The sequence below is a fragment of the Hemitrygon akajei genome, chromosome 12 (genome assembly GCF_048418815.1).
Source record: "Hemitrygon akajei chromosome 12, sHemAka1.3, whole genome shotgun sequence".
In the NCBI taxonomy this organism is placed as follows: domain Eukaryota; kingdom Metazoa; phylum Chordata; class Chondrichthyes; order Myliobatiformes; family Dasyatidae; genus Hemitrygon; species Hemitrygon akajei.
In genome coordinates this window covers 43,202,144-43,274,232 of record NC_133135.1, presented here as the reverse complement: position 1 = coordinate 43,274,232, position 72,089 = coordinate 43,202,144, and the positions used below count along the sequence as shown (strand labels likewise).

Here is a 72,089-nt window from a genome sequence, read left to right as displayed (position 1 = left end):
GATTGCTTGGTTTGAAAAGAGCGTTTCATTGAACAGAGAGGAGCATAAAATATAATATGTTGAACAATGAACATTCTAATCATATGATGATAGTTCTGTTGAAATACAATTTTGCTTTTTTCAGCTCAGTAAAAGAAAAGGTTACTATGAGTTCCTGATGACAAAATTCTGCAGAGAATTTGTTAACTGATTTTAAACGGTTGGTTTTCAATGCTGCAGTTTGTGTTGGGGGACTGAGTTGTAAGGTGGCTGAGAGCATTTCACTGAGTTTTCCAATTTTCCAGGAATGGGACTTGGATATTTAATATTGCCATTGGTAAAGTGGTATAGTTGGACTTGCATCTATTCATGTTATTACACTGGCATCTGACTTTGTTTTTCCTTCTAAATTTATGAGACCTCCCAAATCTCATGCATCTACCCTGCTCAGAGGGAAGGGAATTGGGACAGGTTCATGTAGATGGAAGCATCAATTAACATCATATATCAGATGGCTTCGATGTGTGTGGGAGTTAATGCAAGAGTGAGTGAAGCATACAACTGGAGCTCAGCAAGAATATTAGAGTCATCACATGGGAGTAATAGTCAAAGTGCAAGGTTTTCTAAAGTTTTAGCAGAACATTATTGGAAGAAATACGAAAGGCCATATAAAACCATAAGACACAGAACGAGGTCATTTGGCCCATTGAATCTGCTCTGCTATTCAATCAAGGCTGATTTATTATCCCTTTCAACAACATTCTCCTGCCTTCTCTCTGTAACCTTTGATGCCCTTACTAATCAAGAACCTATCAATCTCCACTGTAAATAATCCCTAAAGCATGGACTACACAGCTGTCTGTGGCTATGAATTTTACAGATTCATCATGCTTTGGCTGAAGAAATTCATTCTGATCTCTGTTCTAAAAGTATATCCTTCTATGGAGGAATTTAAGGTGGGGGGCTATATGTGAGGCAGAGTTTGAGGGTCAGCACAACATTGTGGGCTGAAGGGCCTGTAATGTGCTGTACTATTCTATGTTATATGTAAGTACATGGAGCTTAGAAAAATAGAGGGCTACAGGTAGCCCCAGGTAATTTCTGAAGTAAGTACGTGTTCAGCACAGCATTGTGGGCTGAAGGGCCTGTATTGTGCTGTAAGTTTTCTATGTTTCTATGTTTCTATTCTGAGGCTGTGCCCTCTGGTCCTAGACTCTCTCATGAGAGGGAACATCCTCTTCACATCCCCTCTTTCTAGGCCTTTTAGTATTCAATAGGTTTTAGTGAGATCCCCACTTGTTCTTTTAAACACCATTGTGTATGATTGTTCATCCTAGAAAAGGACACAGGTGTGATGGTACTGGGTTTGCTGACTGTGATGTTTTAAACTCAAATGAAGAGCCCTATCTGAAATGATAGTTACTGTGACCCTACCTAAAGCGAAGTTATAGTCTAGCCACCCAATTTTCAGACCTGTTCACTTCCCTATATATCCTCCAGGGTGAATTTAGCTGCCAATAGTTGTTAGAGTGGTGAGTCCCCCCTCCCTTCCAAGGTGGAGTTACTTTCAGCTAACAAAGTAGTTTAAACAAAGTTCATTTACTTTTAGTGATACACATTTAAATCCAGACAAAATTCTTAAAGCACATTTAAAAGTTATTGAGGTTTTCTATCTTATAAAAGATTTCCAAATTACAACCTATTTCTAAAACACAAAAGATTTCCAAATCTTTCAAAATAAACAAGAAAAACATAGCAACAAGTTTCAGGGGAATGAATCGTCTGTCAGAGAAATCAAAGGCAGAGGAATGGATCCTAGTTCATCCCATCTTTCTGTTAATCTTCTTGATGTTCTTGGACCATTCCCATTAAGCCTGGCTGCTCTCTTAACATTTATACTGTTTTTTTCTGCTATTTGGGTGCCTTCACACACGTAATATTTTCTCAGATACTTTTTCACATAGATTATCTAAAAGCTTCTGGAGATGGAGTTTCCAGATTCCCACAATTAATGCTGTGACGCTAACTGAGCACACAAAGCTTCCAACTATTAATAGATCAGCTATTTGATGAGCTAAGTGATTGTATCAATCTGGTCTGCAAGCTTCCTTGAACTAAGTAACTTAGTCAGCAATGTCTGATTTGATGCAAACCAATTAACGTAACCCCATTGTCTTACATCAGTGTTGTCCCAATTCAACCCCCCAGACCTGGAATATCTCACAATTAAGTGCCATCCTTTTTACCTGCCATGGGAGATTTCAGTGAACTTTTTGGCAGTGGTGTACGTTTCACCTCAGGCCACTATCAAATAGGCTCTAGATGATATGAGCAGCGTGATCAACACCACATATAGATGCCTTCCCCATCATCTTGGGGGATTTTAACCAGGCCAGCTTGAAAAAAAGATCACTAAACAATTATCAGCAACAAATCACTTGTAGTGCCAGAGGAACCACTGTTATACCAAGGCCTAGAGTGCTTACTGTGCTATTCCACACCCTCATTTCGGGAAGTCTGATCACCTGGCTGTACTTCTACTCCCTGAGTGTAGGCAGAGACTGAAGACTGCAGCAACAGTAAAGAGGACCAAGATAGTATGGACAAGGGAAGCAAAGGAGCACCTACGGGACTGCTTTGAATCGGTGGATTGGACTGTATTCAGGGATTCATCTTTGAGTCTGGATGAACATGTCACAGTTGTTACCAACTTCATTAAAACCTGTGTGGATGAGTGTGTTCCTACGAAAACTTGCTGTACATTCCCAAACCAAAAGCCGTGGATGAACCAGGTGGTTCGTCATCTGCTAAAGAGCTAGATCTGTGGCATTTAAGTCCAGTGACACAGTTTTGTGCAAGAAAAACAGGTATGACATGTGGAGGGCTATTTCAAAAGCAAAGAAACAATTCCAAGTGAGTTTGGAGGTGACATCGGATATATGTCAACTCTGGCGGAATTTGCAGGACATCACTTCCTACAAAGTGAAGCCCAATAGTGATGCTTCACTATCAGACGAGCTCAATATATTTTGTGCCTACTTTGAAAGGGAGAATACAATTATAGCCATGGAGATCCCTGCTGCACCCAGTGATCCTGTGATCTCTGTTCGGAGGCTGATATTAGGCTGTCTTTCAGGACGGTGAACCCTCTTAACGTGGCAGGACCAGATGAAGTACCTAGAAAGGCTCTGATAACTTGTGCCAACCAACTGGCGGGTGTATTCAAGGATATTTTCAACCTTTCAGTGCCATGGTTGGAAGTTCCCACCTGCTTCAAAAGGGCAACAATTATACCAGTGCAAAGAAGAGTAGTGAGAGCTGCTTTTGTAACTATCATCTAGAAGCACTCAGACCTATGGTGATGAAATGCTTTGAGAGGTTGGTCATGCCCAGAATGAACTCCTGCCTCAGCAAGGGCCTGGACCCGCTGCAATTTGCTTGTCGCTACAATAGGTAGATGCAATCTCAATGGCTCTTTACTCAGCCTGGACTTCTTGTTCAGAAGTTCAGAGACTTCTTGAGCCTTCACCCTGCCTTGTGTAGCTGGATCCTGGACTTCCTGTCAGATCGCCGAAAGATGGTAAGAATGGGCTCCCTCACCTCTGTCCGCGACCCTCAACACAGGTGCCCCTCAGGGCTGTGTACTAACCCCCCTCCTTTACTCTCTGTTTACCCATGACTGCGTCGTCACCCACAGCTCCAATCTGCTAATTAAATTTGCCAATGACACTACACTGATTGGCCTAATCTCAAATAATAATGAGGCAACCTACAGAGAAGAAGTCATCACCCTGACACAGTGGTGTCAAGAAAACAACCTCTCCCTCAATGTCGCAAAAACAAAGGAGCTGGTTGTGGACTACAGGAGGAATGGAGACAGGCTCACCCCAATTGACATCAATGGATCTGGGGTTGAGAGGGTGAGCAGCTTTAAGTTCCTCGGCATAAACATCACCGAGGATCTCATGTGGTCTGACATACCAGCTCTGTAGTGAAAAAGGCACAACAGAGCCTCTTTCACCTCAGATGGCTGAAGAAGTTTGGAATGGTGCCCCAAATTCTACAAACTTTCTATAGGGACACAGGCCTCTGCAGAGAGTGGTGCGGACAGCCCAGCGCAAGTGTAGATGTGAACTTTCTACTATTCAGGATGTTTACAAAGACAGATGTGTAAAAAAGGGCCTGAAGGGTCATTGGGGACCCCAGTCACCCCAACCACAAACTGTTCCAACTGCTACCATCTGGGAAACGGTACCGTTGCACAAAAGCCAGGACCAACAGGCTCCGGGACAGCTTCTTCCACCAGGCCATCAGATTGATCAATTCATGCTGACACAACTGTATTTCAATGTTATGTTGCCTGTCCTGTTGTACATTCTGTTTATTATAAATTACTATAAATTGCACATTGCACATTTAGACAGAGACATAATGGAAAGATTTTTAACTCCTCATGTATATGAAGGATGTAAGAAATAAAGTCAATTAGGTTCAATTCAATTCAATACAAACACAGATGTCAGGATGCCGCTCATCAACTATAGCTCAGCGTTTATCACCATCATTCCCACAGTCCTGAATGATAAGCTACAGAATCTGGGTCTCTGTACCTCCCTCTGCAATTGGACCCTTGACATCCTAACCGGAAGATTACAATCTATGCAGATTGGTATTAATAACTCCTCCTCACTGATGATCAACACCGGTGCACCTCAGCGATGTGTGCTTATTCCACTGTTCTACTCTCTCTATACCCATGACTTGTGGCTAGGCATAGCTCAAATGTCATCTATAAATTTGCTGATGATACAACCATTGTTGGCAGAATCTCAGATGGAGACGAGAGGGCATACAGGAGCAAGATATACCAGCTGGTTGAGTGGTGTCACAGCAGGAACCTTGCACTGAATGTCAGCAAGACCAAAGAGCTTCAGAAAGGGTAGGACATGGGATCACAAACCAATCCTCATGGAGGGATCAGAAGGGGAGGAAGTGAGCAATTTCAAGTTCCTGGCTGTCAAGATTTCTGAGGATCTATCCAGGTCCTAGTATACTGATGCAGCTATAAAGAAGGCAAGGCTATATTTTATTAGGAGTTTGAGGAGATTTGGTTTGTTACCTAAGACACAGATATACAGATGTACCATGGAGAGCATTCTGACAGGCTGCATCTCTGTCTGGTATGGGAGGGTGGTAGTGGTGGGAAGCTACCACACAGGATCGAAGTAAGCTGTAGAGAGTCGAAAAATTAGCCAGCACCATCATAGGCACTAGCGTCCATAGTATCCAGGTCATCTTCAAGGAGCTGTGCCTCAGAAAGGAGGCATCCATCATTAAGGACCTCCATCACCCAGGTCATGCCTTCTTATTGTTACCATCAGGAAGGAGGTACAGAGGTCTGAAGGCACACACACAGTGATTCAGGAACAGCTTTTTTCTCTCTGTCATCCGATTCCTTAATGGGTATATCACCCTGAACACTACCTCACTTTTAATATTTCTGCTCTTGCACTATTTTAAATTTAATTATTTAATACACTTACTGCAATTGATTTACTTATTATTACTTATAATTTTTCTACATTATCATATATTGCATTGCACTGCAATTTCACGACATATGCCGATGATAATAAACCTGATTCTGATTACACTGCATCTCTTGAGGAATCAGCCCAGGTGTGGTGGGCCAGCAAGTCTGCTCTATATAGACGGTGCTGTTTGTCTGCAAAGATATCTCCGTAAATTCAGACTGATTATTGCTTGCCATTTACTTCGGAACTGAAGACTGGCTCCCATTTACAACAAGAAGCTGAACAAAGAATATTGGTTGGAAGTTTCTCTTACTCAAGAACAACACTTTGATCTTTAGAAGCCTCACAACTGCTGTGTTTAGAAAGCTGAGCTTGGCAAAGAGTCCCTCCCCTTTAGCCTAAATAGTGAATAACCATTGCACAAGCAGGCAGTGGTAAACCCACAGCCATTCAGAACCAAACTATTTTAATGAACTTATCCGGTTGCCCAAGATAAGCAAAGTTATAAAGTACTTTGTGAAAGCTAAGGTAATTCTGGAAACTTGTATCAGCTCTATTGTGAAAAAAGTAGAAATAAATGAATTCCTTAAGTGGTAAAAGATTCCCAAACCCTCCACCTCATAGGTATAACTCCACATCCCACTCTGACAAGCTGGCTGACGGTGTAGTAGCATCCACACCGGACTTCGAGGCAAGTGGTCTCAGGTTCGAATCCAGCTGGCCCCTTGCACACTTTCCATCCATGCTGGGTTGAACAGTTACATAAAAAATAGACAGATGCTAAAGAAATGGCAAGCTCGTCGCCTGATGTGTCACAAGGCGTGGAGAGGAACGACTACTGACAGGACAGATCATAATTCAGGCAAAAAATGTGAGCAAGTCGTGTTTCTCAGAAACTATGTCTGAGACAAGAGAGCTATGCGAGGATGGTTAGGACCCATGTACCGGAGTATCTGAGACTAGAATCGAGACATCATCCAAGACTGAAATGGATACAGAGTTCTAAACTAGACACTAGATGAGAATCCAAAGTTGAGCTGTCAATTGAGCACCGAGCCTCAAATCAGACACCCTTTAAAATTTAAAATCCTGGCACCAAAACGTGGCCGTAAATCAGTGGGGTCGTTAAAGGGGGCTGTGTCAGCTGTCCACAATCCAGAGTTAGAGTGCCCAAACCTTGGGGCTGGTGCGTGTCATAACAAAGTCATGTTCCCAGGCAGAAAGCAGTGATTTAGACTTCAGTATGTTTTCATTTTACTGCTTTAGTTGCATGTCCTTATCAGGGAGGCAGAGGGAGATAAAGAAAATTATAGATTTTAAGGCCTGCTAAGTTTCTCCAGCATTTCATATATGTTGCCCAAGATTTCCAGCATCTTGAGTGGGGGGGTTTGGTGACTCTATTTGAAATTGAAATTTTGCTAAAATTTGGATAAAAAGAAGCATCTGAACAATAGTCACACATAGCCAGAGTTTTCCTATTGCACCATATCTCCTCGTTTATCATGGTTTATTCCAAGACCAAATACAACCTGCAGATGAGGGCATTGCCAAGCAGAAGAGATATCATTTATCAATCTGCTCTGAGAGCAGTAAGAATTGGGAAGGAATGATGAGATAATAGCCTTATCCTATGGGATTGGAATTTACCATCATTGGTTGAAGAGCTTAAGTATCAAGATTCCAATGGCCTAATTTTTAAATTGCAAAATGCAGACCAGTGGTGTTCAGAAGGCTGCAGGTCAGCGCCACGCCAAACACTCTTCCCAGATCAAAGTGAAGACTGAGTTTGACTCTGACAGATAGTTAGTTTTTGTGTGTGAACCAGGAGGTTGGGCATTTAATGCTATTGTAGTTGTTCTTTTCTGCGAGGGAGGGGTTTGGGGGTTTGATGTTATTGTTACTGTTTTTTTGTGAGCGAGGGTTTGGGGGTTTGGGGTTTGATGTTCTGGTCACTGTTACTGTTTCCTGTGCGGGCGATTCGTTAGATTTGTTCTAATGAGGGGGTGGGGGTTTTGGGGTTTGCAAGTTTTGTTTCTTTTTCCTCTTCATGCAGGGAAGGAGTTGATGTCTTTTCTCTTTTGTGTATTTCATGGCTGTCTGGAGAAGATAAGTATCAAAGTTGTATTGTACATACATACTTTGACAATAAAATGAACCTTTGAACCTTTAAGTCTTTGAACTTTTGAAGATTAATAGAACAGAATATCCCCAGGCTCTTCACAAGAGTTGTATTAACATCTATATTGCTTAGTCATTTGACTTAAAAAGGAGGTGTTTTATTACAGGATGAAAGATAGAATAGCAGAAAGATTTAAGGAAGAGGGTACAAGTTCAGATCCTTTGTAGTTTAAGCTACAGTTACAAATCAAACTCAGAGATTCTCAAACATCCAGTAATGTTGGAGTGCAAAGAATTTGGAGGATTTTATGATGGTATAGAAGCTTAAAGGCGGGAAGGGAGAGGCTAATAAGGGTCAGTGGTAAAAAAAAATGGAAGTTTTAACATTATATGAGTTGAAACAAGAATAATCTTCTCAGTTAAATTAGGGAAACATTTTATACCATACCTATTTTGAATAGCAAATATAAATTATTTTTTGTCATTTTTAAAAGCAGGAAATTTTGAAGGAAGTCCATAAAGGAATGATAAGTTGTATGTTTAATATTGGATTTTTTAAGGTTTAGAGACCATGCAAACTGGTAATTGTGACATATTCAGTCACACTGATGACACAAACATAACATCTTCAGGAGTACTTTACAAGCAGGGTTTCTAGATAACTGAAGAACCTGTCAGTCCTCTGATGTCAGATTACACTGAAGTAGACAAGCAGAGCAGCTGCTAGTTACTGACAATATCTTCTTGATATTCATGTTTATTGCGCATATGTCATTTCCAGAAATTACTGCCTGATACAAAGGTAAGCTTTGACAATAGATTGTTATATCTCATTTCAAATTTAGTTGGAGGAGTTTTAAGTGCAGGTATATCCATGGTGATAAGATATGGCAATGGTAGTGGAACAAACGAATGATACCTGTGTATATCTAGTAATTTGGCATGGTGGTGCATTTTTTGCAAGAAATCTGAATCTTGCAACAGCAGGCAACATTGACAATGCCATTACCAGGCACCTGTAGGTTTGTAGAACTTTCAGACAGATCACCATCTGCTTGTGTTCAATTTTGACAGAGGAATCCCCAAAGGTCCCTGGCTGTAATCATAAAACTGCTCACTTTTTATTAGAAGCCAGCAGCAGTAGGTATATAGCCAGAACACTGGAGAATAGAATTAGAAGGCCAAGTAGTTCCTTGTCATGTTTCCCGCTTTCCATCAATCCAACCTCTCCTTCTTAATGCATAACAATGACACCATGTCCCCAGATCAGGAAGCTCTGAAAAAGCACTTCATTGTTTGGAAGTGTCTTAATGGTAATGTTTTTTGAAAAGTTTTGTTCAAATAAGGCATTGTGATTATTTAGCCTTTTGGAATTTTCATTATTCAGTTGAATTAGCTTATAGAGTCATAGAAAAGTACAGCACAGAAACAGGCCCTTTGGCCCATTTAGTCTGTGCTGAACCATTTAAAATGTCTACTTCCAACGACCTGCCTTCCATGTACCTATCCAAGCTTCCCATAAACGTTGAAATCAAGCTTGCATGCACCACTTGCGCTCGCAGCTTGTTCCACACTCTCATGACCCTCTGAGTGAAGAAGTTTTCCCTTAAACTTTTCACCTTTCACCCTTAACCCACGAACTCCATTTGTAGTCCCACCCAAACTTAGTGGAAAAAGCCTGCTTGCATTGAAGCTTAATGGACCCTTCCTGCTGAAGGGGCTCGGCCTGAAACGTCGACTGTACTCTTTTTCGTAGACGCTGCCTGGCCGGCTGAGTATCCCCGGCATTCTGTGTGTGTTGTACTGAAGTTTAATTTTCCTCTTAATGTACAAGTTGGGAATTCCTGCCATCTGCCAATCAGCCAGTCATGGCAGAGCCATAAGTCTGAGATGAACTTATCTACTGAGAACGAAAGAGTTAATATTTTGGATTAATAACCTTTGAGGGTGATGAAGAATCATAGACTTGAAACCTAACCCTGTTTGTCTCTGCAGAGGCTGAATTACTGAACATCTCATTCATCTCCAACTTTTCCTTCAGGTTTTCAACATCTGCAGTTTTTTTTTGATTTTCAACTTGAATACTGTGTTAATTGCCTTGGCCCCAGGCACCCAATATTAACGCCTCGACTTGCCACTGGTTGCTGTTTTTAACAGCCTATGTTGGTAATTGGCAGGGTCTTAGCACTGTGATTTAAAATTAAGATTGGTGCTAAATAATTTGTGTTAATAAATTAGATAGTCATTTAGAATGCAATTCAGTATGATGCTTGTTTAATTTTCATATCTTGATGTACTATATACAATGTGGTACTCCATTTAGTGTGAGTAGCTATGTATAGCTTTGGTTATATTTTAATACCTTTGTTCTTATTGATTGAAGTGCATTGTTTTCAATTTACATTTTAAGTAAGGCATTCAATGAACCCACTCACTCTCCAGTGATTAGAGCATATTCTGTGCTTCTTAATAATAAGATTATTAACCCTGGCTTGTCATTATGGTCAGACGTTTGAAATGTTCATACAAGTCTGGATGAGTCTCCTGAAGGCTGATAAACAGCCTATGGTGAAGAGTTATGTAAGCTTTGTGTTACAGAATCACAGAATGGATATAGTACATTCAGCCTGTTGATTCTGTACCAGCTCCATGCAAAACCAACACAGACAATCCTACTCACCCGACCTCTCTCCAACCTGCACATTCTTCCTTTCAGACATATTTTCCAGCTGCCTTTTTGAATGCCTCTGCAGTCCTCCTTTCATTCCAGATATGCACATCAAACAATGGGTTGGAAGGATTAAGGGATTCAAGGAAATGTATCTTATAATTCCCATGTTCAGATCTCTATTTAACCTTTTCCAGACAGGTACCAACCGTGCTTGGACACAAAACTTGGGAATTCATTAAACTTCATTTGTTCCTGCTCTTTTAAATAATTCCTGAAAATCTACCCATCCTTTAGTAAGTTATAGTTTTTTTTAATCAGGTATCCAATGTATTGCTGCCACAAAACTACAAATTTCATGACATTTGCCAGAAATATTAAACCTGATTCAGATTCTCATTCTATTTCACATATTTGTCTATCAGGAAGGTCAGTATGTGCGGTTGGGAGACTGTAGGTCTGACACGGTGGTCAGCAGCACAGGAGCGCCGCAGGGAACCGTACTCTCTCCGGTCCTGTTCACCCTGTACACATCAGACTTCCAATATAACTCGGAGTCCTGCCATGTGCAGAAGTTCGCTGATGACACGGCCATAGTGGGGTGTGTCAGGAATGGACAGGAGGAGGAGTATAGGAAACTGATACAGGACTTTGTGATATGGTGCAACTCAAACTACCTGCGTCTCAATATCACCAAGACCAAGGAGATGGTGGTGGACTTTAGGAGATCTAGGCCTCATATGGAGCCAGTGATCATTAATGGAGAATGTGTGGAGCAGGTTAAGACCTACAAGTATCTGGGAGTACAGTTAGACGAGAAGCTAGACTGGACTGCCAACACGGATGCCTTGTGCAGGAAGGCACAGAGTCGACTGTACTTCCTTAGAAGGTTGGCGTCATTCAATGTCTGTAGTGAGATGCTGAAGATGTTCTATAGGTCAGTTGTGGAGAGCGCCCTCTTCTTTGTGGTGGCGTGTTGGGGAGGAAGCATTAAGAAGAGGGACGCCTCACGTCTTAATAAGCTGGTAAGGAAGGCGGGCTCTGTCGTGGGCAAAGTACTGGAGAGTTTAACATCGGTAGCTGAGCGAAGGGCGCTGAGTAGGCTACGGTCAATTATGGAAAACTCTGAACATCCTTTACATAGCACCATCCAGAGACAGAGAAGCAGTTTCAGCGACAGGTTACTATCGATGCAATGCTCCTCAGACAGGATGAAGAGGTCAATACTCCCCAATGCCATTAGGCTTTACAATTCAACCGCCAGGACTTAAGAACTTTTTAAAAGCTATTATTAATGCTTTTTGAGATAGTGATTTAGATGCATATCATATTTTTTACTGAGTTAAGTATTGTATGTTATTAGTTTTGCTACAACAAGTGTATGGGACATTGGAAAAAAGTTGAATTTCCCCATGGGGATGAATAAAGTATCTATCTATCTATCTATCTATCTATCTATCTATCTATCTATCTATCTATCTATCTATCTATCTATCTATCTATCTTATTATGCAAAAAGTGATATATGAATGCTAGTTGCTGATGTCTGGGAAACAAAATGTTGATTAAAGCAACAATAAATAAATATTTCTGCCCCTTATTCCAATTGTAAATGTCCATAGTTTTACATTTCATAACCATCTTGCCATAAGAATCTCTTGGTCAACTCCTGCTATTGTGCTTTTTTAAAATTTAAATTGCTCTTATTACAGTATACACTCAGAGGCCACTTTATTAGGTACACCTGTACACCTGCTCATTAATGTAAATATCTAATCAGTCAATCACATAGCACCAACTCAATACATAAAAGCATGCAGACATGGTCAAGAGGTTCAGTTATCGTTCAGACCAAATATCAGAGTGGTGAAGCAATGTGATCTAAGTGTCTTTGACCGTGGAATGATTGTTGCTGCCAGACCGGGTGGTTTGCGTATCTCAGAAACTGCTGATCTCCTGGGATTTTCATGCACACCAGTCTCTGGAGTTTACAGAGAATTGTGCAAGAAGCAAAAGACACCTGTGGGTAAAAATGCCTTGTTAATGAGAGAGGTCAGAGGAGAATGGCCAGACTGGTTCAAACTGACAGGAAGGAGACATTAACTCTAATAACCATGCATTCCAACAGAGGTGTGCAGAAGAGCATCTCTGAATACACAACATGTTGAACTTTGAAGTGGATGGCCTACAGAGCAGAAACCACAAATGTACTGTAAGTAGTCACTTTATTAGGTACGGTAAGTACCAAATAAATTGGCCACTGAGTGCAGAGCTCATTAATAACATGTTAACAAATTAGATATTTAAACCACTAAAATGTAGTGATGACATCAAATAAAGAACATTTTAAGGAATAAATAGTAAAAAAAAACTAATTGCACAAAATGGCAAAAAGTAGTTGATGTTATTTCCTCTGTTCTTTAGCCAGATTCATTTGGAAAGGTGGAATGAACGTTCTTACCATTTAGTTCTCTAGTTCTGCATTCAACGTCATCATATTAAGCATCCTTTCTTCTTGAGCAGTCCTTTGTGATCAAGGAGAGCTTGTTTTCATTTCACGTTTGTGTTGCTGTGTAAGTTGAAGAGACTTTTGGAGGTGGAGGGGATGTAGTACAGACTGTTTGGATAAAAGGTGGTTGATAGCACAGGTGGGAGAGTTACTTGGGAAGTTGGGTGCTCATTCTGCTGTGTGTGAATGTCTTCCCTGCACCCCTGTTATGGATATTCCACATGTTCAAAGTCTCCCACATAGTCTTTCATTTTGAACAGTCATACGTCAGGGTTTTCCCGGGGCTTTAACAATGACCTTGAGGTATTTTCAGTGTCTTCCTGGAAATCTCAGTTCCTGACAAAATTTGGAGTGGAGTACTTTTAGGGGAGTATGCGGTCAGCCTTGCAGACATTAAGGCCCATTCAGTGGGGAAGCCACACACTATGAACAACAGGAAGGAATGGAGAGCAGCTGACACACTCGTGAGTCTTTCCTTGGGGAAACACTGTGAATTAAAGGTGGGGGTGAGGGAGGGCCACATGTCTCGGATGGAGTGCATGCTAGAATTCTGAGGAGGGTAGCAAGCAGCCATGACATGGCGAATGGCAGTGCAGAGGCAGATTGATGCCACAAATTGGTGTGCACTTCTCTTGCTTTTCCTTTCAATGTCCTTGTTCATTCTGCATCTGTCCATATCTGACAGATATTCCTGAAAAGCTGCATATAAGCCAGTCAGCACAGCTTTCGGACAAGAGAATCCATGATTGAAACACGTCTCCTTATCAGTTGTACTGCAATATTCAGCCTTAATCGACTTCTACCTCTTTAGTTCCAAGCTGCCTCAGCTTATGAGACCCATTTTACACCGGATATATGCCAGAGGACCTCCTAAAGGGGACTTAAATGATTTGACCTAATAAGTTCTGTGGGTATTGGCTCTGCAGATTATTTGGTCAACAACTAGTAGACAAGCATGGATCCCAAGACCTCTTGCACAAAGATTAAATGGAATAAAAAAATGCACATTTTGGTTTTTTGGACTTAATAACCCTATAAAACAAACTTTAAAAAGCTACATTTAAGTCTGATGGAACAGTTTATTATTATTTACTGTGTGAAGCAAGATGATCTTTTTTCCCTTCTACATCAACTGCAGATCTTTTGAATTTCAGTTTGGCTCATACTATTTTATATCCAAAGCCATGCAGAAATTATTGATATGAATTCTGAAACAGGTTATTTTGAATCTGCAACCTGATATTCTTCTACAAGAGAGAGTATTAAAGAAGAGAGCATAAAATAAGGCTCCTGACTGATTTGTATTGTGTAGATAGAGCAAAGCTGTTCCTATTAACAGATGGTTTAAGGGCATGGAAAATAAATTTAAAATTTTAAGCAAGTCATGGGGGATGGAATGAATAAGATGTGTAATTACCCTGGAAGTCACTACCTGTTGCACTACAGTATTTACTTACTTTGAAACCTATAGTAATTGTTTATGTCTTGCATTGTACTGCTATGGCAAAACACCAAATTTCATGACATATCACAGTGATAATCAACTTGATTCTGACACCTTTAAAAGGGAACTGGTTGCGATTTGTGAGAGAAAATTTCCAGGTCTTTGGGAAAAGATTTGTTAAAAGCTGCAGGTGAGGTGCTGGAGACTTCCTTGACTTCTTTTTCCATACCTGATTTAGCACTAAATCCACTTTCTCTAAATAACATTCTGACCCTCCCCCTCAGAATTCCCTCTCATTCAAGGGTATACTTCTCAGTCCTTTAATGACACTGGTTTAGGTGGTACACAAGTTGTCCACCACAATATTTGAGTTAACTCATAACCCAATAATGATGCGTGAAAAATATTCTGAAACCTCAGCAGTTATTTCAGGTAAATGCCTAATCCAAGAAAACATGGCCCTATGATCTGAAACTTTGACAATGATGAGCATTATGGAATGGAATTTCCATGGGAATTCTCTTGATTTTTCACCATAACTTTGGGAACGAGGAAATGGAAAAGTAACAGCAGGTGAAGAATCCCATGTATATTCCAGAGTTACCTCTGTTACTTATTCATGGAAAAACTAAATTCCATTCAAATACCACATTAGAAATGAAATGTGATTAACTCAATAATGAATTCTTCTTTCTGCCCAGGACCCCTGTTCCCATCTTTCTGAATCTGGTCTTATTACTCAAGCAGAAAAGTAGCCTGTTGGGGTTGGTAAAATGTTGGAACTGCTACAGTGGACTGACACTATAGAATAAAAGGAGCCTTTTAAAGGACAGAACAGAAGACTTATCCTGGAGGTTGGTTATTGACCTCCAACCACCACAACTTTATCATTTTCTGTCAGAGTAACCTTATGTTCAGAGGAGTGAGGAGAGGATCTTACCTAGAGACACTTCATGTACATACAATTAGTCTACATATATACATTGTGTTTCATAGGATTGTTTTTATATTTATTATGTTTTATGCTTATTGTGTTTTTTTATGTTGCATTGGATCCAGAGTAACAATCATTTTGTTCTCCTTTACACTTGTGTTCTGAAGAATGACAATAAGCAATCTTGAATCATCTTCCTTTGGGCAAGTTATGTTTTCAACCACAGTTTTATTTGCTTACCAATTTATTTCAGTTTTACCGAATCTCTTCAGTGCCACACTTAGTCAAATGCTGCCTGAATGTCAGGGGCAGTCCATCTCACTTCACCTCTGGAATTCAGCACCACTTGGATCCACGTTTGGACTCAGCTTGTGATGAGACCTGGAGACAAGTGATCCCGGAAAAACTCAGTTTGTGCATTGTAGAGCAGGTTAGAGAGTGCTTCTTGACGGTGATGACTAAGAATAGACTGATTAGGAGGCAATTAGCCAGACTGCAAATGTCCTACTTTTTAGAACAGGACATCCCTTGGCAATTTTCAACATTTTCAGGTATATGTCATTGTTCAAAGTAAAGTTCAAAGTAAATTTATTACCAAAGTACCATAGACAACCAGAGATTTATTTCCTTAGTGACATACTCTATAAATCTATAAAATAATAGCCATAACAGAATCAGTAAAAGACTGCAACAACTTCAGTGTTCAACTGGTGTGCAAAAGCCAACAGACTGCAAAAATACAAACAAAAAGAAATAACAATAATAAATAAGTAAACAATAAATATCAAGAACATGAAATGAAGAGTCCTTGAAAGCGAGTCCATAGGTTGTGGTAACATTGTAACAATACTGGAATTTGGCTGTATTTGTGAGTGATTGTGGAATGTAGTCTTCAGTGCTCCAACTGGGGTGTTGACTAGTCTCGTAGTACTTTGCTGTATCCAATGACCTCAGCTATTTCTAGATCAATGTTCAAAGTTCAAAATAAACTATATGTCACCCTAAAATTCATTTTCTTATGAACGTACTCAATAAATCCATAATAAAATAATAGCCATAATAGAATCAATGAAAGATCACACCAGCTTGAAAGTGAGTCCATTGTTGTGGGAACATTTCGATGATGGGGCCAGTGAAATTGAATGAAATTGAATCCCCTTTGGTTGAGCCTGACGGGTTGAGAGGTAGTAACTGTTCCAGGTGCGATGCCTGAGGTTCCTGCACTTTCTCCCTGATGGTGACAGTGAGAAAAGAGCACGTTCTGGGTGTTGGGGGGTCCCTGATGATGGATGCTGCTTTTCTGCGACAGCATTTCATGTAGATATGTTCAATGGCTGGGAGGGCTTTACCCGTGATGGACTGGGCCATATCCACTACTTTTTGTAGGAGTTTCTGCTCAAAGGCTTTGGTGTTTCCACACCAGGCTGTGATGTAGCCAGTCAATATACTCTCCACTACACATCTATAGAAGTCATGCTGAATCTCCACAAACTCCTATGGAAGTAGAGCCACTGCTGTGCTTTCTTTGTAATTGCAAATACCCTGGACAGGTCTTCTGAAATAATAACACAAGGAATTTAAAGTTGCTGACCCTCTCCACGTTTGATCCTCCGATGAGGACTGGCTCATGGACCTCTGGTTTCCTCCTCCTGAAGTTAATAATCAGCTCCTGGGTCTTGCTGACATCGAGTGAAAGGTTGTTGCTATGGCGCCACTCAGCCAAATTTTCAATCTCCCTCCTATATGCTGGTATTGAATGGAGTGATTATAATTAACTGGAGACCAGCTCCTGTGGTAGTGGGTGATCTCTGAAAGAAGCCTTGATCACTTTTGGCTGCAAATGCTTTGGTAGGTTCTTTAGTACTCATACTCCAGGGCCCTGCTGATAATGTGTCTTGGATATTCTTGAAGTTCCTCCTGGGACCCTTCAGCTGCCCACCACTTCTGGATGAACATGACTGCGGAGCTTTGACAGGATCCTTTTGATTATCTATCTATTTATTTATTGAGATACAGCACGGAACAGGCCCTTCAGACCCTTTGAACTGCAGTGCCCAGCAATCCCTGATTTAACCCTAGCCTAGTTACAGGATAATCTACATTGACTAGGCAACCTACTATTGGTACGCCTCTGGACTGTGGGACCCACACAGTCACGGGGAGAGCGTACAAACTCCTTACAGACAGCAGCATGAAATGAACTCTGGTCGCTGGAATTGTAAAGTGATGTGCTAAGCACTACACTACCGATGCAGTATCATTTGCCTCTGTCTCAAACATGCTGCTTTTGCACTACAGCTTGGCTGTGGCATGTTCTGCCGCAGCCCCCATTGAACCAAGGTTGACCCCTAGATTTGATTGCAAAAGTGGAGTGAAGGAGATGGAGGCCATGAGTTTACAGTTTGTGGTAGCATACATCTTTTCTGCTGTTAATACTTAAAACACACATATTTGTTTGTACAGTCTGTTAACTCAGATATTATTATTGACAATTTGAAGTGGGTACTGTAATTTGCTGACTCCAGCTTTTGAACTCCATTTCTTTACAGTTTTATAAACTATATCATTAACATATGATTTTATACTCTAATTTTATTTTGCTTTTCCTGCCAATGGAAATAAAGTATTCATTAACAAAGTTCAAGTGATTCATGATCTGTGGTTATGAGGCAATTTACATGATTAAATCTAGCACTGAATTTTAAGTTACTACTCAGGAAATTATTGAACATTAGTGCTCTTATGCAGTTAATGGTCACATGTAGGGTGATTCTGTCCTTTTTAAAAGCTATTATTAATGCTTTTTGAGATGGTGATTTAGATGCATATCATATTTTTTACTGAGTTAAGTATTGTATGTAATTAGTTTTGCTACAAGTGTATGGGACATTGGAAAAAAGTTGAATTTCCCCATGGGGATGAATAAAGTATCTATCTATCTATCTATCTATCTATTGTATTTATTTATTTGTAAGAGATAGTTCTCAATCATACATCTTTTAACTTTGACATGTATCAACTCTTGAGCTTTTGTGTTTGGACAGCCTGACATCAATAAATGCGCTTTTTCTAATGGCTGGAATTAAGAAAAAATAACGTAATGGAAATGAAGTATATTGTTTTTATAGTGTCCAAATTATGGTGATGAAATACCCCTTCAATTTGACTTGGCATATTTTTCTCTGTGACTATATTCATGCACCCTCCTCTTCCACTGGCCATCCACTTCAATATTATAGTAATATGCAATTAACTCTAATTTGCTGGCTTTGGAGAACTTGGGTTCTATCTGTAATCAACTGCTTTTAATCTTAGTGTTCAAGTAGTCCTGCTTAGTATCTAACTAGATTGGTATCTCTTTCTAATTCATCCCTTGTGTTGCTTCAAATGTGTTTTCATACCCCCCCCCCCCCCAACAACTGAGCCAATGTCTGGCAGGTTATTGGAGGTAAGGATGAGGGAAGTGCTAGGCCAAGGAGCTACTGGATTTTAGAGGCTGCTATAGGCCACTATAGGCCAGCAGCATGATTTGCAGTTCTGTTGATTTAATGCTCACCGTGACTCAAAAATGATAACTTAGACCTATTCCCAGAGTGCCTTAAATAAAAGTTGCAGAGTCAAATATAGTTAAAATGCAAATGAGATAATCTAAGATGCTAATACAAGGTTTTAATTTTGGAAAATAATCAATATACTTTTTTGAAATGAAGACTGTTGAAAGAGTTTGTAATGAATTACAAAGAGATCTTAATCAGTTAACGAGACGGCTGAAGAATGAAACGGAGACATCTCTTTCTCCCTTATTGGGGGAGAGAGAAAGAGAGAGAGGGAGAGAGCCTGAGGTATGTTGAATACCAGGTGAAATGCGAAGTCTTTGGAGTACTGCAAGTCTGTGTCTTTGCTGTTGTCTTGTCATGCTTGAGTGCTCAGTGGCGGGCACTGATGCTTTTTTTGCTGGTGGGGGAGGGGGGTTTGTTGCTTGCTGCCGCTTATGTGCGGGAGGGAGGGAAGCTGGGGGGGGGGACTTTGTGGTTCTAACATTTAACTGTCATTCATTCTTTGGGGCACTCATTTGTTTTTGTGGATGGTTGCGAGGAAAAAGCATTTCAGGGTGTATATTGTATATATTTCTCTGACATTAAATGTACCTTTGAAACCCTTGAATGGCAAATGGATTTCAACTTGGATAAGAACAGGGAGATATATTTTGGACCGTCAAACCAGGATAGGAACTATACAGTGAATGGTAGAGTACTGATGAGTGTTGTGGAGCAGAGTGAGTACGAGGGAATGGAGCCATGGAAGCAGAGAGTGAGAAAAAGGTATTTAGTATGCTGGCCTTCATCAGTCAAGGCATCGAGTTTAGGAGTAGGGACATTATGTTGCAGATACTTAATTTGTTAGTGAGGCCACACTTGGAGCATTGTCTACAGCTTTGGTGACCCTGTTACAGGAAAGACATTGTCAAGCTGGAGCAGAAGACATTTACAAGGACTAGAACTCCTGAACTAAAGAGAGCCTGGCTACCATAGATCTTTATTCCTTGGCACATAAGAGAATGAGAGGTGAACTCACAGAAGTTTATAAAATCATGAACAGTATAGATAAAGTGGACAGTCATAGCCTTTTCCCCAGGGCTGGGGAGTCCAAAATGAGAGGACGCAAGCACAGGAAAAGAGAGGAGAGAGTCAAACAAGACCTGAGAGGGAAGTTAACTACACAGTGTTTAGAGAGTTTCTGGAATGAGCATCTAGAGTGTAGGTGCGTACAGTTACGACATTTCAGAGATATTTCGATAGGTACACAGAGCGGAAGACCTTGGAGGGTTATGGGGTAAATGCGGGCAACTGAGACCAGTAGGGAACTGTGGACAGGAGAGCCAAAGCCATCTCTCTGTGCACAATTCATTCCAGACAATGAAAAATATCAGAGCTTTGTTGGCGTCTTGATATAAAGATTCAGGGGCAGCATACGTTTTTGGAGCAAGCTTGATTACTCCACAGAGTCAGGGAAGATTTGTTTATTTTTACGACAGAAGGAGGCAATATGGCCTATCAGATGCAATCATGGTTTTGTCACATATCCACATGAAGGTGTGATTTATAGTAGTTACGTAACATTTTTAGGATTTCTTAGTACTTCTCTTGTAATTTTTTTGTCTGCAGCAAGCAGGACCATTGTCACTAACTAGAGTGAAAAGTACATAGGGACACATGTCTACTGGTGATAGTCATTGTAGTCTTGTTTATTCTTACAGGATCACATTAATGCAACAAATAGCAAGAGCTGATACAAGTCAGTTAAAAGTGATGTCATATCAAGGAATAAAATACAAACGTTTGTACTAAAATTGATGTTTTTCCTTAAATGAATGAGATCCTGATGTGTAATCACACATTTATGGAAATGGGAAAAATCCAGTTTAAATGTGTATCCTTTTGAAAGGAATTTTGGGAAACATTTGTAGTGAAATGTTATGGATAATAGAGTAGGCCATGTAAGGGAATTTAGGAAACATTTTTTCACAGAAGCTGCCTGATTTTGTGAATTTTAAGGGTCTGTTTCATTGGAAGTATTTAAGGAAGTACTGTATCTACAGCAAATATCTGAACAATCAGGGACTGAGGGTTGTGGGGAATTGGAATTGAATAGAAATTTCAGAAGGAAATCCCCAATACTTTGGATGAAAAGATTTCAGGTTTCCCATACTTAGCCCTTTCTGATTTCACTTCTAGAAGGTCTGGCTCTAACATTCAAGATTAAGCATCTCTGTTCTGGATTCTGGCATCAGAGGAAATAGATTAAAAGCACTGAAACCATTTAGTGCTTTAAGCACTTTAGTTGGACTGTCCTTCATGGGAATAAAAGCCAGTTCATGCAATCTGTCCTTGAAATTAAACCATTGACCTCTGTCCTTGGAAAAAATACCTAGTCTTTGTCCTTGCTTTTCTGTCCAATATATTTTTGACCATGGCCTACCTTCCTGCATATCTTTATTCCATCCTTTGAATTTCTAGGCATACCCTACCCTTACCCTAGGAGCAGGAGTTAAGGGTCAATTACATTGTGGTCCAGGAGCCTGCTAAGAATGGGAAGTACGCTTCAAAGACATTAGTAAACCAACTGTTTTCTTTACAGCAATGTAAAATTCTGATTTGTTTAATTACCTGAACTTAACTTCTTCAACTACCTTAGTGGGATTTGAATTAATGTTTCAGAGTTAATGGTCCAGTACTTTGGCTGCTAATCCTGTAAATTAACCACTATGTGATATTATGTTGAGAATAATTTGTAAATCTGTGTGTTGCCCTGCTCTGGAGCAATTGTCAGACTATTTTGTATTTCTCAGATCTGTTCATCCTTTAGACTTTGTAATGAAAGCTGTCTTTAAGTAGCTTAAGCTGCTTATTTAATAAATATTTCCTTTTCAGGACAGAATTAAGTCTACAAGAATCCCTCCAATTACATGTTAATATCATAGATTTGTGCTTGGAATTCACACCAGAAGAAAATATTCCCATTTGTGTATTCCTTCATAAATATAATTCACAAGGTTTTCTTTGGGAAGCAAAGCTTGACTGCAGTTTGATACTGTACATTAGCACAAGGCTCTTGACTTTTCTAATTGCTGTGAAAATTAGACAGAAGAATGAGGATGGGTACTTGAAATCTACATCAAGCCAAATACAACAAACATGCTTATCCAAAAGGCTCAAAGCTCTCTGAAAAAATTCTATAAAGTGGAATTGGAGATTCTGTTTATCTTAATGTGGGAAAAATATCCTTTGGACTAAACAAAAACAGGGATGTTGAACAGAAGATCTAATGAAAATGGAATTTCTTCCTCTAGCTTCACATTGTCCAAATCGGGTTGCTAAGGTGGGGAAGGGGTCCCGGAAATGGAGGAGGAAGCGGAGGATTGTTGTTTTAGTGTGACCATAGCAGTTGAGAATCTATCTGTCTTGTTTCCTGCTACCATCTCTCACAGCTGGGCAAAATGCCAACCAAGTTCTGAACGGACAGATGGAAATGAGACAGAGATGATGTAGCATTGACATAAATCACATTTTCTGTCATTTTCACCTCATTAGCACTAGTTCACAATCCTGCTGGAATAATAGCTGACAGGCACAAAAAAGAAGCAGAAAATATATTAAAGAGCCTGGAAACTAATTTTACAGAGTACTTATGGGTGACTTAAAGTCGGTCCACCCAACGAAAATGATTGTGTAATAAAACTATCCCAGTTAGAGGTGCTTTTAACAAATGAAGTAAATTATCAAGTTCACACTTGATTATAAATCTGGGTACTGTCACTGGAGCTATGGAGTACTTGAAGAAAAGTATCCCTAAGGATACTTTCAAGAGAAAAAATATCAAGGAACATTTAATTCCCTGGGTACTTTGATCTCTGTAGACTGCATTGCCAGTCTCCACACTAATTACCTTGTATCCGGCTACTGAAAGAATTCACACTGTGCGTCTGGTGGCTGTGAGTGGTTAAGTAATATATATACAACTCAAGGTGACTCACAGTAAACCTCAGACTTAAGAGCATCTCATTTATCATGCTGAATGTTATTAATAATTATTTTCTTGTCTAAGGTGCATTGCGTTCTGAATAGAACATTCAAAAGCACACCATCTTGTTTCTTACTTTCTTATTTACCTGTCTGCAGTTTTCAGTTACAAAGAAACATATACATAAATAAAGACCATTTAACATAAAACCATTGAACAATTTCATAAAATCCTGGCCTATTTCAGGTGGTTTATTTTTATTTGAATGTAATTGCCATAATAAAATTAAATAAAACAACCTGTTTAAGTGGTATATGAACATTGTACTTAAATGATGCTAGGAAGTGATCTGTGCAGAAAGGATAGACTAGAGACTAGACAGAACTTCCACCAAAGATGGAAAATCAAAAAGCCGAAAGTGCTGGAAATCTGAAATAAAAGCAGAAAATATTTTCAACTGGAAGCATTGACTCTGCTTTTCTTTCCACAGATGCTACCCAGCCTGCTGAATGTTTCTAGTGATCTCTTAGCACTTAAAGCTATTGAACATCGACTCCACCAGCAGAATAACTGATGGTGGTGTTTGTGGATCTATCACAAGACTGCATTAAGTAGGTTGTACTGATGTAGCTATACATTAAAGAAGACTGGCAGTAAATGATTTTTTTTTAATAACAGGTTCAAAAAAACTAGAAGTGTGCATATTGATTGGCAATTAACTTCATTTATTATAGTTTTAGAATATTCATTTTAATTCTACATTTTGGCAAAATACACAAAGAATTGTTTCTGGCAATTGACAGCCAACACTAATCTAGATCATTTATGGTGGCTCTGGAATAATAGGGAAGTACCAGCACAGAAATAGGCCCTTCAACCCATCTATCTGTACTGAAATGCTGAAACCATTTAAACTGCCTACTCCCATTGACCTGTGCTGGGACCATGCCCCTCCATACCCCAACCATCCATGTACCTGTCCAAACTTCATTTAAACAGTGAAATCGAGCTTCCATGAACCACTTGCGTTGGCAGCTCACTCCACACTCTCTTGGCCCTCTGAGTGAAGAAGTTTCCCCTCATTTTTCCCTTAAACTTTTCACCTTTCACCCTTAACTCATTGTACTTCTCATTGTAGTCCCACCCAACCTCTATTTGAATCTAAACAAAGCTCTTACAGAGGTTTGATCTTTATCTCTCCATGCATCATTTAAAAAAAAACCCTTTCATTCATTATCCAATCTTGAGTGAGTTTGTTGGATCTCTTGCTATCCTCAGGTTATCAAACATTCAGTAGTAAAGGTTACAGTGAAAACCAGAAAAAGATTGCAGATGCTGGAAATCTTGAAGAGACAATGCTGGAAATTACTTGGAGGTCAGCCTTCATTCATGGGAAGAGAAACAGAGTAAATGGTCAGTTTGGAGACACTTTGTCTGAACTGAGAAAAAAGACTGCAACAAATATGTTTTAAAATTTGTTCCTTGTTCTTTTCTGATTCAGCAGCAAGAAGTTTCCGCAAACAAATGAGGCACTGAACATGTGTTAAAGATGATAAGAAATTACTTTATTAGAGTTAAATAAAGAATAAAATAGTGATGAAAAAGAAAAGTAATTAATAAAGTAGGTAAAAGAGACAAAATATTACTTCTCAACCAATCAGTGAACCATTCCATACACTGTGCAGCAGGGGGATCTGCAAATCATCTACAGCTTTTCCAGGCTGTCTCGCTCCCCCTTGCTCTCTCAGTCTTGATGTCTCTGTCTCAATCTCCAATAGTAGTCACCCAGCCTAAGAGAAGATTCCCACTTGCATAAAGAAATTTTAACAAAAAAATTTAAACATATATTGTACCCCAGTACTTTTCCATCCCTTAGAAGTACCAGCCTATACCCTCTTCTTTGGCCTGCGCACATAACTACAGAGACAACAGGTCTGTGGGGAAGAAAACATCCTTCATCAGTATCTAATCTCAAGGATGTGCTTTCATGCACACTTCCAGACTATCACAACATTCCAAGCTGACGCCATATTGCCATACAAAATTCAATTTTGGTTTACACATTTGAGCATATACCAAGTTTAACACGTTCCTTATGGAGGCACATCAAGCTTGTTAATCTGCAGGTAGGAGGACCTACCTGCACCTGTCTGTTCTTTCCGCTGCAACACTAGGATCAGGTGGCCACCCATTTCAATTCAACATCCCACTCTCGCATTGATATGTTTGACCATGGCTTTCTCTACTGCCATATTGAGGCCAGATGCTGGTTGGAGGAGGAACATCTCATATTATGTCTTGGCAAACTCCAACCTGATGGCATGAACATTGATTTTTCTAACTTCTGGTAACCACTCCCCTCTATTTTACTTGATTCCAACCACTGACCCCCCCCCCCCCCCTTTGCCCCTCTCAGTGCCTCTCTTCTCCTCTCCCACCCTCATGAACTGCCCATTCCCTCCTCTGGTTCTTCACTTTTTCCCTGTATTTCATGGTCTACTGTACTCCTCTATCAGATTTCTAGCTTCTCACATCATTCCCTTTCATTCTCCTTTCCTGTGTACTGAGCCCCCTCCTTTACTCTCTGTATCTACATGACTGTGTCGCCAGCCACAGCTCCAATCTGCCAATCAAATTTGCTGATGATACTACATGGATTGGTCCAATCTCAAATAATAACGAGGCAGCCTACAGAGAAGAAGTCATCACCCTGACACAGTGGTGTCAAGAAAACAACCTCTCCCTCAATGTCACAAAAACAAAGGAGCTGGTTGTGGACTACAGGAGGAATGGAGACAGGCTAACCCCTATTGATATCAGTGGATCTGGGGTTGAGAGGGTGAACAGCTTTATGTCCCTCGGCATAAATATCACCGAGGAACTCATGTGGTCTGTACACACCAGCTGTATGGTGAAAAAGACACAACAGCACCTCTTTCTCCTCAGACAGTTGAAGAAGTTTGGTATGGGTCCCCAAATCCTAAGAACTTTCTGCAGGAGCACAATTGAGAGTATCCTGACTGGCTGCATCACTGCCTGATATGGGAACTGTACTTCCCTCAATCGCAGGACTCTGCAGAGAGTGGTGCAAACAGCCCAGCACATCTGTAGTTGTGAACTTCCCTCTATTCAGGACATTTACAAAGACAGATGTGTAAAAAGGGTCTGAAGGATCATTGGGGACCCCAGTCACCCCAACCACAAAATGTTCCAGCTGCTATCAAGCAGGAAACGGTATCGCAGCATAAAAAACCAAGACCAATTGTTGTACATAGTATTTATTACAAATTACTATAAATTGTACATTGTGCATTTAGATGGAGATGTAATGTAAAATTTTGTTTTATGTAATGTAGGGATGTAAGTAATAAAGTCAATTCAATTCTATCCACCTACCTTCCCTCTCACCTGGTCTCATTTGGTCACATAATTTTTTAAGTTTCCAGAATTCCCTTGTCAGTATATTAATGTGGATTTTGCTTTTTTTAGATCTTTTCCCCCCTCCCTTTCTCCCTTACTCCATCCCTCCAACCCTGTGGTCTTTCAGGTGAAACATTCTGCTAACACTGAAGTTTGCCTTTCTCGCTTTTCCCACAATTGTTCATTTATGTGTCTCAGGATTATTGTATCCACATCCACTTGTTGACTACATTTCCACTGCAATCTGTTACATTAGAAGTGGTTAATTCTCCAAGCCTTCTTAAATTCCATTCCAAAACTGTCTTATTTGGTTCAAAAATACTTTTTAGGATATTACAGAGTCAATATCTCCGAATCACAGGTAAAAGTTAATTTGTATGTCCCAGTAGACAGGAGCTATGAGAAGTACTCTTAATTAGCATTTTTCCAAAATCTGTTTGCTTAGCATAGACTTCCTGCTCATCTGTGAAGATTGTTATTGAATAGGAACAGTGGCTGTCAGTAGGAAGCAATTTGACCATTACAATGTCCACTGATGTTAATTAGGACCTGCAGGATGTTTTGCTGGGATCAGTGAATAGCATTTGCTCAGATGTTCTGAAGCCCAGAGAGCTTCAGCAGACTAGATCATTGTCAAGAATTTTAAGTTTCTCAGTTTTAATTGTCACTTGCTTTTTATTCCTTTTTTTTCATTTCGACCTATTGCCATTTCTATTGGAGCCAGAGGAAGTAGAGCCATTTGAAAACTAGCTTTTATTATCAACATTATAACCATTTGAATGGGTAGAGCTGCAAGGCAGTGAAGATTTGAGTTCAGAGTTTTCATTCTCCTGGATGAACTGGCAACCATGGCTGACAAGTCCCATCTGCCCAAAGTGACTGGTTTTAAGGCACCAGTAGTCTGCCTTTGCCTCTTCTCTTGTCAGTAGAAACAGTTCCACCAAGCTTAATAGTTAAGCCGCACGCAGAAGCCAGGAGCTGGACTTGGTCGTCAGAGGCTATTTGAGATGCACACCGTTGGTAGAGGGAAGTTAACCCCACTAAACCACCCCCCCCCCATCTATTACAGCCTTAAGGAGTAAACCCTGAGGAAAAATCTGGAGCTGTCGTCTCTAAGGCAGTCCTACAATGAGTTCAATGCTGACTGGCAACTCCTGTGATGCCGCTAATGCTGAACTGTTATTGGTCTCTGCCATTCCTTTGGATTCATCAGCTGTTGGAGAGGGAGAGCCCGCTGCATGGGCAACAGCTTGCTCTCCATGTTGCTGTGGGCACCATGGTAACATAGTGGTTAGTGCAATGCTATTACAGCTTGTAGCGTTCTGGCATTTGGAATTCACTTCCACTGGCGTTCTGTGAGAAGTCTCTGTACATCCTCCGTGGAATACACAGGTTTTCCCAGGTACTCCGGTTTCCTCTCACAGTCCAAAGACACACTGGTTAGGTTAATTGGTCATTAAAATTGTTCTGTTATTAGGTTAGGATTAATTGGGTTTGTTGGGGTTTATTGGGGTAGCATCGCTCAAGGGGCTGAAGGGCTGCTCTGCGTTGTATGGCTAAAATAAAATAAATGAAATAAAAATACCTAACTGCCCTGGCTTGCATATTGGCTGTGTATTGACTCCAACCAACGGAGGGCCATCGATATAACCAATTATATTACGGTTTGATGTTTATCATTTTAATGTGAGTTGATTCTTATATTTCTGAAATACCAAAGTGGATAAAACAATCAGTAAATGCTTTGGGTGGGGGTGTTATTGTGGATCTTGTTTGACCTTCTTTGGTAAAGTACCATCAAAATATCAAATTAGAATTTAAAGGCTTATAACTTATTACATTATCTGAATAATGACTTCTGCTGTAATTATGGCAGAGACTGGGGTGGTATTCTGTGTACAGTGAATCCAGATGATTGCATCTGATTACTCTGCAGTACTTTAATGATTGGCTTCTGTTGCTGAATTTGATTTTGAATACTCTCCTCATTCTCATTAAGATGCTTCAGCCATCAATATGATGTAAATTGTGCCTTCACATGCTGTAAATAGTTATGTAATGTGTCTACAATGCAGTCTCCATAGTGATAAAAATCTTTCCCTAATGGAACTCTAGTTCATGCAGAAGTCATAGGGTTTGAAAGTAATTTGATGGACAGGCTTGCTTTGTTCCATCCCATGTCATTCCCCCGTCCACCACCACTGCCCCCAACCCCTTCATGATGAGCCTTTAGTATTGAAGACACTCATGCTGCATAGAGATGTACAAAAGTGAATGCAGTCACCTTAGTTTAACAAGCTGCTCTTGAGAGGTCCATACAGGTTAAATTGAAACTATTACAAGGCCTCAGGTATGTGTCAGACTCACCCAGTGGCCAGTCTTGACCTAGGATTAGAATATCGTCAGTTGAAGCACAAACTAGTCTGAAGCCCATCAGCTGCAAGGTAGGAAGTGCTATTTGAGAGATTTAAAAAATATATATAGGATTGAATATTATCCAATAGACATGTGTTTTTGAAATGAAGTGCTACGCTTTGAATGAAGTTGGACAAATTTAAGTAATGCTAAAACAAAAGTTCAAAGGTTCAATTTTATTGTCAAGGTATTCATGCACAATACAACTCTGCTACTTATCTACTCTGATATTAGTTGGGAACAGAGTACTTACCAATATACGTCAACAAGAGAAAATCTGCAAATGCTGGAAATCTGAGCAACACACACAAAATGCTGGAGTAACTCAGCAGGCCAGGCAGCATCTATGGAGGAAAGTACAGTTGACGTTTTGGGCCGAAACCCTTCGGCAGGGCAGGAATTCCCAACATAAAATTCTTTTAACTATACCATCTTCTTGCCTGAACAAATGATAATTATGTGAGCCTAGGTATTGGTAACAATAGTAGTCACAATTTATTAATCAATCTGCTTTAAATTGCTAATTGCCAGACCTAGTTTGATGTACAGTAAAATCATGAACTAATTGCCTATTACGCGCTTACTAACATGTTTGATGTTATCTGTCATCTTGAAAGATATAATTTTTATACATATTTAAATTTAAATTGAGGAATATCACAGATTGAATGAGTTTATTTCAATATTAGAATTTTAAACAGATCATTTTAAAAATATGTAAATTTACACAGATTCTTGGTGTAATTAGATTGGAAATATATTGCATTTTTGAAGTGTTGTAAATATTTTAATTCAAAAAAAGAAGCAAAGATTTTAAAGCTTACATTAATAAACTAGCATGTTGAGCTTGGGGAAATAAGTGTGAAGAGTTTATGGACTGGCGCCACAGTAGCGTAACAGTTTGCGTAATGCTATTACAGCTCGAGGTGCTCTGCAGTGTGGAGCTCCATTGCAGAGCCATTCTGTAAGGGGACTCTGTAGGTCCTCCCTGTGGAATGTGTGAGTTTTCCCCGGGTGATCCAGTTTCCTCCCACAGTCTAAAGACGTACAGGGTAGATTAACCGGTCATTGTAAATTGTCCCGTGATTAGGTTAGGGACAGCTTACAATGTTTGTGGGATTGCTGGGGCAGCATGGCTCAAAGGGCCAGAAAGAGCTACTCCATGCCCTATGTCCAAATAAAAATAAATAAATAAATAAGGGTGCATGCCGAAGGTTTTCATCATCCTTACGTTAAATATTACTCATGTTTAGTAACTCATATATTTATCATTGATTGTTCTGGTGAACCCCTTGACCACCCCTCATGAACGTGTCCCAAGAATAACTCTACCCAGCATATCCAATGGTAACTTTAAGGCAGATCCTAATTTGGGATGGGAATCAAAGGTGTGAGTGGGCAAACTGAATAGCTGAAAAACAACTCTCTCCAGAAAGGTTTTAACATTTTAGGCTCACTCAGCTGCTACATTGCTGCCCGAAGTGAGTGGAGCTGAGGTAAAAATTTGCGGGCTCTGATGAACAGTAATAGGACAAAAGCATCCTCTTTCTCTGATCACCTGATCTACCCAGCATCATAATCCATTATGAAGGCAGTTCAGGCATCCAAAGAAAGCAGATGGAAGTGTTGTATTGGTATTTAAATTACGGCATATATTGTCAGTCAGGCTTGAATGCCATTGTGGTTCTCCATATGTTAACATGGTGTGTGTACAATGCTCCAGACACTGAACACTCTTTAGCTTAGATTGATTCTTCACCTCCCTGAAGCTGTACCCTCTTGTCCTGTTTTGATGGTGTAGTTGAAGATATAATTTTGGTTGCTTTACTAATGCTTTAAAGGTAACATTGCAAACTCTTAAATCTTTTGAAGCAGCTCCTCTTACAATTCTTCCTCTTTTACATCCTGCGAGTCACTGCTTTCACCTGAATGGTTTCCATTCTGAAAATGGCTCAGAGTGATCAGAGGTGTACCTTGCCACTCTGGGTTTGAACTCAGTTTATTTGGAAGTATAATTCAGTATTCTATTTGCTGTGTGTGCTGTAACTTTAACTGCTAAAGAGTAAAAATACATTATCTGTATTTTCCTGCATTTAATTTCGAATGCCATAGAGCACAAACTACAGTATTTATCATTATTTTCAGAAGATGTTATTTTGTATTTGTTTGTACACAGTGGCCACTTTATTAGCCACACTTATACACCTGCTCATTAGAGCAAATATCTAATCAGCAAATCAAGTGGCAGCAACTCAGTACTTAAAAGCATGCAGACATGGTCAGGAGGTCCTGTTGTTGTTCAGACCAAAGATCAGAAATAAGGAAGAAATTTGACCATAGAATGATAGTTGGCGCCAGATGGGGTAGTTTGAGTATCTCAGAAACTACTGATCTCCTGGGATTTTCAAGCAAAACAGTCCCTAGCATTTACGGAGAATAGTGCAAAAAAAAACAAAGTAAAAAATCCAGCGAGTAGCAGTTCTGTGGGCAAAAAAGCGCCTTGTTAATGAGGGACATCAGAGGAGAATGGCTAGACTGGTTCAAGTTGACAAGAAGGAGACAGTATCACAGATACGACATGTTACGACAGTGGTGTGCAGGAGAGCATCTCTAAATGCAGAATAGGTCAAGACTAGAAGTGGATGGACCACAGTAGCAGAAGACCACAAAGATACAGTCAGTGGCCATTTTATTAAGTACATATTAATAAAGTGGCTACTGAGTTTTTACTAAGTATAATTTGCCTTTGATTTGTGTTGGTCCATCCAGATGTTCAGCACTGAGTGAGTTAATGTGGCAAAATATTCGGTTTAAGTCATTCACACTTCCATTCATTAATTTTAGTAAATGATTCTGAAAATCAGCCATGGCAAGACAATAGAACAACAGGGTTCATGAAAAAATTCCTAAAAGCAAACAAGGTTAAAATAATAATTTGTTGTTTTATTGTAAGCCAAGGTTTGTTTTGGTTAATTTGAAACTTAGACATGTTTCTTGTGCAATATTATGCTCAAACGCCGGTGAATTCCGATAATTTAATAGGATTTCTAATTTGTGTGCTAACTTAATTACTACAATTGCTTTTTAGATTTAGAGAATGGAAATTGAGTCTCATATTCGACAACTTAAGGTTTTGCTAGAAATAATGACCAAGATTTTGTTGAATGAAGAGAATTTTGTAAGCAACCACAAACCCTCGCAACAATTTTGTTAAAAATTATAAACGAAACGAACCAATAGAATTGAGAAGGAAAGCATTAATCTTGGTATGATGAAAATTACTCTCCTTGATGTATTCACAGAAGTCATGATCACCCACTGCAACCCCAATTGCGCCGACTACTTGTGCCGTTGCACTTGGATTTATGAGGTCGAGAGAGTGGAACAGCCCCAGGGCAATGGGTTTTCCCTTTCAAAACTCTCCCGCACAGGTCTCTTTGTGCGGTTCACAGCAAAAGAACTGCTCAGATCTAACTGTCATCATCAAACACAACGGACAACCAATCAATCACTTGACACATTAGCACAGGTCTTCACTCTACTCATCCCCTCTACATTTCAGCTCAAAAACTGACAAGAAGTAGAAAATAAATCAATGAATGGCGGAATTAAGGATAGCTGGGCCAATTGAAACCATCCACTTCTGCAAAAAGCAAAATCACACACACACAGACGCACATGCACAGCTATTTTATCACTCAGGCTAAGCACATCCGGAGATTCGGCTGGCACTAGTCCGTGGGAGGAAGGCTCCGCGTTAAGCAGCTTCATTCTCAGTCCGCACACACTCGCAGCGACGTTCTCCGGTCTGTGTACAGCAAACTGTTGCTGCTCTGGTTCACTCCGCCGTGGCTACTTGGAGACCGAGAGTGCAGCGTATGTTCCGCCGGCAGGTTCCCGACCACCTTCATGGCAGTATGATCCCGTGCAATGGCACGGCGTTCAAAGACTGGATCGCCTTCCTTTCGCGTCTTTTACCTGCTATGAACACAACGGCCAATTTGGTGCAAAAGTCGGTGGAGACGACGACGTCGGTGGTGAGTTTGCTGGGTCGGGAAGAGGGCGATTATAACGCCGCCGTGAACGCCAGCAACTCCACCGGCGACATGGGCCATCTGTTCCAGTACTCTTTCTCCGACAACGAGTTGCTGTACAAACAGTACAAGCCGCCGCCTCGGGAGGCCATCCCTTTGCCAAAGGCTGTGCTCTACCTGTTGATGGCAGCCTTGGTGGTCGTGGCCGTGGCTTATGCTATCGTTGGGCACCTCATTAAGGACCTTGTCCACGACCTCGTGGGTGAGTGGATGCATTTATCGATAAGCTATTAGAACAGTCTGTAAATAAATCGGGAATAAAACAGCCGAGCTCGCTTGCACTTGAAAAGTTTATGATAACTTATTGAAATCTGATTTTCCCCATTTTAGCAGCCTAAGCAAGCAGAGCAGATAATTTTATTCAACGCCCCCCTAATTATCACCAGCCCTATCTTCTCGGTGATTTCCCTTCAGGACTAGAGAACATCCCTGTACTTATGAGTGAGAGATGATGAATAAACAAAGCACAAGGAAGCGAGAGGCAATCTAAAGGCAGCTTCACCTTGCATTTATTTAAGGTATAGGGTTTTAATAAATAAGAATTTATTGTAGTTTTCTGGTGTCGTTGGCCTTCGGAATAAAGAGCGCAGAGTGGGTATTCTCGACATTTACCGAGCGGCGGGTGGGATGCTGGGGTACCTGAGCTGCGACGTGATCTGTCCGACAGAGCCCGATCACCCAGGTTCTCTTTTATCTTGATCTCACCTCTTAGGTCAACTCGGGTTTTATTTCAGTAGCATATCCTGCTTGTATCCGAATGGCACGCGTGCCTCGATAAAACAAACTCAAATCTAATTGGAAGCAGATGGTACATTAAAATAAACCTTGCTACAAGCAACAACTGAACTGCGAAATAAATACTGTCATGGGAGGCAATTTATAAAGGAAGATGTGCGATCGAATCCTTAACACTGAGGCAAGAGGCAGTTGTTACTTTTACCTGGATATATTTGGCCTATTTAGATGCCTTGAAGGCACTGGTGGGGTTTTGCGAATTGGTCGAACTTTACACTGTAAGAAATGTTCATTGAATCATGGAACAATACTAACGGTTCTGGTTTCTCAAGCTGAATTCTGAAATTCCGGGACGGTAGTGTCGACGAGGTCTCACAATTCCGATGGAAACCGATGGAAAAATTATATCGCAATTGGTGTCGGATGTAAATATTAAATATCAACCCAATACAATCAACACATTTCAGATCAATGTGCAAAGATTTTCTTCTGATTGGATTTGGTTTCATTTGGGAAGCCAAGTTCTTGTGTTATTTTTGTCAGTGCTGTCAGCCGTGGACATCAAACGACTTTTTTTGGGTCGGCTGTTTTTGGAACTCAAATGATATGATTGGATTGACGGTCAAGAAAATTGGAAAAGAGCAACGGACAGCTGGAATAATAGACTCCTCGCCGTTGAGCCCACCCACACGAAGCGTCGTCCATCACCAGGGACGCCCATCAACCAGGTCATGCTCTCTTCTCGCTGCCACCATCAGGAAGAAAGTACAGGAGCCTCAGGACGCCCACCACCAGGTTCAAGAGCGCTTGTTACCCCTCAACCATTAAGCGCTTGAACCAAGGAGATAACGCCACTTGCCCCATCATTGAGATGTTTCCACAACCCAATGACTCACTTTCAGGGACTCCTTATCACATGTTCTTGATATTTATTGCTAATTTATTATTATTTGTTTTTGTATTTGCTCAGTTTGTTGTCTTTTGCACACTGGTTGAATGCCCAAGTTGGTGCGGTCTTTCATGGATTCTATTATGGTTATTTTTATATTATGGATTTATTGAGTCTGCCCGAAAGAAAATGAATCTCAGGGTTGTATATGGTGACATATATGCACGCTGACGATAAATTTATCTTGAACTTTTGTTTCAATGAAAGCTGTCTATAAGATAAATGTGAACAACGGAAGTATTTTGTTTTCAAACTGTCTGGATTCGAGAAGTTCACTTAATATTACCAAAGTTTGCCTAATGTAAATTCTAAACTCCCATAAGACGCTTATTCTTAGAAACCTTGGGCTGACCTAGATTGCCAATAAAAAGTGGAGCATTTTCATTAATCAAGATATCAATTCATAATCCGCACTCTTCTTAATCCACATACTTTCTAAATGTTTGTCTGCTAAATTTATTTCTTAACGTCGGTAGGTAACAGAGGAAAAGAATGACGTGAAGACCTTTGCAGGAGGATTAACAGTCTTAAATCCCGTGACCTTAGAAGAATTCACAGGAAACACGATTTACCATTCACATTGCTCGATATGGACGCTTGCTTTCTTTAACAAAAACGATTTGGAGCCAGTAATCTACCTATTGTGTTTTAACTCATTCTCCTTCCAGAGAATCAGAATCAGGGTTAATATCACCGGCATATGTCGTGAAATTTTGTTGTTTTGCGACAGCAGTACACTGCAATAAGTCGTAATAAAAACTATAAATTACAAAAAGGTATATATTGTACAGAGCAAAAGTCTTAGGTGTGAACATATATATTAAACAAGGGTGCCTAAGACTTTTGCACAGTACTGTGTTTGTCAATATTAAGTGAAGAGCAAGTTTGTAAACCTGGCGTGAGCAAAGGATGTTGAGAATACTGTAGAGAGGGTGGAGCGCAGCGGAGGGGTGTGGGACAAGTGCTCGAGACGGGTGTGGCGCGGGTGGAGACACACCCAGTCCTGAAACACCAGACAAGGTCATTTGATTCCAAGTAACTGGGTTATTGATCATTGTGGAATGTCTCTCAGGTGCTTCCCGCTCCCTCCCCCTCTTCCTGCCCCTTTCCCACTCGGTCCACAATAGAGACCCGCATCAGAATCAGGTTTATCATTACTCACACGTCATGAATTTCTTTTTCGGCAGCAGTACAGTGCAATATATAAAATTGCTACAGTACTGTGGAAATGCCTTAGGCACCTTAGCTATGCCTAAAGCCTTTGCACAGTACTGTATATAAAAATACATAAGTAGTGGTAAAAAAGAGGGAAAATACTGAGGTAGTGTTCATGGATTCAATGTCCATTTAGAAATCTGATGACGGAGAGGAAGAAGCTGTTGCCGAATCGTTGAGTGTGTGCCTTCAGGCTCCTGTACCTCCTGCTTTATTTCATATATAGTACTAATACCGAATGTCAGGTCCCTACAAAATGAAATAAAGCTAGTGTGAAGTTCTTTTTGAAACGTGGGTACTTGGGAAGAAGAGATTTCAATAGGGGCTAAAATCTTTTTTGGTATTAGGCTGGAAGGTTTTTTTCTATTTCAGTTGGGACAGCTTAAATTCTGTAAGTGATTACAAAATAGCCAATATGCTGTAACTGGTACAAGTTCGAACAGACAGAAAATGGTTTAATCTTACTGCCAGTGCTGAACTTTTATAAGAAGATACCTAGTTCCTCATTAAGTTTCAATAGTAGTTCATGATTGGTTGTCTAATACTGACAAGTCACAGCTATTGGGCAGAGAGGATAATAATAACATGATTTTTGGAGACAGGATAATTTTTTTGCAATTATTTTTATCTGTTTGAATAGGCAAAATGGAGCTGCCTACAGATATGGTATCTGAGATATGGCAACTCCCTGAAAGGTGGTGGCCTGAAATGATCACACAGATTGTGTGCTTAAGTACACACAAGAGATATTACACAAGATAATCAGTAGTTTAATCAGTATCAGATGTTCGATTCTGAATAAACCATAGTTTCTTGATACAAATATAATAATTGCAATGATATCAGCACCAAGAACAAGTACGGGGGATGTAGAATGAAGTTGTGAATATATTCAAACTGCAGAGATATGATTGACATCTGGAGCAATATATATTTTATTTTAAATCACTCCATACAGGGTATAAGATTAGCTGCTCATTTGAATAACAAAATGCTCTCTACTGCAATTTCAATATCCTGGAAGCATGAGACACTTGCATCCTCCAACTTGAAGAAAATGAAAATAATTGCTTTTGGAAACATTATGTGGTTACATTTAACTAACTTTGCTGACCTCTCACCTGAAGTCCAGCAAGTTTTGTAAACTTGTTGCTGTGGTCTTTCTTGTGATGTAATAAGAGGGACTTCAGCCCGTTGGGTATATACTGGTTGTCTGAGCAGCCCATTAATTCCATTCTCCCATTTATTTTCCTGTAACCAATTCTCTCTCATTCCCATCATTCTCCTTCATCCACCTTCACTAGGGGCAATGTTTAGTGCCCAATTAACCCACAATACACTTTTGGCATGTTGGGAAACTGAAGCACACATAATCACTGGGAGAACGAATAAACTCCACGCAGACAGAATTGAACAAGTTGCTGGAATAGTGCAGCAGCAGTGGCATCTGCTAACCCACTGTGTTGTGCAAATGTGATCCAAAGATTAGTGCAAATAGTTCACAATTTATCCTGCACCAAGCCCTGTGTTTCCCTGTCACCTCTGATCAAGCCAGTCCCCATTGTTAATCCATTCTCTACTGCCTTGAATTTGAACTTTCATGTATATTCAGTTTCTATTATTCTCTAGTTAACACCTGATGGGACAGCTTGGCTTGGTGGTACCAGTCTCACTAACAATTTGGAAAGCTGTGGGCCCCACAAACCTGAGCATTGAGTGAATGAACCATTCTTAGTTTAAAGAAAACATTAAAACCTAGTCCCCATCTGTTTGTTCATTTGTATGTTTGTAGAAAATTGTCAGAACTACTTAAAGAAGGACAAATGAGCTTCCCAGACTTTCTGGTCAATGATCTTACATTTGGAGAACACATATGAACTGATTACTATTTCAAGATATAATGAATTTTGAGTAACATTTATGTGTTGTGTTCTAAAACAGTGAATTTGCATACATTTAATTTTTTAAATTTGAGGAAGTCACTTGTATTGAGATAGCTAATCCATACTCTTGAGTCAGTATGCAGAATATAAGAACTGATACAATGCATTATCCTCTGTCAGATCTGCATAGGCATAGGCAGATACCTTCTTGTTTCCACCCAGCTAACATGAGTCACCTGCTGCTCATTTCCAACTCATCACCTGCAGCCTATTTAAACCCAGCCCTCATCTACAGTCCTTGTTTACCCATCAAAGCAGCCAGCTTCAACCAGTTGCTCCTTGCCTTCAGTTACCTTGTTGCCTGTTGTGCTCAGTATCTGTACTTTCTTGTTTTGTGGCCTCTCGTGCCCTGTCACTTTGCAGTTTATTAGTAAATTGTCTAAATAGTCACTGCTAAATTGTCTCTGCTGCTCTGCTTTTGGGTCAAGCCTCCTCGACATTTCCTGACAGGACAGGTGAACCAGTGATTGACCCAGCAGAGTTTGCTCACCTGAAGGAAGTTGTCTGCTGTCCCGAGTATAGGACACAGAAACAGCAAGAAACCATTGATGATCTGTTCACCACTCTCAACCAGCTCTTCATTCCATTACAGTGACCCTGTACAAGTCAGCCTCCTCCCTTGGAACCTCAGATTCTGGCACCTAGAAGCTTTGACGATCCCCAAATTGATGTTGCAACTTCTTGTCCCAGTGTGTCTTGCTCTTTGAGATCCAGCCATCTCGGTGTTCTACGGACCAAGCCCAGATTGCCTTTGTCATCTCTCTCTTGAAAGGGCGAACTCTGACCTGGGCTGCGGCTAACTGGGACCACCATCTGCAATAATTATGAGGAATTCACTGCTCAGATGCACCAGATTTTGGACCATCAGAGAAGTAGAAGGAAGGCAGCGGATCAGATACTGTGCCTGAGTCAAGACTCATGCTAGGTGTTGGATTATACCGTCGAATTCAGGACCATCGTAGTGGAGTGTGGCTGGAATGCAGAACTGCTGCTGGCCTGTTACCATCATGGTCTCTCAGAGCACATGAGAGATGAGCTGTCTACCCAGGGTATGCTCTCTGACCTCGAAAGCCTCAACACTTTGGCCCTCCGCATTGGCAGACATCTTATGGAATGACCTTCCAGATCACCCATCAGAACCCCAGATCCATTTCAGGCTGCTGGACCTTCATCAGCAATGCCTCCAGAACCCATGCGCTCCCACCCCCAAGAGTGTGAGAGCATTTATTGTACAAGGGGTTTTTGATAAGTTCGTGGCCTAAGGTAGGAGGAGTCAATTTTAGAAAATCTGGCAAATTTATTTGTCAACATATTCCCCTTCTACATTTATACACTTAGTCCAGCGGTCGTGGAGCATACGGATCCCTTCTTTGTAGAAGTTAGTGTCTTGGACCTCCAGAAGTGGTCCACAGCAGGGGTGATTGATAAGTCCATGGCCCAAGGTAGAAGGAGATGAGTTATATAGCTCTTGTTACATGCGCGTGCAGGTCAACTCTTTGAGTGATTATGCAGAAAATTTGAAGTTAATAACTCATCTCCTACTTTAGGCCACGTACTTATCAATCACCCCTGCTGTGGATCACTTCTGGAGGTCCAAGATTCCCCTTCATATTGATTCCACTTATGAAACCTAACGCATGCTGTAAGTGTCACTACATTACTTCCACAATATCAGCAAAGCTCATTTCCAGTGATTTGGCTGGAGCAGTTAAACTTTATGCAAACTGTATGTCCTTCCACCAAATGCACACAACCAAACTGGCATTTGTTTTTCAATGGCTATTCCATTTGCTTTAAAATACTGCTCAGTCGCTTAGTACACAAAATCCAGTTATCTGTTGTGCAATTGAACACATCAATCTTTATGACTTTGGCTCTTTTTTATAATTTATGATTATTATCACCCGGTACTCACTGCTTATGAACCTACGGATTCATTTGTTTTCTGTCATTTTTTTCCAATCAACCATCTCTTCCCTTCCGAAGAAACAAGTGCTGCGATTATTTTTAACTCAAATGTCTCGCTGTGCTTTTTTAAACTCAAACGTCTTGCTGCACTTCAACATGTTGGTAGTTGTCTCAGGTTCATCTTAAAACTTACTTGTCACCACTGCTATGTTTTGTAACACCAAAACATAAAACTAATTGAAAGAAAAACATTGAGCTGGGAGATAAACATGCATACATCTTTTTTACTTTAGCAAATCGTGAACTTATGACATGGTGGCATGATAATGTGTGCTATTCATATATGTGTAACCTATAATGAATTATTTAAATGAACAAGAATGTTTAATTCAACAATATGTTTACAATTGGGAAGGAGGAAGGACTAAACACATTGATGAAGGTAGAGCAGTGGATGTAGTGTATATGGATTTTAGCAAGGCATTTAATAAGGTACCCCATGCAAGTCTTATTGACAAAGTAAGGAGGCATGGGATCCAAGGAGACCTTGCTTTATGGATCCAGAACAGGCTTGCCTTCAGAAGGCAAAGAGTGGTTGTAGACAGGTCATATTCTGCATGGAGGTCAGTCACCAGTGGTGTGCCTCAGGGATCTGTTCTGGGACCCTTACTCTTTGTGATTTTTATAAATGACCTGGATAAGGAAATGGAGGGATGGGTTAGTAAATTTGCTGATGACACAAAGGTTGGGGGTGTTGTGGATAGTGTGGAGGGCTGTCAGAGTTTACAACTGGACATTGATAGAATGCAGAACTGGGCTGAGAAATGGCAGATGGAGTTCAACCCAGTTAAGTGTGAGGGTAGTTCATTTTGGTAGGTCAAATATGATGGCAGAATATAGCATTAATGGTAAGACTCTTGGCAGTGTGGAGGATCAGAGGGATCTTGGGGACGAGTCTATAGGACGTAGGTTAACTCTAGGTTAAGTAGGCATAAGGAGCATTGGCCTTCATCAATCATGGGATTGAGTTTAAGAGCCGAGAGGTAATGTTGCAGCTCAATTCAGGTCGCCTCACTACAGGAAGGATGTGGAAACCATAGAAAGGGTGCAGAGGAGATTCACAAGGATGTTGCCTGGATTGGGGAGCATGCCTTATGAGAATAGGTTGAGTGAACTTGGCCTTTTCTCCTTGGAGTGACGGAGGATGAGACGTGATCTGATAGAGGTGTACAAGATAATGAGAGGCATTGATCATGTGGATAGTCAGAGGCTTTTCCCCAGGGTTGAAATGGCTAGCACAAGAGGGCATAGTTTTAGGGTGCTTGGAAGTAGGTACAGAGGAGATGTCAGGGGTAAGTTTTATTTTTTACAGAGTGGTGAGTGCATGGAATAGGCTGCTGGCGGCATTGGTGGAGGCGGAAACGATAGGGTCTTTTAAGAGGCTCCTGGATAGGTACATGGAGCTTCAGAAAATAGTGGGCAATGGGTAAGCCTAGGTAATTTCTAAAGTAAGGACATGTTCAGCACAGCTTTGTGGGCCAAAGGGCCTGTATTGTGCTGTAGGTTTTCTATGTTTCTATTACTGAAATATTAAATACACAACAGAACCAAGCGCCTTCAACCAATTGTTTTTAGCTTTCAGTTACCTTGTTGCCTGTTGTGTTTAGTATCTGTTCTCTCTTGTCTCATGGCCCCTTGTGGCTTGTTATTTTGCAATTTATTTGTAAAATATCATTTACTGCTATATCATCTCTGCTGCTCTGCTTTTGGGTCAAGCCTCCTCTACATTTCATGACATCCCCAGCCCATTAGATAAGACCCTTTAACTTCGAGTCAGTTAGAAGTTGCCTTCCAACCAAACATACCACGGTGACCTGAGAAAACATGACTGTTTCCTCAAAATCACTGGGTCCAAATCTTGGAACTGCCTTCCAAACAACTTTGTGGACATCTCCACAACTTCAGTGATTCAAGAAGGCAATTCACCACCATCTTCTCATGGGCAGATTAATGCTAGTTCAGCGTGCAAAGGTCATACCCTTTAAATGATTTTAAAAAAACACTGAACTCGCATCCCACAGAATTAAAAAAGAAATGTTGCTGGTTTTATAACTGAATGTTTTGTGACCAGAAATCAGATCCTTGTTCTCCTCACTCTCCCGGAGAAAAGGAGAGTGGTTTCTCTGATGTGCTGAGCCACGTACCCAACTCTTGCAGTTTATCGCAGTGAAAGACAGAGCAGTTGCTGTACAAACCATGATGCATCATGTAAAGATGGCACATTGATAAAAATTGAGGAGGGTCAAAGGGGACGGGCTGAATTCCTTCATGCTCCTGAGGAAGTAGAGGTGTTGGTGAGCTTTTTTGGTCATGATGTTGTCAAGGTTGAACCAGGACAGGCTACTGTTGACCTTCACTCCGAGGAGTTTGAAGCTTTTAATCCTCTTGACCTCAGCACCATCAATGTAAACAGGAGCAGGTGCACCACTCCTTTCCGAAACTCGATGACCAGCTCTTTTGATTTGCTGACTTTGAGGGAAAGGATGTTTTCATGACACCATGACAGTGGTCTCACAATCTCCTTCCTGCTATTTGAAATACGGCCCTCTATGGTGGTATTATTTGCAAAACTGAGGATGGAGTTATGTTGAGATTATGTGGGCAGTGGGGAAATCTTCCTTCTTGTGCCTCTTGATCTCATCACTTAAGATCCATTGTTATGCAACCCTACCACTTTAATCTGGCTCACACCTTTATTAACCAGGTCCAACACTTTGGATCTTCCTCCTCCTTACACAAGTCAGTGGGTTTGTGGTGGTAGGGCTAGGGTTAATAGGACAAGGGTTAGCTTAAAGTAGTGGTTGCCATTTGGATATAAAGTTCCATAAGGTCTGGGGACCTTTTATTGAGTACTTTCATAACCTTCCTCTTAACTAAGGTTTTTTTTTCGGTCCCTTTCTTTCAGCTCCTTTTTTTTTGGTAGTAGGCATTAATATCTTCTGTTTTTAAGAGTATTTACAGTTTTGGGGGTTTGAATGTCCTGATTTATAGTCTCTATATTGTATTGTGGTTGGTCTGGAGTTCTTTTTTGTTGCGGGGCTTGGGGGGGATACTAATTTTACATGTCTTCAATTTGGGTGCTTTCTCAATTATCTTTTTTTGTATTATATTATTATTGTATGTTTATTTTTGCACTGTATTAATGTTCCTCATTTTGATTTGGGTTTTTTAAAAATCTGTAACGATGTAGAAAATGTATAAAAAAACTTTTTAAAAAAAGTAGTGGTTGCCAACCTGTCGATCGCGATCGACTGGTCGATCTTTGAGACTTTCCCAGTAGATCCCGAAAAAAACAAAAAAATAAATACACAAGTATTGTTGAGAGATTGTTTCTGGGTTGCGGAGTTTTAGTTCTGTTCTTTCTGCCCAGTGCGCATGCGTGTAGCTTCCCCACACTACACGGTGTACTTCAGTGGTCCCCAACCATCAGGCTGCGAGGAAACGATATGATTTGTTGAACTTGAATGCATGCGAGGTCATTACGCACGCGAAATCATTATGTCCGCGAGGTCATCAGTCACCTAAACACAGTGATACCCTCGCGCCAGGGATCACTGATTGGCCTTGGGTAACCGGCCGGCGGGAAGCGTCGTAGCTACTGGCCTGGAGCTTGGACAGATGGGTACTGCCTCTAAACCAGTTTACCACACCGAATGTTCGTGGGGAACCCGTTGCTAAAATATTCGTAGATGACCTAATTCGGGCTCAGGGTTTCGTAAGTAGCAAAGCAGCTACCTCGCTGCGATCTACTGAAACAAACTTTTGTCAGCTGATAAATCCTACAAGGGGGGTGGGTGCACGTCCTGTCGCACTCCTTGCTCGCTTGGTTGGTCGCTCTCTCCGGACTGCAGCTGCTGCGGCCCCAGCACGGGGACCTCCAGCCCTGACCTTGTCCTCTCACCCCACCCATGACCAGCTGAACCTGGCCAAGGCGTCTGGCGGCGGGTGGGCGGGAAGCTGGAATTTGGGCCCGGAGGCTGTCTAATGAGGCAATGAAGCCCTCAAAACTGCTTCAGCACCTTGAGTCCAAGCACCCTGCACTTAAAGACAAACCCATTGAGTTTTTGCAGCAGAAAAAAATGTGAGCAAGCGGGACAGAAGCTAAGTGCTGATAGCCGTGTAAACTAAATTGCGGTATAGACTGGACATAAGGAACCTGCTTCGAGTATTGCTGTATTCCTGTCGTGTTTAACATCACCCCCTCACCCCCCCGTTGGCCAGTCTGCAAGAATATTGTCAATATTAAACCGGTCCACGGTGCAAAAAAGAGTGGTGACCCCTGGTTTACATATATTATTTCTACTTCCGGTCTTTTCTGCATCGGTGCGCATGCGTTTGACTAATCGATTTAGTAGGGTTGTGATATTGGGTCACTGACTATACCAGGGTCATTACAGACTTTATTAAAACGGCTGTTAGATGAGTGTGCCCCACAAAATCATTCAGGGTTTTCCCCAGAAGCCCTGGATGAACAATGAAATCTGGAATCTGCTGAGTGCCAGATCAGAGGCATTCACATCTGGAGATCAAGAATGCTACAAGAGGTGTAGGTATGACCTCTGGAAAGCCAGCTCACAGGCAAAGTGGAGATTCCAGATCAGACATGAATCAACAAGGGCTGCTCGACAGTTGTGGCAGGGTTTGAACGACATAACCTCTGGCAAAGTTAAATCTTGCAACACGTGGGATAGCAGAGCTTTTCTTCCAGATGAGCTCAATGCTCTATGCTCGCTTTGACCTCCAGAACATGGAGGAATGACTGTGCACCCTCTTGTCTCCTGCTGATCCTTTGGTCTCAATATCAGAAAATGACGTGCAGGCTGCCTTCCAGAGAGTGAATTCAAGGAAAGCGACTGGTCTGGATGGAGTATCTGGCCAAGTACTGAAGACCTGTGCTGACCAACTGGCTCATATATTCACAGTCTGGCAGTGTGTGGGATCCACCTGCTTCAAGCACACTACAACCGTACTGGTGCCCAGGAAGAGAATCTAAATGACTATCATCGAGTGGCACCTACATCCATGGTGATGAAGTGTTTTGAGAAGCTGGTGTTGGAGGATATAAGCTTCAGTCTGAGTGGTGACTTGGATCCGCTCCAGTTCGCCTGCCCAAGCAACAGATTTACACCAGGAGCTATCTCGTTGGCTCTTCACACAACCCTGCCACATCTGGACAGTAAAGATGCAAACATCAGGAAGCACTTTATCGATTACAGTTCAGCATTGAATACCATCATCCCCTCAAAACTAATCAGTAGACTTCAATACCCCTTATGCAACTGGACTTGGATTTCTTCACTTGTAGACCCCAGTCAGTTCGGGTTGGCAAAAACATCTCCTCCACAATCTCCATCAGCTCAGGAGCACAACAGGGAGGTGTGCTTTGTTCCTTACTCTACTTGCTTTAACCTATGTCTGCGTGGCTAAGTACAGCTCCAACAAAATATACAAATTTGTTGATGACACCACTGTTGTAGGCTATATCAAAGGTGGTGATGAATCAGCATACAGGAAGGAGACTGAAAATTTGGCTGTGTGGTGTAATAACAATCACCTCTCACTCAATGTCAACAAGACCAAGGAACTGTTTGTAAACTTCAGGAAAGGCATACCAGAAGTCCATTAGCCTGGAAACTTCAGGGGATCAGAGGTGGAGAGGTTCAGTAACTTTAAATCCCTGGGTGTCACAAAATCAGAAGTCCTGTCATATAAATAAATTGCAAAGAAAACATGACAATGCCTCTACTTCCTTGGGAATCTGCAGAGATACAGCATGTCACCAACAACCTTGGTAAACTATTATAGGTGTGTGGTGGAAAGTGTGCTGATTGGCTGCATTATGGCCTGGTATGGGAACACCAATGCCTTCGAATTGAATTGAATTGACTTTATTTCTTACATCCTTCACATACATGAGGAGTAAAAATCTTTACGTCTGCAACTAAATGTGCCATGTGCAATCATAGTAATTTATAATAAATAGAACAGTCAATGTAATATAGAGTGTACTCAAATCAGCGTGAGTTCATCAGTCTGATGGCCTGGTGGAAGAAGCTGTCCTGGAGCCTGTTGGTCCTGGCTTTTATGCTGCGGTACTGCTTCCCGGATGGTAGCAGCTGGAATAGATTGTGGTTGGGATGACTTGGGTCCCCAATGATCCTATGGGCCCTTTTTACACACCTGTCCTTATAAATGTCCTGAATCACGGGTAGTTCACAACTACAGATGCGCTGGGCTGTCCGCACCACTCTCTGCAGAGTCCTGCAATTAAGGGAGGTTCAGTTCCCATACCAGGCAGTGATGTAGCCAGTCAGGATGTTCTCAATTGTGACCCTGTAGAAAGTTCTTAGGATTTGGGGGCCCATACCAAACTTCCTCAACTGTTTGAGGTGAAAGAAGCACTGTTGTGCCTTTTTCACCACACAGCTGGTGTGTACAGACCACGTAAGGTCCTCGGTGATGTGCATGCTGAGGAACTTGAAGCTCTTTACCGTCTCCCCTGATCCATTGATGTCAATAGGGGTTAGCCTATCTCCATTCCTCATGTAATCTATAACCAGCTCCTTTGCTTTTGTGACATTGAGTGAGAAGTTGTTTTCTTGACACCACTGTGTCAGAGAGATGACTTCTTCCCTGTAGGCCACCTTGTTATCCTACAAAAGGTAGTGGATTTGGTCCAGTACGCCACTGGTAAAACCCTTCCAACCATTGAGCACATCTACATAAAATGTTGCTGTAGAAAAGCAGCATCCATTATCAATGATCCTCACCAACCAGGCCGTGTTCTTTTCACAGTGCTGCCATCAGGTAGAAGGCACAGGTGTCTCAGGACTCATACCACCAGGTTCAAGAACAGTTACTACCCCTCAATTATCAAGCTCTTGAACAAAAAGGGATAACTACACTCATTTAAAGACTCCTTTATCTTGTTATTTCATGCTCGTTATTTATTGCTATTTATTTATATTTGCATTTGCAGTTTGTTATCCATTGATTCTGTTTGTAGTTACTGTTCTATAAGTTTGCTAAGTATGCCCACAGATAAAGGATCTCAGGGTTATATGTGGTGACACGTATGTGCTCTGATAATACATTTTAATTGGAACTTTGAACATTACTTTGTACTTTGACTGGAACATAGACATCATGCTGCATCTCTCTCCATGGATGCTGACTGATCTGCTTGGCTCTTCACCTGTGTTTCTGAAGAATGGAGGGGTATTGCTTTGATTGACACTCTGTACATTTCTTTGCTACTTTTAAAACAGGCTTAACAATTTGTAAGCAGCGTGTCTGGCTTTAAGCTGTAGAAAGTCAGGTGAAATTCAGATTAGAAGTTTAGGATTCCTGTTCATGAAACCTTCTACTTTAGAAAGGTCGGTGAAATCCAGATTAGCAATTTAGAATTCCTGTTATGCATTTGCTGTACTGTACATACAGTATGCCTGGGTAATGCCCGTTATGGTACACTCTTGAATGAATATAGTTTGAACTTCTTACAAGAGAAATCATTCAATGAATGACACTTGTAATTCTAGTCCAAGAAATTCTGCTGGATGAACTCAGCAGGTCAAGCAGCATTTGTAGTGTGTTGTGAATGTTCAAAGTCAAAACCTTGCATCAGGATCTGAGTACTGATGCATGGCTTTGATGCTGCCCAACCTTCTGAGTTTCTCCAGCAGATTGTGTGTTGTTCCAGATTCCAGCATCTGCAGTCTCTCATGTCTCCTTGCAATTCTAGTCGTTTCAACGACACACACAAAATGCTGGTGGAACTCAGCAGGCCAGGCAGCGTCTATGGAAAAGAGTACAGTCACCATTTAAGGCTCCCTGCTCCCCTGCAGTGTCAGTGAAACCCTCTCTCACTGCTCCCCCTCTGTAATCTCTGCTGCCAGTCCTGCTGAAGGGTCTTGGCCTGAAACGTCGACTGTACTCCTTTCCATAGATGCTGCCTGGCCTGCAGAGTTCCTCCAGTATTCTGTGTGTGTTGCTTGGATTTCCAGCATCTTGGATTTCCCTTGTTTGTGATTAAATTCTTATCATTTATTATTTTAGGGAATGTGTGTTCTTGCTGTGTCAGATCAATAGGAGTTTGGTGTTATATTCCAGTAGATCAGCACATAAGGAGATTGCATTTCACCAGTGAATATATTGTCGATAGAATAATTGAAAGCAAGATTTTTAATGTATTTTTATGATTTCAAAATACTTCACATGCAGTGGAGTAGTTTTGATGCATAGTCATAGATATAATGAAGGGAAATGCAAAACTTACCTTCCTCCCACCAGTCAATGAATTGAAATAAGAAATCACCAAAGAGCAAGAGATTTTGGGATAGGAGGCATAAGTATTATGCATTTAATATTTCAGTAATATTTGAGTAATCTTGTATAAATATTGCTTGATCAAGCTTTCTTGTTTATTTAAATATTTCATTACAAGTTACATACATAAATACGTGAATTGCATAGGTCATCATGCAACCATATGATATGTGTATGCCTTGCTTAAAATAAACATGAAGTTGAACTCACATTTTGGACTCTTGTGTCTTCCTTTGAATTAGTTTAATGTTTTGAAGTTATAAAACATAACAGTGGTGATGGGGTAGTTTTAAAATGATCCTGAGACAACTACCTACCTGTTGAAGTGCAGCAAAACAGTCGAGTTAAATTTTTTTTAAAAAAAAGCATCGCAGCACAGGTCCTTTGGAAAGGAAGACCTGATCGAGTTTTAAAAAAGGCAGGAGATGGAAACGCTCATGGGTTCATAAAGAATGAGTACTAGGTGATAATAATTATAATAAAGAGCAGAAAAGGCTGGCTATATTGGACAGATTGGTGTGTTTGATTATGCAATGGGTAACTGGCTCACGTATTCTAAGCTAATTGAACAATATTTTGAAGCAAATGAAATAGCCAATGAGAAATGAGTACCAATTTTGCTTTGAAATTTAACTGTTTCAACCAAACCAGCAAAAATGACCTTTGCTGATATTGTGAAAGTAATGCGAGAACATTTAAACCCAAAACCATTGTTGATTGCAAAATGCTTTAGGTTTGATAAGTGGAATCAAATGGAAGGGGAGTCCATTTCAGCAAATGTGGCTGAATTGAAGAGATTGTCTGAGCATTGTCAATTCAATCATGGGCTTAATGATGTATGAGAGATTATTTAGTTTGTGGAATCTTACAAGAAAGCATTCAAAAAATGTTCCTAGTGGAAGCTCAACTCACATTTAAAAGAGCAGTTGAAATAGCTGTATCAATGGAAACAGCAGACAGACTCACATTTGAGTTGCAGTCAGGAATGGAAATGAGTGTGAACAAAATTGCAATGTCTAAACAGAAACTGATGTAGCTGAACAAATTGTGTTGCCATTGTGGCAGGGGCTCACGTACACCAGTCCACTGCAGATTTAAAGATGCAACTTGAAGGAAATGCAACAAAGAGCATGTTGGGCAGACAAAAATAAACGGACTGCACAGGGAAGAGAAAAAGCTAAGAAGTCAAGTTGCAGTTTTAAAAAGAGATCTAACCTGCATGCTGTTGATGAAAAATCTGTTAACAATGAGAATAGCACAGGACTGCATAGCCTTGAGATTTACTAGCAATATAGCTTACACCAGAAGTGGATGGCAAATTAATTAAAATGGAAATAGATACTGGTTCAGCTGTTTCAGTCATTCCACAAAATGAGTTTATACAGCATGTCAAAGATTCTGAAAGCCTGCAGATATCCAACTAAAAATTACACTGGAGAAATGATAACTCCTGTGGGAAAGACATCCATAACAGTGAAATACAACAACCAACAAGTCACATTGAGCATGTATGTGGTAAAAACATGAGGACCAGCATTGTGGGGACGTGATTGGCTGAGACAACTACAACTTGATTGGAGATCCATCTACCATTTGCATGCCACATCCACTGCAATGATGCCATCCGAAAGCAAATTAAGAAATGTACTGAATGATGCCACAACTATATAACACGAACCGTTGCCCAACAAAGGACAAACAGGTGTTAGGGCCAACCTCTGTGCCTCTGGTTGGAAAGCATATTGGACCAAGGAAGCAGCGTAGTGTGCAGGAGAATTGTGAAAGTGATGAACACAGTGGCCCAACAACACCAGTGTTTGTAGGTAACAAATCCGAGGAAGCTTTCGATTATGTTAATGAAGCAGTTACTGTGAAATGTGGCTTGGCTTGAAGCTGGAAGAGAGTTCAAGGAGCTTCAGGAAAGTCGCAATCATTTCGCGTCTGTGAGTATAAAGAACCGGAATCTACTCTGGGTGCATTGTTATTGCATGAACTTCAAGTGGGAGACAAAAAGCTGCTTGTAAAAGTAGATGCAAAGATGAATGCCCAGCTGGAAAGCCAAAAAGAAAGGAGTCAGTGGAGATAGGGAAATAGAGGATTCATCGATATTATGGATATGGAAACCAAGAGGAGAGATCAGATTTTTTAAAGGGAGCATTAGAAGGATTAATAAGAGAATACTTCAATGAACTAAATGCACCTTCCCAAAATCAAACTGCACAAACTACAAATTCAAAGAAGTATAATCACTCGAATAAAACATTTATATAGTCCAAGACCCTGAGCGACAATGAGCAGCACGATGGTACAGTCTCCTGGCAGTGTACAGGTGTACGCAATCCAGCCTGTCATTTCACCACTTGAAGATGAGAGGGCAGCACTGACCACCGAGGCTAAGAACCGGTCAAGCTCAACCACGTGGTCGTGCTTCTGCATTGCTCACCTGGTCTGCAGGAGCAGGCAAGCCCAAGGCTCGAGGCCTAATTCTCACTACAACTAAGGCCACACATCTCCCATGTCGACAGTCCCATCACCAGACAAGGGTAACAGGCCTGTGGCAGCTTACATTATCACTGTCCCACAGAGTGTTGCGCTCGCAAGTGTAATGTCTGAGATAATCTTCCACAGTTATAATGCACCAACTTCAAAACTTCCGGGTGACGGGCAGCACAGTTTTGCTCCCAGGTCAGCTCCTCTGAACCCAAACAGGCTCCTCCTACATTCCACAGGGATGTGTCCCAACTGGCTCCTTCGATACCTTGCCAGGCTCCTTCTCCAATATCCCGTCCTTGGCCAGATCCTTCTCCACCATCCTGCCCTCAGCCGGCTATGCCGCCAATACCAGTCCAGCTACTCCGATCAAAGAGCAGCTCACTGATGGAGTAGTCCTGCAGTACCTGTAGTTCTTGGAGTAGAATTGTCTTTGGATTGTAAAAAACAAATTTTACAAAGAAAAATCACCTTTGGTTGGCCCCCAAGAGGCTGCTGAGTTTGCACACACCGCCATCTTAGCAGAAGTTGCCTACATTGAGAAAAAGATAAGGTATTGATTCATAAAACTTAACAGATTCATGGAGCTCTCTTAATGAATGTCTTAAGTTCTATGTATCAGTACCTTATTGTTATTTTCTTAATGTAGTCAAATATTATATAGTATATTATGTAGTATATAGCTGATCTGCATTCTGTACTGAAGCAGGCAGGAGCATAGTATACTTAATATTTCAGTAATATTTGAGTAATCTTCTGCATATATATTGGTTGATTAAACGTTCTTGTTCATTTAAATAATTCATTACATGTTATATGAATAAATACGTGAATTGCATACGTCATCGTGCTGCCACGTGGTGCATGTGTGCCTCGCTTAAAGTAAGCATGAAGTTGGACTCACATTTCACACTCCTGGGTCCTTTGAATGAATTTAATGTTTTGGAGTTACAAAACGTAACACGAAGAGTCAGGAGGAAGAGAAGATAAAAAGCTGAGGAGCAGAGGGTGGAAAACAAAGCAGATAAATTTCAGAATCGATGAATTTTGTAGGCGGCATGCGAGACACCAAGAAGAAATCAAGGATAAGTAGGCAGGAAAGAGAAAATCCCTATCCCAGAAAGGAGAATGAGTTAACTACAGAAAGATTTACTATGTTTGAGCAGGAGGAGTGAAACATAACAAATTGCATTAAAATAATATTTTAGTTTACTAATTGACAGGATGGTTTGAACATGGATGATAAGATGCTGAATTGCTTTAGGGTGCACTGATGATCTGGCTTACACACAACTCAGTTCCCTCACTTAGCTTAATGAATCTCTTCAGTTCCACGAATCAGTACTTTATTGATTTTTTTCTTAATGTGGCCAAATCCAGGTATATTCTACTTTTAGTATGTTCAGTTTTACCTAATTTTTAGAAGTCTCCCATCTGTCCAAGTTACCTGCAATTGCTATTGTCAGAAGTTCTTACCTGCTTCAAAAGGGGCAACAATTATACTGTAGCAGTGCCCAAGAAGAGCAGGGTGAGCTGCCTTAATGACTATCGTCCAGCAGCACTCACGTCTATGGCAATGAAGTGCTTTGAGAGATTGCTCATGGCTAGAATCAACTCCTACCTAAGCAAGGACCTGGACCCATTGCAATTTGCTTTTCGCCACAATAGGCACGTGATAGGACGTGATCTCAGTGGCTCTCTACATGGCCTTGGATCACTTGGACAACACAAATACCTATGTCAGGATGCTGTTTATTGACTGCAGCTCTCGATTTAACACCATCATTCCAACAATTCTGATTGAAAAGCTCCTGAATCTGGGCATTTTAACCTCCCTCTGCAATTGGACCCTTGTCTTCTTAACCAGAATATCACAATTGATGTGAATGGAAATAATTTCTCCACCTCACTGACTATCAACACAGGTGCACCTCCAGGATGTGTGCTTAGTCCACTGCTCTCCTCTCTCTATACCCATGATGGTGTGGTGAAGTCATTTGCTGATGATACAACCATTGTTGGTAGAATCTCAGATGGTGTTGAGAGGGTGTGCAGCTAGTAGAGTGGTGTTGCAGCAACAACCTTGCACTCAATGGTAATAAGACAAAAGAACAGATTGTGGACTTCAGAAAGGGTAAGTTGAAGGAACACAGGGATCAGAAGTGGAGAGAGTGACCAATTTCAAATTCCTGGGTATCAATATCTCTGACCTGGACCCAACATGTCGATGACGCTATAAAGAAGGCAAGGCAGCAGCTATATTTCATTAGGAGTTTGAGGAGATTTGGTATGGCATCAAAAGCACTCACAAATTTCAACAGATTTACTGTGGAGAGCATTCTAACTGACTGCATCACTGTCTGGTATGGGGGGGGGGGGGTGTTGTTGGTGGTGGAGCTACTGCACAGGGCAGAGAGTGGTAAAATTAGCCAGCACCCTCATGGGCACTAGCCTTCATAGAATCCAGGTCATCTTCAAGGAGGGATGCCTGTAAAAGGCGGCGTCCATTATTAAGGACCCCCACCAGCCAGGTCATGCCTTGTTCTCACTGTTACCATCAGGTAGGAGGTTCAGAAGCCTGAAGGCACACACTCAACAATTCAGGAACAGCTTCTTCCCCTCTGCCACCCAGTTTGTGAATGGTCATTGAATCCATGAACACTACCCCACTGCTTTTTTATTTCCTATTTTTTGCACCACCTATTAATTTAACTGTTTATATATATACAGTATATATAGACTGTAATTCACAGTTTTCTTTTTCTCTATATTATCATGTATTGCTGCTGCTAAGCTGACAAATTTCACAACACCTGCCGGTGATAATAAACCTGATTCTGATCTTGAGGTATTAATTTCTCATCTAATCAGTTCTGTTTCTCTGTAAATTTTTTTTTACATTTCTTTTATTCAGTTCTACTCATCTGTATTATTCAATGCAGTAAATCCATATATTATACATCTATTGTTTGCTGTATAATAGGATAAACCCAGGATTCTAATTAGTTCATTGCATTTATTATCCTTGGGGAAGTCAGTTCTGCAGATGTGCTATTCTAGCAAAGTATTGCTGCACATCTGCCATTTTCCATGTAATTGCTGCCATTATGTGCCATTATTTCGCCTGTTAGCTCTGCTACACTGCAATGAAATCAACATTTGAAAGGTGAGCTAGAATAAAAGACATAATGTACTAAATAAATATGTAAAATGAACATTAAAGACAACTTAATTTTGCAAATTGCTATATAAGAGGCTGAACGATTTTTTTTTTGCGATTCGGTTGATTTCCTCCCAACATCTGTTTCACATTTATTCAGCTGGAAGGTGACATCTGGAAAATGGTCTTTCATTAATCTTCTATTTAAATGATAATAAGACACAGGAGAATGCAGTGGTCCTGTGGCAGTTATACAGTGAGAGCCATTTGTAACTACTGTCACTTCCGATATTGCAGTAAGTATAAACGGATATCTGCTGTTTTGAACACAATATTTCAATAAATGAGCAACACCCGAGTAAAAAATAAACCGCAGTGCCATTAGTAACTTGGTAAGCTGGGCTTTCGGCTATTGTTATCATTGTTCTCACATTCTACATTCTAAGTTAAACAGTGATCTTTTTTATAGATTGGATATTTGGACCACCTTCGGATGACAGCAGCAATAAAAGTGAAATAAAAAGTATTTCCAGTAGCTTGAATGAAGTAGACAGCCAGCGCCAGGAGGACGGCGGCAAGCCGGATGAGCTGGTGATTTTCATAGAAGATCATTTATATGTACCACAAGCAACATGAAAGTGACCGAACTTCAGACTGGGGACATGGTGACAACTAAAAACGAAAGATTAGCTGAATACAGCATTTGCTCTCCCTTTCTCTCCTTTCTTACATACAGAATATGGATAAATATGAGAAAGAAGAGAAAAATATTGCCAATTTCTCCACAGCTGTCATAAGAGTGGCAATTGTTTAAACAATGATACCGAGCTTTGGAATGAGCAATGAAGAACATAGTTTTATATACCAAGCATCATTCTCTTGTTGCCTCTTTTGACCTGCATCCTTTATTTTCCTAAAATTCATGTGGATTGGGATTGCAGATATATTTTTGGGCTCTGATGCCTCTTCTTTGAGGATGAAATTCCCATTAAGTTTTGTTAGCTATTTAAATATATGTGGGAATAAAATATAACTGGCATTTCATAGGGAGATGAAATGAGCTAAAATATTTTTGTTTTGCATCATTTTCTTGGGTATTATTTCAATAAGTGAAACTGGCTGAATTAATTTGGCAGTGTAAATGTTGAGAAAGTGGCCTTAAAAATGTTTCCCCCTGATGTATCAATATACTTCTATTGGATATATTGGGCATGTGATTGATCATTTAACTGTTGATGATAATTACAACTTCTCATTATTTTATTTCATTCTTATGTGTGTTGCTAGACAACAAAGACATTTTCACAAAATGATGCACCTGTTTTACAGTGAAGTGTGAGTTTGCAGTCAGATTGTACCTGTGAAAAGGATGTTCCAATGAATATAATGTGCCTGCAAAATCAACCAGTGCTGGCCCCTCAGTTAAGATGGCTGTATCATTGGATTGCTGTCAGTGATTAGTTGTTGTTCACATAGACCTGTATTCTGAAGTAAGAGCAAGGAAATAATGTTTGTCAATGACCTGGTAAAAAGCTGCCAGAAAGAATTTGGTAGATAATGTGGCATCAATTTTCTCTTATTCCAAAATGACTTACAGTTTTTTTGGGGGGTATTAATGAAGTTATCAAGTCAATTGGATTGAAGGTCTCCCGCAAACCACAAAGTTGACAGGAAGAAGCACAAGTTATGGTTAACTAATTATTTTCTGGATAGTAAAACCAAGTTTTCAATTTGCGCAGTCTAAAAGCTGGAATATCATAACCAAATAAAATGAGTCTTGGTTTTCTATTTACAGAATTTTCATATGTTACTTAAAGGGAATAGCACACAGCATTTATAAAATCAGATTTTCAGAAAAGGAGAGGTTGTTCATCAGTAATTGTAACATAAATGACAATAAAACTCATTTTTTGCATTGAAGTTAGTGAGTAAAACATCCAGGAACAGAGCTATACTGATTGCGTCTATGACAACTGTAACATCAGACCTTCAGAGGACCAGGAAATGACTGAGGGCAAATTCTAAAAGCACATGTGTGTAGGTGCCACAAGTTGCTGTCTGTTACATATTACATGAATGACAACGCTGTTTTTCTTTTGATATTATTACAGCTGTAAATTTCAAAGTAATTGCATTTAATTTTGTGTAAAATAGTCAACATGTTGCCTGTGCCAATTTTGTATTGAATAAGTGGAAAGGCTGCACAAATTGAACATAAAACTTTATATTACCAAACATATTTTGACTTGCTTCAAAGCTTTCTTAGTTTTACCATTTAGCAGTTTGCTATGCTGTATTGCAAAATAAATGTACTTGCTATGTGATTGCAAATAAGTTAATCATGATGATGAATTAAAACATATTTAGCATTTTAATTCCTTCTTGAGAGAGATATTTTTACAGAAACAATACAGACCTTCAGATTAAATATTGCATCTTATTCTGACTCATTGTTTTCATAACGTACAAGAAATAGGACTCATTTTAAAAAGGAACTAATTCCCTTTGATGGCTGAACTGTAACAGTTCAATACTGAGACAATTCTAAGCTGTAGATACGCATCCATTCACAAGTGTACGTGCATCACAATTATGATATACGGTAAGTATTACTGGCAGGTAAGAATGTGCTGTATATTGCATTATAATAGAATATAGATTTATATTTTAATAAAGCAGTAATTTCATTCTACATTCCTGATTTCATAAGGGCTTCTACATCACAAAACCAGTACTCTTTGTGATGATTATGTTTAAATTCAGTAGTGCATTTAGATAGCGCCTTTCAAATCTTTAAACTTCCCAAAACAATTCATAGATCATTAATTAATTTCTGCATAGCAGTAATGTAAATAATAAATGTACATAACAAGACCCTCATAAACAGGCAAGAATAAATGACAAGGTGATTTGCTTTAATGGTATTGGTTGAGGGCTGGTTAGTTAATGAGACAATAGGGGAGCTGCCGTTTCACTTTTAGGAATAGTGTTATTGGATATGCTTCACTTGGACACTGAAACTTCCATCAGGGATGTTGGAGAGTTGGCGAGTCAGATCTGTCTGAGACATGGAACCATTAGGGAACAGGGCCTGGGGATGTATCAGAGTTTTAGGGAATTGGATTATTAGGGTCTCAGGGGAATGCAGAGCCAGAGGTGGGTGTGGTTTGGAGGTTAGGTTGGGGAGGGTCTGAGTTACTGAGTTGGAGGATGGATGGTTATGCTGGCACTGTAGGCATGGAGAAGGGGCCTCAACGATAGAAAGAAAGTGTGGGTTTTACTTTCGTGGAGTCCGAGGTCCAAGTCTGAAGCTGAGCTATGAGAACACTTGTAGAGTGGTCAATCACAGTCACAGCTGGAGTGATGTGGACTAACTTCTCCAGCATGAGAAGTGATTTCAGTCAAGTTGAAAATAGGAAGAGTTTTTACAGCGGTACAAAGAGACCTGGAAATGGCTATTGTTGAATTTCACTTTCCACAGTAGATTTTCAGTCATATAGCTTTCAAACAATATTGCTACATTGTCAAGCTTTTAGGCTGTTAGCTTTACACATGTCCAAGATTGAACTCACCAAGTTTCCACATATTTACAAAATGTCTCTTTATCTTTATAATCCAACTGTGTTATAATAAGGACGAAAACGCCTTTATTAAAGGCTCACAAAGGCAGCATGCATCAATAAGGACCCCCATCAACCTCTTCTCATTGCTACTGTCTGGCAGGAGTCATGGGAGCCTGACGACAGGCACTCAACACATCATAAACAGCCATTACCCCTCCACTATCAGATCTCTGAATGGGCAATGAATCCATGAACACAACCTCGATATTGTTTTGCTCCCTTTGTGCACCACTTACTTAACTTATTTTTACAGATTTTTCTTATTGTAAATTATAGTTTTTATTGCATATTGCATTGTACTGCTACCGCAAAACAATAAGTTTCATGATATATGCCAGTGATATTAAACGTGATTCCGATGTATTCTCTAATTTGATGTGTATACTGCACAAGAATACCCAGATTCCTCTGAATACCAATATTTTCTGGTTTTTCACTAATTAAAGTAAATTAGTTTTTTTCTATTTTGTCTACTTATAATTTCATACTTCTTTGCATTATTGTCCATCTCCAGATGTCAGGCTAACCTTCCTTCCTTTCTTTAATGGTAGGTTCAGAATCAGAATTACAATTTAGTTTAATATCACCGACATATGTTATGCACTACTGTTGTTTTACAGCAGCAGTATGTAACAACACACAAGAATAAAAACTATGAATTGCAATAAAAAACATATATAAAAAAGAAAAATAAATAGTGACAAAGAAAGGAAAAATACTGAGGTAGTGTTCATGGGTTCATTGTCCATTCAGAAATCTGATGTTGCAGGGAAAGATCCTGTTCCTGAAACATTGTACCTCTTGAGGCTCTTGTACCTCCTCCTTGAGGGAGGCAATGAGAAGAGGCCATGTCCCAGGTAAAGGGAATTCTTAATGATGGACGCTGCCATTTTGAGGCATTTTTCTGCAGCTTCTTCCAGTCCTGTATAGTGGCCCCTCCAGACAGTGATGCAACCAGTTAGAATGCTCTCCGTGGTACATCTGTAGAAATTTGTGAGTGTCTTTGGTGACATACCAATTCTCTTCAAATTCCTGATGAAGTATAGCTGCTATTGTGCCTTCTCTGTAACTGCATCCATATGTTGGGCCCAGGATAGATCCTCAGCGATGCTGACACCCAGGAACTTGAAACTGCTCACCCTTTCCACTTCTGTCCCTCAATGAGGACTGGTGTGTGTTCCCTCGGTTTCTCCTTCCTGAAGTCCAGAATCATTTCCTTGTTCTTACTGATGTTAAGTGCAAGGTTGTTGCTGTGATACCACTCAACCAGTTGATCTATCTCACTCCTGTACGCCTCCTCATCACTATCTGAAATTTTTCCAACAATAGTTGTCATTGGTAAATTTATAGATGGCATTTGAGCTTTGTCTAGACATACAATCATAGGTATAGAGAGAGTACAGGAGTGGACTAAGCATGCATCCTTGAGGTGTACCAATGTTGATTGTCAGCGAGGAGAAGATGTTATTTCCAATCTGCACCGACTGTGATCTCCAGATGAGGAAGTCAAAGATCCAGTTGCAGAAGGAGGTACAGAGGCCCAGGTTTGGAGCATGTTGATGAGAACTGAGGGTATCATGGTGTTGAACGCCGAGCTGTAGTCAATAAACGGCAGCCTGATGTAGGTATTGCTATGTAGAGGTGATCTGAGGCCGGGTGGAGACACACTGAGATTGTATCCGCCATAGACCTATTGTGGCAATAGACAAATTGTAGCGGGTGCAGATTGTCACTGAGGCAGAAGTTGATTTCAGCTACGACCAACCTCTCAAAGCACTTCATCATAGTAGATCTGAGTACCAGTTGGCAGCCGTTGAGGTAGGTTATCATTCTCTTGTATTTGCTCCTAATATATATCATATTAGGTTTATACTTGATCCTTCCCAAAACTGAGATTGGGTTAACTGAGACTTTGCAGGTCTAACATAAAAAGGAAATTTCTTCTGAGGCTGTACCAGGGTGTAAGGGACTATAACCTACACCCTATTTATTCAACAAAATACTTTAAAATTCAGAGTTTTCATAGGTTTTTAAATAATACAAATTATGTATAAAGTAAAAAATGGACAGTTACCACAAAGTATCCAAAGATTGTTTAAAATGAGAGAAAGTCAACATGATTTGAGAGGAACATGTATATTTCAAACACAAAGGATAAAAACAAATGTATAAAATCATTGTATTTCAGTCAGAGGGGTGAATCTATGGAACAGTTATAGTGAAAATTAAAAAAACATGCACCACACTTAACAAGTTAAAAAAATTATTTAAAAATAATTTAATGAACAAATATAAAATACATGATTTATAATGAATGGGAGTTTGGTAAATAAATGATACTTGGAATTGGATTTTGTGTTAAAAGATTATGAAATTTTTTGTTTTGATGTGATGATTGATGCCAAATATGTTTTTGTATAAGCAAGAAGGGTAGGCATAATAAACTGTAGCTTCAGCCTACACCCTTTCGGTCTGTTTTAAAGATTTTTATTATTTAATTTTGTTTTATGAAATCAATGTTATGAAATAATCGTTGAAAATGATGCTTTTTGTTATGTTTGTACTGACCGAAATAAAATTTAATTCATTCATAACTTCACTCCGTTAGTATACACCAAGGAAAATGGGTCCTGTAAAAATACATTATGTTGCTTTGTTGATTGTTTCCATAATATTTCTTAGTTCATTCGACATTCTATATTTTTACCTTTTAAACCTGCTCAGCTGGGCTTCCCCAGCTCTTATTAGCTTTCTGTGTAATGTTATTTGAATCCCTTCAATAAAATACTTAAAACCAATCAAATAGTCATTGATGGTCATTCTTTGTAGCATGCATTGCCTGTAACTTGATGGATCTGGAGTTTTTACATCATCAACTAAACAGCTGCAGTGGATCTTTTATTCAGGTTATGCTACAGAATTAACAGGCACATATCAACTTGTTTTCTCAGCTATTTTAGAGAATGAGTCAACATTGGTTTTAAATTCTTCATTAGTAAGCACAAGAAAAAATATACCTATTTCAGCTAAGTATGATGGATGTGAAAATTGCTTAAGCAGGAATTGGTGTCAATCGTATTTTAATTTCCAGAGAATACAAGTCTTTTTGTAGCCCTGAGAAATGGACAAATCTCTTGTTGATTCACCCATTGCCCTTCTTCCACCTGGTCTCTTATGAGCCAAACCCATATCACCCTACTACCTTGGAGTCCTACCACTCTTTAGGAAGTGAGATGTACTCTAGCTTTGGCAAAGGAAACAACTGAATAATCTGAGCATCTTCCTGAGTGCATTAGGTAGTGTATTATTCTGCTAGTGGCTGGAAGTACTAAAAATTATGCAGTTGTTCCAAAGTTCAACCTGCTGACTTATATGATATGCAGCTAAACATCTAGAAGGTGAACATCATTTCACAATACTGAGAGTGGAGGATTTGTATTGGAACTACCGAGGCAGTTTTTGGAAAATGAAGCTGATGACATTTAGTGGTTTGTCAATATCCCTCTATATAGATTAAAGATATCTGATTTTGTCCATTCTATGAACTTGCGTTGCAATAGATGGAACAGGGATGTCATTCACTGAGGTTTAACAGAACCTGTACACATTTTTGAAATGTTTACAGCCCTTTAAAAGAGACATTCAAGTTTCTTATACATCATCTTGGATTCTTCTCAGGCTCTGTTGATACTACACTTGGGAACTTTCCAATTGGAAATAATTGCCAATCATATGCAGCAGTCATTCACTTGTATAAGGAAAGCACGAGATGACAGCAACCAACATGCGTTACTGACCAGTCAATCACAATGGATGAAATTAAAGTCATTAAACTGGAAATGATGATTTCAGGGTATGTGCTTGCTCTCAACCAACTGTAACTGGGCGAAAATACAACAGTTGCTAAAACAATTCTTCCGCTTAAATGAAGGCATTGACTTTGGAGATGAAAGATTCTCGTGAAGGAAGTCCTATGATTAAAGTAAGTTTTGAAGATGTAAGAAGCATCAGCATTAACTGATCTGCTTGGTTTAGATCTTGGCATTTTAGAAAATATTATACGTAGCTGGTTCATCAATGGTGCCAAAAATTGCAAATCAAGTAAAAAGGAGACGCTGGGCTAAAAGGTTCCAAACAGTATAAAAATTAATTATCATTAACTTAAGAAATTTTCCATTTGATTAGTTTTAATGTGTTCTTCATTAAGACTAGTTTGGTAAACACTTAAGCTTATAAAACCATTGTACTGCTGCTTTCCAATTTTCATGAACGCCTGAAAGATCACAAAATAGAATTGACGCTCTGCTTCTTCTGATCCTCTTCCTTTGTGTGATCAGGAAAGGCCCTATTTAATAAGTGAAATAAGAGTCCTGACGAAGGTTTCGGCTGAAATGTCGACTGTTTACTCTTTCCATAGATACTGCCTGCTCTGCTGAGTTCCTCCAACATTTTGTCTGTGTTACATTTATTTAATATGTGATGTTGAAAACACCTTTCATTACATCGGCCTAGAATAATTACTGTATTCAGCTGAAGTGTTGTGAATATGATGCATCCCAATAAGTTGCTGTTTCAATAATAATTTCTACAACCCTGACATGGGTTCAAGGTCAGGGTGCAGAGGTTTCATATGAACCCAAAGGGCACCATTTTGACCTTGATAGTGGTCTGGATATGGAATGAGCTGACAACGAAAGTGCTTGAAGTAGACAGAGGACATAAACCATATTTAAAGACACTTGCAGACCGTCAGATAGGAAAGGTTTCGGGGGATATACATCAAATAACGGCAAATGGGACCACATTGGATTGCGATCATGGTTAGCATGACCAGTTGGGCTGAATGGCCTGTTTCTTTGTGGTATGACTCTATAACTCTATAACCTACAGCATCATCCAAAAGGACAGTTTAAATGAAAAATTGCAAAAATATCAGTTGCCCAAAAGTCCTGGGCGTAGGCCTCTACAGCCGGTGCCATGACTAGGTGCTAAAGGCAGTGGCAGAAAATATCTCCTCAGCTATTAACAATACTAAGTGCCTGTACGAACCCAGAAAGCCCATAGCCTTTGTCAAAGCTGGAGACCAACCACATCCTCAGCCCAGATCACCAGCAGGCTTGCTTGCCACAGTGTCCGACTGGCAAATGAAAGTCTATCTTGGCAAGCAATTAAAGTTCCCTGATTTCATTTCATCATCATCACTAAGGTCTGACATTGTCATTCTGGCAGAAACATCGAAACTGGTGATCATGGTAGAACTGACACTGACTTGGGAAGACTGGATTGAGGAGGCGTTCGAGAGTAAGAAAGCTAAATACCAGGAGTCGGTCGAGCAGTGCCGGACACAGGGGTGGAGGGCACAATGTGAGCTTATACAGGTGGGCTTTAGATGTTTTGCTGGCTGCTTGCTCTGCAGAACCTACTCTCTACTTAGCATTACAGAGGTGCAAAGAGAAGAGCCCTCAGGATCATCACAGAGGCTGCTCCAGATGGCAATGGCTCAAGGGATGTGACCCATGGACCAACGCTGCTGGGACACAAGCCGGGGCCTGATCAACCTTGGCTGGGTTGCTTGGGAGAGGCTGTCTGGTGCTGAAAGACCCGAAACATTTGATGTCCCCAGGTTACATCACTAATGATGAGTCCCAGGATGTTTCTCAGCATCAGCAATTAGCCTTCAGATTTTTTGTAAAATGCAAGCAGTAAATAGAAGTTAAAAGCATAGGCTACTCCCCAAACTAAGAGATTGCATATTCAAGAACTAAACATTGAGACAATGTGTTTATGTTATTAGCTTGCATCGAACCAGGTCTTCAGAGACGTCTTAGCAATTACAATGTGCTTCCACTATGTATCTCAGAGGAAACGTGTGTCTACCCAAAGTATTGAAGCAAACAATGCCATTGTAACTATTAAAACTATATTGAATCACCTGCTGTTACCTTTATTCTTAAGGGTATGAAATGTGATGTAAATTTGGGTTTGTGAGCCTCTACCGAGAGTGTCTTCAGAATGATGGCTGCAGTTACGATGAATAAAGGCTTCGGTATCACCAGCTTCAGTTTCTCTATGGTAACTTCGATCACAGTCCCAACCTTTGGGTGCTCGTCCCGGATACTCTCATGACCCAGTGTGGCCAGTGACTTCAGCTGACTAAGAGGGTGAGTATTTTGTTTTAAGAGTAGCACCTATATCTATATCTGTTTAGGTCAACAGCCGCAGGATCATGGAATATCAAAGGACTTGGCGGAGAGCTGAACTGCTAGATGTAAAAGTGTGGTGTGTATTTATTTCTGTGTTTTGTGTAAGGAACCACCTGAGTAGTTTTTTTTTAACAGGATGCACCATGAGCCTCAGCCAGGGGCGGTATACTTGGCGGCATAACCAAGTTCTTAGACAGCTGGCATCAATCTTGGAACAGAGGCAAACCACCATAAATGCTCTCCCACAAACATCAGCAGGAAATATCCACATTACATGATTTGTACCAGCAGGCCAACCTCCAGAGCACCTAGCAACATCAAAGGATATAAGCATTCTGCATGTTGTTCGGGATTGGAAAATGGACGTGGACTTGGAGAAAAAGCTTGTGTTTCCCCCAGACATTGCGGCTACAACACTCCGGCCAGACATAGTCCTGTGGTCCACAACAGCCAAGCTGGCATATGTTGTGGAATTGACAATACCATGGGAAGATGGTGTTGAAGAAGCTGATGAGAGGAAAAAGACCAAGTACTCTGAACTGGCAACTGAAGCTGCTCAGAATGGCTGGAAGACCAAGATTTTCCCTGTAGGAGTGTGATGCAGGGGGTTCATTGCTATATCTACGACAGTCTATTGAAGAAGGTGGGGGTGAGGGGTGTCTCCCTCCAACAAGCAATCAAGTCCTTGTCAAATGCAGCAGAGGAAAGCAGCAATTGGATTTGGATTAAAAGGAAAGACAACAACTGGGCTGCAAGGTGAAGACGGGAGGGTACGGAACTGAGGGGGGTGTATTTGGGATGCCAGGTAGCACCGTTAAGCCCTCTGGAGACGTCGTGGGCTTATCAATGAAATGTCAAAGAAGGAGGGTGCCCACCTGATGACCCCAATGACGTAGCTACCCTCCTCGTCACCACTCCAAGCCACTGCCAACATCGAGAGTGCCAACTTTATCATTGGGATTGAAACATCAAGTCCTAGTAGCTCTACTGCTCCACTGTGTTTTGTGTAATGAACCATCTGAGTAGTTGGTCGAGATAGGGCCAACAGTTGCAAAAGGTGGTTACTCACTGTTTGGGATGCCAGAGGTGCATTTATGCTCGTTTGTTGGGCAAAAGATTAAGTGAAGCATGGCTACTGAGAATACTTGGGTAGTGTGGGAGATACCATCTGTGACGTCAGAGGGTGCGTGTATACTTGTCTGGGCAATTCTTTGTGTGTCTGACTGTGTGTCGCAAAATCCGAGAATCAAAGCCCAAGATGGATGATAGTACAGAAATATTTAATCTTCTATATAAAAGGGATATAGCTACATCATGGGCTCAGTTACAAAGAGGGGAAAACTCACTGAGTATATAACTCTATAAACTTGAGAAGGTTGAGCGGAGAATGAACAAAACTGAGTGGTTTAAGATCTGGAGCCTGGGCAGTTGTGGAAATGCCAAGCAAAGAGGAAGGGAGATATGGCTGCAGTCATTCAATGTTATCTGTATTTGCAAGAGAGAAGGAGAGGGATGAACAGCGAGACAATGTTCAAGTAGAGCTGGACAGATTTGAAGGAACAGAGAGGCAGACATATGGTGAGAAACAGGCAGGGAAATTAGAAGAATACAAGAATGAATTAGTCTGGGCAGACTGAGAGGTAAATGGGATAAGGCCCAGCAGCTGGGTGCTCATCTGGCAGTAGCCATGGGAATAACTGCTGAGAAAGGTGATGTGGTAAATTGGGAAACGCTGGACCAGGGAGTTGACTAATAGCAAAGAACCCACAAATAGGAGAGGTTATACCCAGTACTGCCTTTAGAATGGCAGCTATACAGACCAGACATTGACAGGTTCAAAACCCTGACAATCCCAACTAGCCACTCACAGTCATCACCACCATCCACAAACTTTTCACCCCAGGGGAAAAGCAGAACATTCTATCTGAATTGCATTCACTTCAAAGTTCAAAGTAAATTTATTATCAAAGTTCATATATGTTACCACATACAACCCTGAGATTCATTTTCCTGTGGCCATACACAGTAAATCCGAGAAACATAATAGGACCACTGAAAGACAGGAGGACAAACAACTAATGTGCAAAAGAAAACAAACCGTGCAAATACTTAAAAAAAATAAACAATAAATATCGAGAACATGAGAAGAGATGAAGAGTCTTTGAAAGTGAGCACATAGTTGGTGGGAACAGGTTGGTGATGGGCCGAGTGAAGTTGACTGAAGTTACCTCCATTGGTTCAAGATCCTGATGGCTGAGGGGTAAAAACTGTTCCTGAACTGGGTGATGGGGGACCTGGGGCTCCTGTATTTTCTTTCTGATGGCAGCAGCGAAAAGAGAGCTTGGCCTGGATTCTGCAGGCCCTTGATGGTTGATAATGCTTTCGTGCAACAGTGCGTAATGTTACAGCTATATAAGTCATTAGTTAGACCCCACTTGATGCATAGTGTTCAGTTCTGGTTACCTCATTACAGGAAGGATGTGGATACTATAGAGAGAGTGCAGAGGAGATTCACAAAGATGTTGCCTGGATTGGAGAGTTTGCCTTATGAGAATAGGTTGAGTGAACTTGGCCTTTTCTCCTTGGAGTGACAGAGGATGAGAAGTGACTTGATAGAGGTGTATAAGATGATGAGAGGCACTGATCATGTGGATAGCCAGAGGCTTTTTCCCAGGGCTGAAATGGCTAACATGAGGAGGCATAGTTTTAACGTGCCTGGAAGTAGGTACAAGGGTGATGTCTGAGGTAAGTTTTTCACATACCTCTGGTGGGTGAGTGGAATGCACTGCCGGTGAGGGTGGTAGTGGTGGATACAATAGGGTTTTTTAAAGGCCTCTTAGATAGAGACATGGAGCTTAGAAAAATAGAGGGGTATGTGGTAGGGAGATTCTAGGCAGTTTCTAGAGTGGGTTACATGGCTGGCACAGCATTGTGGAGTGAAGGGCCTGTAATGTGCTGTAGATTTTCGATGTTCTATGCTCCGTGTGGATGTGCTCATTGGTTGGGAGGGCTTTACTGTGATGGACGTAGAGTTGTGCGTGTCAATGCGGAATGTTGGTGTAAGTTAGAAGTAATTGAAATCCACCAAATGCATGTCAGGGGCATACACATATTGGGTAAAGATAAATGCCCGAGATATGTGGGACAGTATGACTCCAGGAGCGCAGGATGAAACATGGACAACTGGTGGGAATGCCAGCAATGAGGAAAGTTATCAGAAGTTTAAGGAAGAGTAATTGTACAATGTCCTGTGTATGTTACTCATAATGGGGTCTTTGGTTTGTTATGAGTAGGAATGCTTCTTTGTCTGATAAATGTTTCTCTCGCCGTTGTTTCGCTTTAGAATGGCTGATATGGTAATTGTATTCATTTGTTAATCAATGGGGAATGTTATTGTGTTTTGTGAGGCTGAGAACTTGGGGGAGGGGTTGCGCGGGCTGGGAGTGTGAAGGCAGTCGGGAGGGAGAGCCGAGGAAGGTGGACGTGTGCTCGGAAGACCACCGGGGAGTGGAAGACGTTGAAGTCGGAGGCAAGCGACGAGGGGTCGAATCGTTCACTGGTTGAGCTCCAACGAGTGCACTACCCTGACTGAACTTTGATAAGTTGCCGCCTTTTGTTTTTTTCCTTGTATATATATATTGTATTGCCTAATACTCTTTTAATTTTAGTAAACTCTTTAAATTGTATTTCATAACGGTATTTGTTGTGGGTTTGATACTGTCGGCGGGAGCGAGGCATAAACTCGATTCTCACAGCACCTGCGTGTACGGGAGGCGGGGTTGGTGTGTGGCTGGATCTCCTTTTCCCCTAGACATATACCAGCCTTTTTGGGTAAGTGTTACATAATGATAAAGAATGATAATGTCAGTTGTTCAGAAGGCTGCTGGACTCTCCAGAGTGAAAATACCAGGCCTATGAAGAATACTCAGGCCTGGACAATGCAGGGAGGGATGATCCAGTCTTCCTGAAAATGCTCAAGGAGGCAGCTGAGCTTAGCCCACCAGGAGGTTTTAGACGTGGGGATAATGGTGGGATCTACCTCCTCCACGTTAGTTCCATTGGGCAGGGAAATAGATGGAAAAGAGAGGGTATAAAGTGGCTGTAGCAGAGTAGCTGCTGTGAAGACGTCGAGGTCTTGCTTTGTTTGCCACTGACCAGGGTACTTAGTGAGGGACTGCCAGGCTAGACATAGATGGGCAGAGGAAATAATATGTGACAGCTGAGGCCTCCCAGCCTGTGGTTAGCGGCAGTGTCCTCCAGGGAAAGGGGACATGAGAGTCACCCACCAAGACAGCTAGAGACCCCAGACGAACCCAAGTCCCGAACCCTGACTGCACCCTTGCTGTCCAGTTTGACTGCTGACCAGATTATGGAACTAGTAATGACCACCTTGATGTCGGACAAATAGCTGATAGTGGCCCCCATCATAGGTGGAGCTCTGGTGACCCATGAGTGTACACAATAGCAGTACAATATGCTAGTAGATACAAAAGCATCAGGATTAATAACGGACCTACCCTTGCCAATGATTGGAGAGGCGATTTATATTATGGGTGTAGGAAAAAGAAGAGGGAAAGCAGAAAGAAGTGAGTTACAATTACTCAGAATCAGTGGAGGGCAGCTTCCACTGCACCTCTGAGTCTGGCCATATAATGAGGGTACTATAGACTCTGGAAAAGGAGAAATAACGTGTACAAATCAGAAGCAGCAAACACATACAAACGCTGGAGTACACAACCTAGCCAACAGAGCTGCAGTCACTCCAGTCATCAGGGACTGGAGCCAGGATGGTGTCTGTGGGTTACTTTGTCAGCAGCTCCAGGAGGTGTGGGTTAGACACAAGCACGGATGTGGTTGGGTGAAGATAAACTCAGTTAAAATAGAGGGGGATCTTCATAAACACCATAAGCAGTATCCCACAAAAGCTGATGCACTGACAGCTGTTCAGGGTAGAATGAAGAGACTAAAACACCAGGGGATACTAAGAGAGACCTTATCAACTACGAACTCATCTATATGGCCAGTTAAAAAAGCAGGTGGATCATACAGGTTAACAAATGACTATACCGCCTTCAAGAAGACTATACTGAAATGGCATCCCATTATGGCCATCCCCGTGACAATGGCCCATCTCTAGAACATAAAATTTTTTGAGCCCTGGATATTGCTAATGGATTTTGGGTGATCCCATTAACGCCCAAGTCACAAGACTGTTTGCCTTCACCCTGGGTGGACAGCAGTATATGTGGACGAGACTCTGCCTAGAATTCCACAATAACCCAGCCATCTTTCAGAAGGTCCTGGCACGGACTTTGGGAAAGCTCAATTTAACACACTACTACCTTAATATATGTACTGTATATAGACAGCAGGGATGCTTTTGGGGTGGTGCATGATTGTCCATTGGTGTGGGTACGATGAGGATCTGTAACTTCAACAAGGGCGAGTATTCTGTATGGCACTGAATACAACTGCAGGAAGCAGTGGGGCTGCCAGCAGAGGCGGCAGTAATTAAAGTAAAGGCTCACCAGAAAGGGGCATAAAGCAAATGAGGCGGCAGATGTCAGGCCAAAAAGAGCAGCAGAAGAACAAGAGGCAACTGAAATTGCAAGTGTGCAGGAAGAAACTACTGGAGGCAGTTTAGTAAAATTATATGAAAAGGTGGAGGCAGAGGTGAGGGAGAACTGGAGGAGAGAAGCAGCAAGGGAAAGTCCAGATGGGAGCTGGACACATGGGAGGCAGGAGCCAGTAGCCTCCCCATGTATTAGACAGAGACAACTAAAGTTATATTATGGAAGGGCCCAGTAAAATCATAACCTTCCAGCAGGACTGGTGGTGGCCATGGATGGGCAGAGACGTTGAGAAATTGTGTCACTGTTGTATCATTTGTGCCCAGCCTAACCCAAGTAAGGGCATAAAGGTGCAGGTGGCAAACGAGACATGGCCAAGGGGGCCCAGGAAAACATCCAGATGGACTTCATGGAGCCACTGTCAAAAAGCAGGGGGGGAAGCTACTGTCTGGTGAGATCATGGATTATTCATCCAGTGAGTAGAGGTTTTCCCAGCGGGAGATTGTACCACCAGCATGGATTTTAGCTCAGGAAATCCTCCCCAGGTGAGAAACCCCAGCCCAGGTGGAATTGGATCAGAGAGGGAAAGTCATGAAGGAAACATATGTTAGGGAGTATTCTGGAGTTAGGTGCATATAGCAGATATTAATTCAAACAAAAACCAAGCTTCAATTCTTATTGTAAATGTTCATTGCAAGAAGTTGCAAGTTCAAGAAGCTTGCAATTAGCCTTCATTATTTTTTGTAAAGTAGTAAACGGAAGTTAAAAGCACAGGCTGCTCCACAGACTAAGAGATTGCACATGCAAGAGCCAAATGGGATTGTGTTAATTGGCTTGCGTCAAAACAGGCAACGTGGCTATTATTTGCACCATTGTGACTTGAGCGCAAGCTGGCAGACCAGACGGATGTTGTCATTTAGCATATCAAACATTGTTACAGGTATAGGTAATCAATAACATTAATTTCGGGTGTCTGGTTTTCTGTTGTCAAAAGGTTTTAAGAATAATTGCGTTAATTATTCCTTGCAAAGGTGTTTGAACATTCAGAGGTGTCTTATCAATTACAATGTGCTTCCACTATGTATTGCAAAGGAGCCATTTGTCAACCCAATGTATTGAAGTAAATAATGTCATTGTAACTATTGAAATTGTCTTGAATCACCTACTGATCTTAAGGGTATAAAAATGTGATGTACTTTGGATTTGTGAGTCTCTGTCAAGAGTTTCTGCAGTATGATGCTGCCTGCTTGTTTTGCTGAATAAAGACTTCTATATCACCAGCTTCAGTGTCTCTCCAATGACTTTGATCACAGTCACAACAGGAACTACAAAGAATTTGAAGGTATTGACAATCATCTTGGATGTTACAATGAAAATAAAGATTTGGAAGATGCAACAGTTTCTAACTTGTGTCAGTCACGTGCACTTATAGAACCATAGAACATTACAACACAGAAGCAGGCCTTTTGGCTCTTCTTGGCCGTGCTGAACCATTTTTCTGCCTAGTACCACTGAGCTGCACTTGGACCATATCTCTCCATACCCCTCTCATCCATGTAGCTGTCCAAGTTTTTCTTAAGTGTTAAAAGTGAGCCCACATTTACCACTTCATCTGGTAGCTCATTCCACACTCCCACCACTCTCTGTGTGAAGAAGCCCCCCCAATGTTCCCTTTAAACTTTTCCCCCTTCACTCTTAACCCATGTCTTCTGGTTTTTTTCTCCCTTAGCCTCAGTGGAAAAAGCCTGCTTTCATTCACTCTATCTATACCCGTCATAATTTTATATACCTCTATCAAATCTCCCCTCATTCTTCTACGCTCCAGGGAATAAAGTCCTAACCTATTCAACCTTTCTCTGTAACTCAGTTTCTCAAGTCCCGGCAACATCCTTGTAAACCTTCTCTGCACTCTTTCAACCTTATTAACATCCTTCCTGTAATTAGGTGACCAAAACTGCACGCAATACTCCAAATTCAGTCTCACCAATGTCTTATACAACCTCACCATTACATTCCAACTCTTATACTCAATACTTTGATTTATAAAGGCCAATGTACCAAAAGCTCTCTTACGACCCTATTTGCCTGTGACGCCGGTTTTAGGGAATTTTGTATCTGTATTCCCAGATTCCTCTGTTCTACTGCACTCCTCAGTGCTCTACCGTTTACCTTGTATATTCTACCTTGGTTTGTCCTTCCAAAGTGCAAACCTCACACTTGTCTGTATTAAATTCCATCTGCCACTTTTCAGCCCATTTTTCCAGCTGGTCCAAATCCCTCTGCAAGCTTTGAAAACCTTCCTCACTGTCCACTACACCTCCAATCTTTGTATCATCAGCAAATTTGCTGATCCAATTTACCACATTATCATCCAGATCATTGATATAGATGACAAATAACAATGGACCCAGCACTGATCCCTGTGGCACACCATTAGTCACAGGCCTCCACTCAGAGAAGCAATCCTCCATTACCACTCTCTGGCTTCTCCCATTGAGCCAATGTCTAATCCAATTTACTACCTCACCTTGTATACCTAGCGACTGAATCTTCCTAACTAACCTCCCATGTGGGACCTTGTCAAAGGCCTTACTGAAGTCCATGTATACAACATCCACTGCCTTCCCTTCATCCACTTTCCTGGTAACTTCCTCAAAAAACTCTAATAGATTTGTTAAACATGACCTACCACGCACAAAGCCATGTTGACTCTCCCTAATAAGTCCCTGCCTATCTAAATACTTGTAGATCCTATCTCTTAGTACTCCTTCTAATAATTTACCTACCACCGATGTCAAACTTACTGGCCTATAATTTCCTGGATTACTTTAAGAGCCTTTTTTGAACAACGGAACAACATGAGCTATCCTCCAATCCTCCGGCACCTCACCCGTAGCTACCGACATTTTAAATATATCTGCCAGGACCCCTGCTATTTCAACACTAGTCTTCTTCAAGGTCTGAGGGAATACCCTGTCAGGTCCCGGGGATTTATCTACTCTGATTTGCCTCAAGGTAGCAAACACCTCCAATCTGTATAGGTTCCATGACTTCACTACTTGTTTGCCTTATTTCCATTGACTCCATGCTAGTTTCCTTAGTAAATACAGATGCAAAAAACCCATTTAAGATCTCCGCCATTTCTTTCGGTTTCATACATAGCCGACCACTCTGATCTTCAAGAGGACCAATTTTATCCCTTACTATCCTTTTGCTCTTAATATATCTGTAGAAGCTCTTTGGATTATCCTTCACCTTGACTACCAAAGCAA

The 72,089-nt window shown here is 40.8% G+C and overlaps 1 protein-coding gene across 1 annotated transcript; it reads left to right on the top strand.

Moving 5' to 3' along the window:
* The first annotated feature begins 32,351 nt into the window (after positions 1-32,351).
* LOC140736572 (uncharacterized) lies at positions 32,352-55,614 on the top strand. The gene is made up of 2 exons (XM_073062394.1): positions 32,352-32,838; positions 53,891-55,614. Exons 1-2 carry the CDS (start codon positions 32,421-32,423, stop codon positions 54,055-54,057), a joined length of 585 nt encoding a protein of 194 aa, XP_072918495.1. The 5' UTR covers positions 32,352-32,420; the 3' UTR covers positions 54,058-55,614.
* Positions 55,615-72,089: the final 16,475 nt, after the last annotated feature.

What these genes read in the sequence shown, in the direction of transcription:
- LOC140736572 (XM_073062394.1), top strand. Translation starts at nt 32,421, where the DNA reads ATGTTCCGCCGGCAGGTTCCCGACCACCTTCATGGCAGTATGATCCCG. An exon ending in CCTTGTCCACGACCTCGTGG is followed by an intron (nt 32,839 to 53,890) that starts GTGAGTGGATGC and finishes TCTTTTTTATAG; the next exon opens with ATTGGATATTTGGACCACCT.